Source organism: Phyllobates terribilis, unplaced genomic scaffold (assembly GCF_046119375.1).
Source record: "Phyllobates terribilis strain yellow unplaced genomic scaffold, ASM4611937v1 Scaffold_3__8_contigs__length_932513732, whole genome shotgun sequence".
NCBI classification, from domain to species: Eukaryota; Metazoa; Chordata; class Amphibia; order Anura; family Dendrobatidae; genus Phyllobates; species Phyllobates terribilis.
The window spans coordinates 120,789,028-120,861,116 of record NW_027362763.1 but is presented as its reverse complement, the minus strand read 5'-3'; the positions used below and the strand labels follow the sequence as shown (position 1 = coordinate 120,861,116).

Here is a 72,089-nt window from a genome sequence, read left to right as displayed (position 1 = left end):
AAATTATTTTTTTACATAAAAACCTGAGGATACAATTCCTTTAATGTATCATAGTGATAACCTAAGTAGCTTCTATGGGCAGTGGTGTGACCCTGTTGAGGGAAAAAAGGGACGGGTCTCCCGAGGCCTAATGAATAGACACGACTGATGAGATGACTCTTCAAAGTCACAACTATAACTAATATGCCCTCTGTTGTACTCCTCCAAGAAATTTATGAATAAGTTGACAACTGTCCAATCAGTGCCGTCAGCATTAGATTGTTTGATGCCTGTCTGATAAATGAATGGTAACACCCAGTTGTCAATTTTTCTTTTATACATTTCCAGGAGGAATAATAAAGGAACAATACAATGCAGAGTTCTAATGCAACAAACCTGTCATGAAAGCAGATTTTAACTGTTATTTTTTTTTATTGCTTTTTCTTAACATTTTCCTTTTTTAAATGTCAAGTGTATGAAATCATAAAGAATAGCGAAGATTAAGAAGATCAACTCTCGTCAATTAGCGAGACACGCTGCAGTTTGAGGCTGGGATTTTACAACTATTGTTTGCAGATCTTTCTTGTGAGTTATAACGATTTTTATAAAAAAAAAAAAAAAAAAAAAAAATATTTTGTAGTTCAAGTTCCCCAGCCCTGAGGCCTCGTACAACAAAACCTGTCCTAGATTACCTAACACTACTCCTGTGTTACAGATAGCAAGTAATGTGAGCCTGTATGGGCAGGGACAACACGGGCCTAACAACGTATGATCGTTTAAATTACATCGGAAAGTAAAAAATTAAAAAGACTTTTGGTTTATATCATAAATGCAAAGATCGTACCGTATTTTGCTTCTTCGAAGGCTGATGATTACGTGGGCCAACGATCAGAAATGAGCGTTCTTATGAAGGCCCGCATAAATATACATTAAACGGAAATGATCATCAGAAAATAACTTCTTGTTCAAATCAGGTTTTAGTGTTAATTGTATTTTTTACAAATTTTGGACAATTTTTTTTTTCATATCACAATCTAAAATTAGTAATCTTGCAATTTTCACACTGGCCACTAGTGCTTATGACGCGCCCCCTGGGACATATTCCTTTTTGAGGGGAATACCCGGCACCGGATCAGATGGGGGGGGGGGTTGTAGTCTCCGAGCGGCTGTGACCCGGTCCCGTGCCCAGGGCGTCAAGCTATGTGTTATGTGGCAGTCTTTACTGATGTTATTAAAGTTCGTTGTGTCGACTACGCCACCCGTTGTGATGCGGTCACTGTGGCCGCCGCTGCAGCAGGGTCCGCTGAGGCTGATGGTGGATGCGCAGCTTGGTGGGATAACCCCCAACGGGAGGGGTATAGCCTCAGAGGGGACAGGCGCAGAGGATGGGGGTTGTGGTGGTGCGGTGCAGCCGGTAATGATGACAGACTCGGGTTGTGCAGTTAAGGGTCTTTACTTACTGCAGATGTTCCTGGTCACTCTAGCTCCAAGTGACCTCCCGAGCCGTGCTGCGTCCACCAGGTCCTGGATCCGGTCAACCCCCAAACAAGTCCGGAGCGTGGCCCTGAGCTCTCCCTCTGTCCTTTCTTCAGCCGTCCCCACCAGTGATTCACCTAAGTCCAGCTCCCTCGGGCCTTCTGTTGGGCAACCTTTGGCCTAAGGTTCCCTGACCCTTCCTGTGGTGTGCCTTCAGGGTGAATGTAGTGGGTGACCGTGACAGACACTGCCCACGGTCTCCGGTCTCTGGCTGGGGAATGTCTTTGCCCCCACCAGCTTGGGTTCCGGTACCCTTCTGCTGACTCCTCACCCGGTGTTCTTATTTGGGTTCTTGGGTCCCTTCTTTGTCCCCCTCTGGGTCTTTCTGCACTCCACTCTCTCTCCAGGGCTGTTGTTTCTTTCTCTCCCTTGCTGCAGGCTTGTCCTCTGCATCTGACTTCCTCTCTGCGTCTGACCCTGATCTTTGATGGTGCCCACCTTATATACACCCTCTATGTGTGAGCTCAGGTGACCAGCACCCAATGAGCTCCTATCACTACCCAGACTGCTCCCCCTATCTGCCCCTACACTACATGGGATGTTCCTCCCCCCTCCCACTCCAGCCAGGAACAGGCTCGGTCGCACCTGCACATTTCTAAGTGGGAGTGCCGTCGGCCTGCTCCTCTGGAATGGGATGTATGTAGTGCATGCAGTCTATCTGAGCTCAGTTCCACACTCCTTCCTTACCCGGGAGTGGAATATCACACCTCTGGGTTGAGGTGCAATACCCCTGTAGCAGCCGAATCCTCAGGGTGCTACATTCCCCCCTGGTAAATCACAGCACGTCCTCGGGCTGCAAGACATAAAACACCAAAACATACAAATTTTTATAAACAGGTAAAACACATAAAACATATATATATAAAACTTTCTCGTCGTCTTTTTCTTTCTTCCTCCTCTGGTCACCGTGCAACTCGTGACCAGGTAAAGTGCGACAGTCTTTTGAAAAACAGTTTCTCATATAAAACCGGTAGGGGGCGCTTTAGGAAGCGCAACTATGTACAGGGAAATTTTGGCCGTTCTCAGTCCCCGGCCAGGTAAAGGGAAAGGGATGGCTGCTCACAGTCCTCAGCCTGGTATGGAAGGGGTCACACAGGTAAACAGTTCACTGGTCCCAACGGGGACTAAACTTTTAAAGCAGCCACGGTTACTTGGGTACCCCGACAGGTAACTATATACAGTCCTTTGTACTATTTCAGTCATAGTACCTTCTAACCTTGAACCCGTCCGGGTCTTCTGGCTCCTCCTCCCTACACCGCAACTCCTCCTCCGTCAGGCGGTGCACGTGGAGGGCATAAGGTCCCTTGGCACACTTGTGCCGGGTGAACGTTACCTCGTCACCGACGTAGAGGTCACGGCCTTTGTGACCCTCTGGCAGGTGGGACTCGACGTCCCGTCGAGTAACGAAGACGTCACCCATGGTGTTCCGGTCCCTTATGAAGCCCCACCCATGCTGCGCATTAAACTTTATTACCGTCCCGATGGTACGGGGACGATCTGCTGCACGGGGGTTCCTTCTGGTCCGACTCTTTTGCTCCGCGCTGCGGGTCTGGGCCCATTGCTCTCTGGCCCGCCTCTCCTCCCGCTCTCTCTTGAACTCTGCCAGCTGTTGACGGCAACACTCGGTACGCTCTGCTGCAGCTGCCCGAGTCTCTCCGGTGAACCCCATCAAATCTTCTCCCGTGGGGTCCCACACGAACTGGGCTTCCTCGAGTGGAGGCGAGACCCGAGTCACGGGCTTCGGAGCCGGGATTAGGGGCTCACACAAGGGCCCCAACTTCTTTTGTCGCTCCAGTTCCAAGAATTCTTTGGGCCAGATGAAAGGCCGCCCGTCCGGCCACGTTAGCTGGCTGAAGGGGTCCTCTCCCAGATATGGCACCCTTGGTGTTGCGGGTGCGGGCGCGATGGTGGGGGCACCCAGGTTGCCCAGGCCTTGCGGCCAGGCCGGGGGCATCTGGAAGGTAAATGGAACTGTTAGGACGGCGGCGCCCTGGGCTACCTGGCCTTGCGACCAGGCCGGAGGCTCCGCGGAGGTAGATGGCTCTGCTGGGGATGCGGCGCCCGGAAACGCTAGGCCCTGCGACCAGGCCGGAGGCTCCTCCTTCTTCGCCACGCTCCGGGTCACGACGCGTGACGTCACCGGGGTCGCGACGGCGGCTTCCGGTCGGGGCCTAGTCGGTGGCGGTGTCATGGCGGTCTCGGGTACGGCCGGGGGACCTTCGGGCTCTGCGACGGGGAGCTGGGGCAGGTAAGCGGTCTTCCGGTATGGGGTATAGGCGTCCCCCTTACCTGCTGCCATGCGTCTCGCTCCCTCTTCTGCGCCGTCTCCGGCCTTGGGTCCTCCCGCGTCATCCGCAGAGGCAGTCGATGTCTTCTTCCAAGGGAGCGGGCTCCGTGGACGGGTTCCAGCTTGCTGGGCCATCTCCCGGCCCCACTCCGCCAGGATCTCCCTCTGCACTCGGGCCATCCTTCCCGCGAGGCCCTCCAGGGCACTCCGCGCGCACTCCCGGTCTCGGGGAAGCTGCGCCAGGATCTCCGCTAAGCCTAGCGGGGTTGTTGACTCTAGCAGGCTCCTGACCATCGGGTCGGTGCTGCTCTGCTCGGCTTCCGGCAGGCTCCTGGCCAGCGGGCCGGTGCTGCTCTGCTCTCCTCTTTCTTCCTTTTGCAGGCTCCTGGCCAGCGGGCCGGTGCTGCACTGCTGCCGCTCCATTCCCGGGTCTACTCTTTCTCTCCTCGACTCCGGGTGCTCTCGCTCTAGACACCTTGCCTCCGGGTGCGCTCGTTCCAGACTGCTCCAAGCGACACCCATCTTTTCTCTTTTCTTTCGTCTCCTCCCACTTCGAGGGCGGTCCCGGGGCAACTCGGTGACTGTCAGCTCCAGGGGGAGTTCTTTCACGCTGACAGACACCTCCAGCATCACAGTCTCTGTTGGTGGGGGCGGTTTCCACTTTTGGCGCCATTTTCTGTCCTGGCCCACGATGGGAGGTGGCCTCTTGCCCTCCTTTGGCACGCCCATAATGGCGTCCGCTGCTCTTCCAAGGCGGGAAATCTGCGGTTTTGGCGGGAAGCGTCGCCCAGTGGCGGGAAACTCTGCAGATGGCGGGAACAAGCTGGAAATGGCGGACAATCGGCGGGAAACGACTGGTGATGGAGTCCGATGGCGTGGACCCTCCGGAACCGGCAGGAGTCTTCTTTCTGAGGTAAACTTGCACTTTTCTTCAGGCACGCAGTACCCGGGTGTTGCGGGCACGTAATCCTGCCGACTACGCCAAAGTTGACGCGCCCCCTGGGACATATTCCTTTTTGAGGGGAATACCCGGCACCGGATCAGATGGGGGGGGGGTTGTAGTCTCCGAGCGGCTGTGACCCGGTCCCGTGCCCAGGGCGTCAAGCTATGTGTTATGTGGCAGTCTTTACTGATGTTATTAAAGTTCGTTGTGTCGACTACGCCACCCGTTGTGATGCGGTCACTGTGGCCGCCGCTGCAGCAGGGTCCGCTGAGGCTGATGGTGGATGCGCAGCTTGGTGGGATAACCCCCAACGGGAGGGGTATAGCCTCAGAGGGGACAGGCGCAGAGGATGGGGGTTGTGGTGGTGCGGTGCAGCCGGTAATGATGACAGACTCGGGTTGTGCAGTTAAGGGTCTTTACTTACTGCAGATGTTCCTGGTCACTCTAGCTCCAAGTGACCTCCCGAGCCGTGCTGCGTCCACCAGGTCCTGGATCCGGTCAACCCCCAAACAAGTCCGGAGCGTGGCCCTGAGCTCTCCCTCTGTCCTTTCTTCAGCCGTCCCCACCAGTGATTCACCTAAGTCCAGCTCCCTCGGGCCTTCTGTTGGGCAACCTTTGGCCTAAGGTTCCCTGACCCTTCCTGTGGTGTGCCTTCAGGGTGAATGTAGTGGGTGACCGTGACAGACACTGCCCACGGTCTCCGGTCTCTGGCTGGGGAATGTCTTTGCCCCCACCAGCTTGGGTTCCGGTACCCTTCTGCTGACTCCTCACCCGGTGTTCTTATTTGGGTTCTTGGGTCCCTTCTTTGTCCCCCTCTGGGTCTTTCTGCACTCCACTCTCTCTCCAGGGCTGTTGTTTCTTTCTCTCCCTTGCTGCAGGCTTGTCCTCTGCATCTGACTTCCTCTCTGCGTCTGACCCTGATCTTTGATGGTGCCCACCTTATATACACCCTCTATGTGTGAGCTCAGGTGACCAGCACCCAATGAGCTCCTATCACTACCCAGACTGCTCCCCCTATCTGCCCCTACACTACATGGGATGTTCCTCCCCCCTCCCACTCCAGCCAGGAACAGGCTCGGTCGCACCTGCACATTTCTAAGTGGGAGTGCCGTCGGCCTGCTCCTCTGGAATGGGATGTATGTAGTGCATGCAGTCTATCTGAGCTCAGTTCCACACTCCTTCCTTACCCGGGAGTGGAATATCACACCTCTGGGTTGAGGTGCAATACCCCTGTAGCAGCCGAATCCTCAGGGTGCTACACTTACATGTGGATTTCATAAAATGGGTATAAAGCTCACTAGGTTGAGTGGATTCTCAAAGGCCAAGGTCCAGATGGGCACACGGGTCATGGATGTTTGTGCAGCAGGTAGTTGAAGCATGCGGATAACAGATAACAGGGGCCCTGGAAGACTGGGTACAGGTAGCAGAGGTCCTGGAAACCACAAGCGAACAGGAGATGTCCTGGAAGCCACAGGTGGACAAGTAGCAGAGGTCATAGAAGACCGGGAACAGGTAGCAGAGGTCATGGAAGACCGGGAACAGGTAGCAGAGGTCCTGGAAGACCGGGAACAGGTAGCAGAGGTCCCGGAAGACCGGGAACAGGTAGCAGAGGTCCCAGAAGACTGTGAACAGGTAGCAGGGGTCCTAGAAGCTGCAGGTGAACAGGAGACATCCTTGAAGTCACAGGCAGACATGTAGCAGAGGTCCTGGAAGACCACAAACAGGTAGTAGAGGTCCTTGTAGACAGGGAATAGGTAGAAGAGGTTCTGGAAGACCGGGAACAGGTACCAGGTCCTGGAAGACTCTAAACAAGTGGCAATGGTCCTGGAAGACCCGAAACAGGTAACGGACAGAACTTCAGAGAAACTAGAAACACCAATACTAACACACAGAGGTGTGTCCTGGTAGGCCTTATATAGGCCCAGGCAGATAATTACATGGGATCACGCCGGGCCATCTGCAAAGCACGACATGGAGCACAACAAAGTTCAGCTGACCAGGTTGAGAAAAGCAAAGCCTGGATTCAGGACAGATGCTTAACAATGGGGCTTTACATGTGAATTTCCTTAAATAATTTCCTGTTGTTTCAGGAAATCCATATGTACATTATTATTATTTATAGCACCATTAATTCTATGGTGCTTTACATGTGAAAAGGGATATACATAGTGTGACGCCTCATTCTCGGAAGAGCCCCTTTTTGAGTTTACCCTGGGTGATGGGGGACTCGGTGTCGGGTCCTGTGGTGAAGAGATGGGATGTAGCCGTGGCCGGGACCCGACCTGTGCTCAGGGCCGTCACATGAAAAGGAAGATGTTGTGGGCTCGTCCGGGTTGAGTGGCTTATTTTAACGACTACGCCACCTGTGGTGCCTGGTGAAGGGTCAACAGCACCGCTGCAGTCCGCCGAGGCCTGGTGTCATGGCGGCCTAAGTTCTCACTGCTCCCCACAGGCGGAGCAAGGCCTCAGGGCAGAGGGACAGGATAGATAAGAGGTAGTAGTAGAGGGAGATGGGCGCTGCATCCCGCGGTGTGGCGCAGAATAAACAATCCGGAGGTCAAGGCTTTACTCACTCAGATGGCAAAGGAAGGCGACTCCCTGCTCCCCGCGGAGTCCTGCGTTCACCAGGGACGGCGGCCCGACTACCTCCGAGTAAGTCCAGCATTCAGTCGAGACCTTACAGCAGAGTGTTCCTGAACTACAGACCAATTCCTTCCTGTCCGTGTGTGGGCAAATAGGCCGGGTCTCCCTCTGAACTCCTCTCAGAACAAGGGCATGGGTGGCGGCTCCGCTCCGTCCGATACCCGGTGGGATCCTCTGGGCCTAACCGGGCTTTCCCGTCCAGGACGTAGAGTAGAAAGGTCGGGTGTCGGGGGCCGGTACCCCTCTTGCAGCCGGAGTCCCTCTGAATATATCAGGTTGGCGAGGACAGGTGGCGTACACCGCTCCGTCTGCATCCTGCCTGGGATCCATTTGCTACGGAGCCACACTCTAGAGCTCCCAGGCCTTCTTGCTCATGGTCCTCGACCGGGCTGAGATAGTCCTTATCTCCCGCCTGCCCATCATCCCAAGGCCTAGGGACTTGGGCCGTGTCTCCATCCCCTGCAGGCCCACACAGGATCCACTTTCAGGGTAGGAAATCACGTTCTGACACCAGTCAGGGTACAGCCATAGTACAGCCGAGTACTGTCAGGCATCAGTCAAGAACAGTCAGAGCACCCGAAGAGCCAAGATGGCCTTACATTAAATATTAGATTTGAAGCGTAACTAACTTGTTAGTCCTCCACCCTCACCCACTAACTGGTTCCTACCACTTTGTGTTCCCCAGTCTCCCTGTAACCAGGGGAGCAGCACCTAGTGCTTACTAGCTCCCTCTGGTGGAGAAGTGTGGTGTTGGATGCAAGAGGTTGGGTCACGACTATCACACTGGCCTTACCTCAGAGGAGGAACACCACACTCCATTAAAGAAGTGCAGCATCCCTGTGGCGGTCGAACCCTCAGGGGCGCCACACATAGCAAACAAAAAGTACAATAATTTGAACAAAAACGAGTCACCAACTGGTACAAGAGTAGAGAGGATCCTGCCCGTGAGGGCTCACAATCTACAGGGGATGGGAGAGGATACAGTAGGTGATGGTACAGCTGGTTGTGCAGCAGTATGGTGGAGTGATAGTTACTGCAGTTTGTACGCTTGTCGGAAGAGGTGGGTCTTCATGTTCTTTTTGAAGTTTTCCACAGTAGGCGAGAGTCTGATGTGTTGGGGTAGAGAGTTCCAGAGTAGGGGGGATGCACGATGGAAATCTTGTATGCGATTGTGTGAAGAGGAGATAAGAGGAGAATAGAGAAGGAAATCTTGTGAGGTTCGGAGTTTGCGTGCAGGTAAGTACCGGGAGACTAGGTCACAGATTCATGGAGAAGACATGTGGTGGATGGCTTGGTATGCCAAGGTTAGGGTCTTGAACTTGAGTCTCTGGGCAATGGGGAGCAAGTGAAGGGATTGACAGGAGGGAGAGGCTGGGAAATAGCGGGGGGACCGGTGGATTAGTCGGGGAGCAGAGTTTAAGATAGATTGGAGGGGTGCGAGAGTGTTAGAGGAGAGGCCACAGAGCAGGAGGTTGCAGTAGTTGAGGCAGGAGATGATGAGGGCGTGCACTAGTGTTTTTGCAGATTCGTGATGGAGAAATGTGCGGATCCGGGAAATATTGGAGTTGGAGTCGGCAGGAAGTGGAAAGGGCTTGGATATGAGGTTTGAAGGAAAGATCAGAGTCAAGGATTACCCCAAGGCAGTGAGCTTACGGGACCGAGGAGAGTGGACAGCCATTGACTTTGATAGATAGGACAGATGGGGGGGGCTGAGTGAAATGGTGGAAAGATGATAAATTCAGTTTTATCCATATTAAGTTTTAGAAATCTAGCTGAGAAGAAAGATGAAATAGCAGACAGACATTGTGGGATTCTGGTTAGTAAGGAGGTGATAACTGGTCCATAGAGGTAGATCTGTGTGTTATCAGCATAGAGGTGATACTGAAAACTGTGAGACTATGAGCTGTCTGAGGCTGAAGGTGTAGATGGAGAAGAACAGGGGTCCTAGAACTGAGCCTTGGAGGACACCGACAGATAGGGGGAGAGATGAGGAGGTGGTGTGTGAGTGGGAGACAAGTCTGTGATGCCAAGGGATGAGAGAGTCTGTAGTAAGAGTGAATGGTCCACTATGTCAAAGGCAGATGACAGGTCCAGGAGGACAGATTAGTGTCGCTTGGATTTGGCAGTTAGTAGGTCATTGGTGACTTTAGTCAGGGCAGTTTCAGTGGAATGGTGTGGTCGCAAGCCAGATTGTAAGAGGTCAAAGGGGGAGCAGGAGGAGAGGTGGGAGGACAGTTCAAGATGGACGTGTTGTTCCAGTAGTTTTGAGGCATAGGGGAGAAGTGATATGGGGCAATAGCGAGACAGAGAGGATGGGTCAAGGGAGGACTTTTTGAGGATGGGTGTGATCGAGGCATGTTTGAAGTATGAGGGGAAGACACCAGTTGTTAGTGACAGGTTGAAGAGGTAGGTTAGGGTTGGGATGAAGACTGCGGTAAGGTTTAGGATGAGGTGGGACGGGATTGGGTCAAATTCATAGGAGGTGAGATATAACTTGGAGAGTGAAGAGGAAAGTTGATCTTCCGTGATGGCGGAGAAGCTGGTTTTGGAGGAGGAGAGTTGAGTAGTTATGAGAAGGGGCTGTTGGGACTTATGTCAAAAGCTTTGCCTTATGTTGTCAATTTTCTGCTTGAAAAATGAGGCAAAGTCTTCAGCTAAGATGAGTGGAGAGGGAGTGGGAGCTGGGGGATGGAGGAGAGAATTGAAAATACTGAATAGCTGTTTAGGGTTGTGAGACAGGGATGATACCAGGGATGAGAAGTAGGTTTGTTTTGCTGCAGTGAGTGTGGATTTGAAAGTAGTGAGGGACTGTTTGAATGCAAATGAAGTGCTCGTTGGAGTGGGACTTTTTCCATTTCCATTCAGCAACCCTGGAAGCCCGTCTCAGGTCTTTAGTCAGGCTGGTGTGCCAGGTTTGCCTGTTGATTGTGCGAGCTTTGGTATGTGTGAGGGGGGCGACCGATTCAAGAGCTGCAGCAGTTGTGGTGTTATATAAAGCGGCAGCAGCATCTGAATCGTGTAAGGAATTTATGACTGTAAGAGGGAGAAAGAATTCAGAGAGTGAGCGTAGGTCAAGGTGTTTGAGATTTCTGCGAGGGGGTGCAAGTTTCTGGATGGGGGGTTGTGGACCTGGAGAGGAGAGGGGAGAGAATGTGAGTAAGTTGTGGTCAGGGAGGGGTTGGATAGGGAAGAGAGGCAGGTGAAGGTGAGGTCCAGTGTGGGGCCATCTTTGTGAGTGGGCGTGGAAGACCATTGAGCAAGGCTGAAGGAGGAAGTGAGAGATAGAAGCTTAGAGACAGATGAGTGGGAAGTGTCAATGGGGATGTTGAAGTCACCTATGATGATAGTGGGGATGTCAGCAGAAAGGAAGTGAAGTAGGTAGGTGGTGAAGTGGTCTAAGAAGTTGGTGGCTGGCCTTGGGGGGCGGTAAATAACAGCCAGTTGGAGGTTGGAGGGGGAGTAGATGAGCACACAGTGCTCCTCAAAAGAGGGGAGGGTAACGGAGGGTGGAAGTGGAATATGTGAGAAAGAGCAGTTATCTGACAGGAGAAAACCAACTCCTCCGCTATGCTTGCCGTTCTGGCGGGGGATGTGGGAAAGGTGGAATCCACCATACGAAAGTGCAGCTAGAGAGGCTGTGTCAGTGGGGGTGAGCCAGGTTTCGGTGATGGCGAGGAAGGAAAGCTTGTTAGCAATGAAAAGATCATGGATGTAGGAAAGTTTGTTGCAGATGGAGAGAGCGTTCCATAGAGCTCCTGTTAGTGGGACTGGGGAAGCGGGGGCTGGGCGATTGGGTATAAGGTTAGAAAGGTTGCGGAAATGTGTGATAGATCTAGGATGAGAGGTAGATGTGACTGTGGGGATGTGGTGGGGGGGCCGAGATTTGGAGAGATCGCTGGTGATGAGGAGGAGCAGGGAAAGTGTTAGTAGAAGGGAGCAGGAGAGAGCATGAGAAGGCTGTCAGTGTTTGGAGACAAAGGATTGTATGTTGTGGGACAGTTCTGAGGAGGAGGTGAGGTGGATTGGGAGGATGGAGGGAGAGATGACCACTTCCTTACTAGGTGTAGGGATTAGTGGGGTTAGCTGAAAGTGAAGGACTATAGAGGAGAAAGTGAAAACAAACAGAAAAATAGTTTTCTGTGACTAAGTATCCAGTTACTTTCAGTTCCCTTCTGGTTCAATTCTGGTATAATTCATAGCTGTATACTTCTATGTTACACTTGTATGGTACACTGGCAGACTGACATTAGCCACAACAATCCGACCCAGACCCAAGTCACTTTAATTCATCTCAAGCCGGACTTCCATAAGGGTCAATAATTTTACTCAGGGCATTCCTCCACTGTGAACTTGCCCACTGGACATCATCATTGAGCGTTCCGTAACTGCCCGTAATCTCACATTGCATCTCCTTCTCTTTCAGCAGGATAATGCTGCAGCAGTTTTGAGCTCGCCTCTTAGCCTCTATTTAGGTAAAGTGTGCGGCAGATCACAGCCAACCAAACTACCACAAGGTGCCACAGTAGCGCCCTATGTCACAATGATGCCCATTAGAGCAATCCGTCTGAGTTGTCAGTCATCCATCCATAGGTAGCACTTCCACGTCACTACTTTGGTCCCAGCTACACAAGTGAATGTGTCCATACGAATATATGCAGACACCGATGTACTGTATAACATTGGCTGCAAATCATACGGTCTTTACAACCCGTCCCATAATGACTCAAACACTAGATAGACGTCAACTGGTTGCGGGTTATAAATAATGATTTACTAAGAGAGAGAATTATACGGCAGTAATAAGTCTTAAATGACTTTGACCAGAGAACTGACCACTCCCCTTACCTCAATAAACCCTCATAGGCAAGGTGGACTGAATATTTGGGCAGTGCCTAATGGGCCATAATCCTCAAGACATATCTTTTGTAGTTGGGTATAAAATTTCCACCCCATTGTTGATTCCCATCATGTAGATGTGTAGATATCAAGCATTTCAAGATTGCGGGAGGAATGTGTTTACGGGTCAGGTCTTTTTTGCCCCCCAAGCTACCATCAGTTTTATTCAGCCAAAGAGGCGACGACCATGAGCACAGGATATGTTATCACAAGCCTTGAGGCGGAGGTCCATGTGTAGTGGAAGCAGTCGGCTAAGCAAGCAAAATTGCTCCCATCTGTGTAAATGAGGCTCTGATGGTTTTGTCTGCGGTTTACTATGGTACCTCTGCAATGAATTCATACTTTTAGTAGATAGAAAAAAAAAATTTGTGCATGGCCAGAAGAAAGGGCACAATGGCGAAATGTCCTGGAGGCTCCACTGCCTCTGGATTTTGCATTCCTTCATCGCATGTACTGACTACAAATCTTATCTGCAAGACTTTAAAGATTTGAGAATCTAATTATGGGAGCAATATATACCCAACGATATAGTAAAAGCAAAATCTATGACAATTTTACTCCTATATACAGTCATGTCCAAAAGTTTTGAGAATGACACCAAAATGATATTTTCACATGATCTGCTGGCCTCTGGTTTTTATTAGTGTCTGTCTGATGTTTATATCACATACAGAAATATAATTGCAATCATATTATGAGTACCAATAGGTTATATTGACAGTTAGAATGAGTTAATGCAGCAAGTCAATATTTGCAGTGTTGCCCCTTCTTCTTCAAGACCTCTGTAATTCTCCCTGGCATGCTCTCAATCAACTTTTGGACCAAATCCTGACTGATAGCAGTCCATTCTTGCATAATCAATGCTTGCATTTTGCCAGAATTTGTTGGTTTTTTTGTTTGTCCACCCGTCTCTTGATGATTGACCACAAGTTCTCAATGGGATTAAGATCTGGGGAGTTTCCAGGCCATGGACCCAAAATCTCTATGTTTTGTTCCATGAGCCATTTTGTTATCACCTTTGCTTTATAGCAAGGTGCTCCATCATGCTGGAAAAGGCATTTTTGGGCGCCAAACTGCTCTTGGACGGTTGGGAGAAGTTGCTCTTGGAGGACACTCTGGTACCATTCTTTATTCATGGCTGTTTTTAGGCAAGACTGTGAGTGAGCCGATTCCCTTGGCTGAGAATCAACCCCACACATGAATGGTTTCAGGATGCTTTATAGTTGGCATGAGACAAGACTGGTGGTAGCGCTCACCTCTTCTTCTCCGAATAAGCTGTTTTCCAGATGTCCCAAACAATCGAAAAGGGGATTCATCAGAGAAAATGACTTTGCCCCAGTCCTCAGCAGTCCACTCCCTGTACCTTTTGCAGAATATCAGTCGGACCCTGATGTTTTTTCAGGAGAGAAGTAGCTTCTTTGCTGCCCTCCTTGAAACCAGCCCTTGCTCAAAGAGTCTCCGCCTCACAGTGCGTGCAGAAGCACTCACACCAGCCTGCTGCCATTCCTGAGCAAGCTCGGCACTGCTGGTAGTCCGATCCCGCAGCTGAAACAGTTTTAAGATACGGTCCTGGCGCTTGCTGGTCTTTCTTGGGCGCCCTGGAGCCTTTTTGACAACAATGGAAGCTCTCTCCTTGAAGTTCTTGATGATGCAATAGACTGTTGACTGAGGTGCAATCTTTGTAGCTGCGATACTCTTCCCTGTTAGGCCATTTTTGTGCAGTGCAATGATGGCTGCACGTGTTTCTTTAGAGATAACCATGGTTAACTGAAGAGAAACAATGATAGCAAGAACCAGCCTCCTTTTAAAGTGTCCAGTGATGTCATTCTTACTTAATCATGACTGATTGATCGCCAGCCCTGTCCTCATCAACACCCACACCTGTGTTAATGGATCAATCACTAAAACGATGTTAGCTGCTCCTTTTAAGGCAGGACTGCAATGATGTTGAAATGTGTTTTGGGGGTTAAAGTTCATTTTCTGGGCAAATATTGACTTTGCAAGTACAGTAATTGCTGTTAAGCTGATCACTCTTTGACATTCAGGAGTATATGCAAATTGCCATTACAAAAAATGAAGCAGTAAACTTTGGAAAAATTACTATTTGTCTCATTCTCAATTCTTTTGGCCATGACTGTACAGTTTCTTTGTCTTAAAGGATATGGACGCCTCTGGGGATATGTAGTTTGTAATCCCAAATTCACACTTCAAAACAAATCACATAACCTTGTAGGAGATGGGGCAACAGTAAAAACATTTCTTTTCATTTTTTAAATCTGTTCCCCTGTTGCCCCTAAAAAACGTATTATAATATGCAAATGAGGGCACCCAGTGCTCCCTTGGCGTGGCTAAATGCCTTGGTAAACAGTTCTATCCACTTGTTCAGATTACAATCATTACTTTTATGTTGATTGATAGTTGTCGGAGGATAAACCTCCATTGTGTGATCATTGTCCTTGTGCAGGAGAGAGCACACAAATCACTCTCTCCTCACTTCTGACATTGCTCATCTCCTCTGCTATAATTTCAGTGCAGGAGAGAGCACACAAATCACTCTCTCTTCGCTTCTGACATTGCTCCTCTCCTCTGTTATCACTTAAGTACAGGAGAAAGTACAAAAAGCACTCTCTCCTCACTTCTGAAATTTCTCCTTTCCTCTGCTATGATTTTGGTGCAGGAGAGAGAACACAAATCTTGTTTTCCTCATTTCTGACTTTGCTCATCTCCGCTACTATAATTTCAGTGCAGGAGAGAGCACACAAATCACTCTCTCCTCACTTCTGACAGTGCTCATCTCCTCTGCTATCACTTCAGAGCAGGAGAAATCACACAAATCACTCTCTCCTCGCTTCTGACATTGCTCATCTCCTCTGCTATCATTTCAGTGCAGGACAGAGCACACAAATCACTCTCACCTCACTTCTGCCAATGCTTCTCTGCTATCATTTCAGTGCAGGAGAGAGCACACAAATCACTCTCTCCTTGCTTATGACATTGCTCATCTCCTCTGCTATCAATTCAGTGCCAGATAGAGTACACAAATCACTATCTCCTTGCTTCTGACATTTCTCCTCTGCTATCATTTCAGTGCAGGAGAGCGCACACAAATCACTCTCTCCTCGCTGATGACATCACTCAGGTATAGCAATCTTGAGAGTGATTTGAGTGCTGTCTCCTGCACTGAAGTGATAGCATAACAGACAAGCAATGTCAGAAGCGAGGAGAGAGTGAAATGCCATCTTGCTTTTGCACAAGGAAAGTATACAGATAACAGAGGTTTAAGACAATGTCAGAGCTTCCATTCCACATAAAAGAAGTTACAGTAATCTAAATAAGTGGGTGGAACGGTGCACCGAGGCACTGACTGCTCACTTTTGCATATTACAAAAAAGTTGTTTTTGGAAGTAGTTGATAAACAGATGTAAAAATGAAAAGAGCGATTTTTATTGTTGCTCTGTCTCCTATAAATCTATGTGGTTAGCTTGAAGTGTAAATTTGGAGTGATAGACTCCCTTTAGTATTTTGCATGTATTTTTTGGCTAAAAATTATTTGTTCAAAATTTTTCACTTTTTGACTTTTATAGCCTTTAGGTTGCATCTATTGCTGTCTGCAGAATGTGTTACGTAAGAATCCTTCAGCGAGTTCATCCTGACAGATGTCGCATCTACTTTGTATGTCTTGTGAGCTACTCTCAGCTGATTTATGTTCACATGAAAGTTCGGCTTTCCTTGGATCTGGTTTACGGGCATAAATCAGGTGAGAGGAGCTCAGTGAAAGACAGATAAGTGAGTTACAACCCCACCACCCGTCAGAATAAACTCACTTATAGATCCTTAGTTAAAGAAGTTGTCCAGTACTTTATATTACCCCCCCCCCCCAATGTATCCCCCCCGGGGCCCCTAAGGATTTTTGTAATTAGCTTACATTGCAGATAATGCCTGCGAGCGGAGCCATCGGTGGCCGCTCACAGGCATCACGTGACCCCGCTCTGACGTCACAACAAGTGAGGTGCGACTCAGCGCTGGGGTCCCCGCGGTGGCTGCTGGGTTATGGGCGGGGTTACCCCCCGCGTTACACCCAGCGTCCTCAGCGTGCTTTCCTAATGAATGTGGAGAGGCAGAGCGCACGGTGGATGCTGGGTGTGACGCGGGGGGTAACCTCGCCCACAGCCTGGCATCCACCGTGGAACGCAGAAGACAAAGACCCCCGGCTGCTGCCAGCACTTGTCGTGACGTCAACAGCTGTCAGAGTCGGCTGCAGCCGGGGGTCACGTGATGCCTGTGAGTGGCCAGAGATAGCGCCGCTCACAGGCAGTATCTGCAACGTAAGCTAATTACAAAAATCCTTAGGGGCCCTGGGGGGGGGATACATTAGGGGGCAATATAAAGTACTGGACAACCCCTTTAATCTCATTCTGAAACCAACAATGTGCAGAGAAATAAAGAGCATTAAAATGGCAAACAGTGAAAAATTTTTCATGAAACCCAATTGCAAAAATAAATTTTTAGACCTGAATACATTAAAGTAAAAAAAAAAGTCCCCAAAGATATCCATATTCTTTATTGCATTTGTTGTTTTGAGAATTTTTAGGAAGAGTTGGGGTTAAGGTTATGTAATATGCAAAAGTCCAGACGTTGCTCTTTATGGAGTCGCTCTGACTTTAGCCTCTTCATTCTAATCAGTGAACATCCTGGGAGAGGGGCTATAGACCCAACAATGATCTCAACTCTGTCAATGGGCATTTCTGGAAAACCCCTTTAAAGGTAAAGTTTTGTATGACCCCTGTTGTCAGCCACAGTGCGGTACTGTTACTTCTGCATCGTATGGCAGCTTTTACCATATAGTATTCAACAATTTTCATTATGCCATATTTCCTCCATGCAATATTTTGACTCATCTTCACATGCTCAGCCTTCCTAACTAGCATTAATTAAAGGGGTCGCCCAGTTTAGAAAAGAAACATATTTATATACCCTATTATTTAATTCTTAGTTAAAGGGGTTGTCCTTAAAATAGGTCATCAAAATCAGATTGGTGGATTTCCAGAACAGCCTGCTGTTTAGTAATGGTTACAATAAACTGCAGCTCAGCTTCTATTCATTTCAAGGGGAGCTGAGCTGCAGTACCCAGGAGTGGTTGCTACACGGTGAATGGAGCCGAGCTGCAGTACCCAGGAGTGACCACAACACAGTGAATGGAGCTGTGCTGCAGTATCCAGGAGTGGCCACTACACAGTAAATGGAGCCATTCTGCAGTACCCAGGAGTGACCACAACACAGTGAACAGAGCAGTGCTACAATACCCAGGAGTAACTGCTGCGAGGTGAATGGAGCTGAGCTGCAGTACCCAGGATTAGCCCATACACAGTGAATAAAGCTGTGCTGCAGAACCCAGGAGTGACCACTACACCGTGAACGGAGCTGTTCAGCAGTAGCCAGGAGTGGCCACTACACAGTGAACGGAGCTGTTCAGCAGTACCCAGGAGTGGCCACTACACAGTGAACGAAGCTGTGTTGCAGTACCCAGGAGTGACCACTACACAGTGAATGGAACTATGCTGCAGTACCTAGGAGTGACCACTACACAGTGAATGGCGCTGTGCTGCTCCAGCTCCACTCACTGCTTATATCTGGCCGCTGCGGAGCTGTTATCAGCTGATCGATAGAGGTACTAGTTGTTGGATCCCTACTGATCTGATATATGACCTATATATAACGATATCGGTGAGCTTGCCTGTCAGTCTAATTTGTGTGGCGATTTGACCTCCCAACTCTTCCCCGGCAGACGATTGTTGGGGGAGATACGGTAAGTATCCACCATGTCCGGTTTCGGGCTGCTGATCTTTTTTTTCTTGGTGAGATAAGAAGCCACCAGAGATGTCTGGCAGTGACTCTCTCATAGAGATTGAGCGATTGCCCCTTTGCATTGGAGAGTCAGGGGGAGATAGTAGCTGGGTGGATGATGGTTTGGCCGATGAGTATCTACTGTAAGGGGCCCCTAAGTTATGATAAGCCCAGAGGATCATACAAAGCAGCTACAAAGGCGACAATGGCTCTGTAGGACCTGCCCTGTCCCGCATTTGATTTTTAATGAGTAGGGTGTAATGCTTTATTTGACCTGTGGTGGTGCTACACAAAAATTAAATGACCAAAGCAGATAACCCCTTTAAGAAAGTTTTCTTTGAAAGCAGTGCAGCCTGGGAGCAGGTTTGGTCTGCGCAGTTTATTTGCACAGCTGTGGTTAATGTATGACTAATGGCATTGTTAAATCATTACTGTACGAGCCCTCAGCCGCTTCTTACAGGAGCCCGGTGCAGGATAACCGAAGGTAACCCAGTGTTTGTTGGGCACGTTTCTATGGAAGTTTCAGAAAAGTTTGTTGAGCCAAAACAGGACAGCAATATTCCTTTATGAAGATTATCGACCATATAACGCCACCCAACAGGACAAGGTCTCATTTACGGCACGGTCTCACCCGAGGCAGACGGCAGCCGGGCAGAATAAAGGGGAACAAAAGTCTTGGCACCGACTTCAAATATAACAACTTTATAGCAGATAAGGACAGAAACCAGCAGATAATTGAGAAATATGACCGAGGGCTGAAACTCAGCTTATCGCACCGCCACAGCTGCGGGAGGACATTATAACCGTTCCTATCGGCACACTAAGCAAATCATTACTTCTGAGATTCCTGTAATTCAGCATCTGATTATCCAGAAAGACGGATTTGTTTTCAGTACAGAACTACTTGATAATTATGGATTTAACAAGATCCAAGCAAACAGGAAATTTCGAATTGTTGCAATTCTACGAGTAATGGCGCATCACAAAATGAAAGAAAAAAGGTGAACGTTTCCGCATAGGTCATTTTTGGGGGACAGACCCTCACCGATCAGTAACTAATCACCTATCCTGTGGATAAGGAACAACTTGTTTTCACTGGAGAACTCCTTTTAAAATAATACATCAAATTCACACAGGATAAGCAAAATAAAGAAACAAAAAAGTTCCCTATAAAGCAAAATAAGAAATTATTTTTATTAAATTAATTGTAAATGTATTTATTTAGTAAAAAATGGAATTAATTTAATAATTACATTTCTGCTATAATATTTAAATTAATTGAAAATGTATCTTTTATTTAATTTAAAAACATACATTTTATTTTTTATTTTTTCTATTTTATTGTCAATTTAATTCATTTAAAAAATAAATTTATTCTATTTAATATAAAATGTATTTTATTTAAATTAAAAAAATAACTTTATTTTAATTTTAAATGTATTTAATTTAAAAATTACAATTTTAATTTTTTTTTTTTTAATTTAATTAAAAAAAAACTACCTTTATTTTCATTTAAAATGTATTCCTTCAATTTAAAAATTAAATTTTTTATTTTAACTTAAAATATTTAATTTAAAAATGCCATTGATTTTGTTAATCTGATTATTTTATTTAACATTTATTTTAATTTATGTAATTCAAAAATTACATTGTTTTTATTAATTATTTAAACGTAAAATGTATTTAATTTAAAAATTAAATTTATTATATTTTATTTAAAATGTATTTATTACATTTTAAAATTACATTTTAGTATTTTTTTAGTTGTATATTATTATTTTATCTTTAGAACAGCTGGGTGCAAAAAGTGATCTTCAGGTGCCTGGTTAATCTAAGGAGCAGCGGGTGACGCCACCATAGATGCAGGATCAGGCCCTGAGGGTAAATAGACATAGGTGAATGGGTCATAAATGGATCTGAGGGCCAGCCAGGCTCATTGACCTTCCGGTCTGTTCTGTGGAAGAAATAAACAATTGTTCTTATCTACAGATGAAAAGTGTCCTGCAGCCTGGGAACATAAAATATATCACCCAGGATGAGCCATCAGCGGAGCCACTTTTACATAGCCTCTTTATCTACTCGGAGGAAGAACTATGCTCAAATTACAAAAAAATCCAAAATTTAAATGTTTCGGGGTTTTTTTCGATCCAAAAGACCTATTCTCATTCATAGCCTCAAAATGCGTCAGCTGCGTCCTGTGATCTTATGGATCTTGAATAAATGTTCTTACTGGGAGAAAGTGACCAACATCTTATAGGACACCTGAAAGTCAGAATCTAAGATTGTGTATAGAGGATGGTTAATACCTCATTAGGGAAGGGGGTTACAAAAAAATAACATTAAATATGTGAATGATTAATGTTCCCCCCATTAGTGAAGAACCAAATACTCAGGTCCTGGCCGAAGTATCTGCTCCGTCCTATTCACACCAGAGGTGTCAGTTACTGCATTTATGGGCCTTAGTGTTCTTGCCGATCATGGGGGTCCTAATTGTCAGACTATCACTTATCCAACTTTGATGACACATGTGATAATGTGAACAGCCCTTTAGAGAGACCATGTATATATCAATGTAGGTATACACCAAGAAGGAACAGTCATGGAACGATGGACATCGCAGGACGGATAGACAGGTTACTGACCTGCAAATGATTCAAAAAATGGAAATAAAATTTTCAAAACATCTCAATTTATTCAGTCTGGAATATGAATGCCACATGCAGAAATCCCCACACTTACAGCCTTGGCTGCCATCACTGAGGTTATTAATGGTTGTCTGAGGAATATTCTGTGGCGAAGAATGCACTTGGGCAAATCATCAAGATCCGCTGCTGGCAGCTTCTTTGCAATTGCCACTAATGACATCCCAGATGTGCTTGATGAGAGACAAGTCTGGAGACGCTGCAGGCCATGGTAGCATGTTTAGGCCACACAGGCTGCTCACAGTAACATGTGACCTGTTATGTTGAAAAATGGATTCTAGGACACCTTGGGGAAATGGTCGTATCACTGGTTCTACTGTATAACCAAATCAATATAATCACACACAGCTCTGCAGTGAGATCAGACTGTCAGTCATTACATTTCTCACACTGGTAACGCTCCTTTCACTTAAAATAAGTACTGGGGGCAGATTTTCGGGGAGATCTATGTCCGGCCTATAGATCTTAACAGCTCATTTACATATTAGGAAAATCATGGATTTCTCTGGAAGCAGATCACAGATTTCAAAGTATCGTTTTATTCAGCTTCCTATGATCTACATGCCCATATAGACTGCTTATGAGGGATGATCCAACTGACAGATTCCCTTTAAGACCCTGGCTAAGAGTGTCAACATGGTCATCAGCAAATAAAATAATCAGACAGCTGTAAGCCTGTATACAGCTAGATGTATGTAGAAAGGACGCTTATTAACTGCTGATCACATGCTGCGGGTACACCAGGGCCGGCTCCAGGTTTTCTGGGCCCCGGGCGAAAGAGTCCCAGTGGCCCCTTTATCACATACCACAGAGAAATTTATTATAATATATATATATATATATATTATATAGTACAATGCAAAGATTTCACTTCTTACATTACATGAGCGATATCTATTGTAAATTCCACAATAGCTCAGAAAACGGTGAATCCTCGCAGCGCCCAGTGCAGACCGGACAGTATAGTCCTCCATACAGTATAATGGCCCCACATAGGCCTCCATAGAGAAAATAACAGGCCCCACATAGGCCTCCATAGAGAAAATAACGGGCCCCACATAGGCCTCCATAGAGAAAATAACGGGCCCCACATAGGCCTCCATAGAGAAAATAACGGGCCCCACATAGGCCTCCATAGAGAAAATAACGGGCCCCACATAGGCCTCCATAGAGAAAATAACGGGCCCCACATAATGCTCCGTACAGAATAATGGGCCCATACATTGCTCCATACAGAATAATGGGCCTCATAATTCTCCAAACATTAAAAAAAAAAAAAAAAAAAAAATCAAAACACTCACCTCTCCTCGTTCCTCGTTGGCTGCAGTTCTGGACTCCTCAATGTCACCGTCTTCCGGATCTCAGCACTGTGACGCTTAGAGCAGAGGACGCGCTGTAGTGATGTCATAGCATCCTCTGCCCTGAGACGTCAGTGTCCGAAGATGCCGGAGCTGTGGAGGAACAGGGAGAGGTACGCATTGCAAGTTCCGGGGCCCTTTTGCAGGCACTGGCAAAGAGCTCCCCCCGACTCATAGGCCCAATAGCGTGTCTGGGTCCCTGACAGCGAGTGGGCCCCCCTGCTTGCTCAGGGCTATGGTACTTGCCCAGGTGCTGATGCCAGCCCTGGGTTACACATTGCCCAAAAGTCATGGAAAGTGGCAGTGAAGTTGGAAGTAAAAAAAAAAACCAAAAACCTCACACTAACAGGTCATCCCTTTCTGGCTTAATAGTTTTGTATGTTGTCACTCCTGGGAGGAGAACTGGTGCTCACCTATGGTGGGTTATCTATGGAGTCTTTTTTCAAAGCAAAAAAGATTATGCAAATTAGCTCTCCAAAAGGAAGGAAAACATTGTAGATTAGTCATGTGCTTGTTTTTAAATACCCTTTGGATTGACAAACAAAATATCTCCCTAGAGATAGTGATATTGCTCCACCGCTCCTCCCCCTACAGTGCTTCAGGAGTGACACAATGGGGCATAGTCATCAATTCCCTTACACAGGGCAGACTTTGATACGGTCTAGTCTAAGTGCTTCATGCTGTTTGATAAATCCATTTACAACCCCAATTCCCAAAACGTTGTGACACTAAGATGTAAAGGAAAAAAGAATGGAAGGATTTGGAAATTTCTTCACAACAGAACATACAACTTAGATCAGAAGTTGAACGTTGGAAACTTTTTCATTTAATTTGAGAAAATTAACTAAATGTAGAAATTGATGATAGAAACATATCTCAGAAAAGTTGTGCCGAGCCGTATCTACCATTGTGCCGAGCCATATCTACCATTGTGCATCATCTCCTCTGGAGTTTGAGGAGAGGAACGTTGTCCCATTCTTGTTGGATGTCGGATTCTCGCTGCTCAACAGTCCAGGGTTCTTGCCAGATTTTTCGTTCCATAAAGGCCCAAATGTTTTCTATTGGTGAAAAGGTCTGGATTGCAGGTGGCCGGTTCATCACCCAAACTCAGAAGCCATGTTGTTGTGATTAACGCATTATGTGGTTTAGCTGAAATAGACGTTATCTCTATGAAGAATATGTTATTCTAAAATCTCTATATAATGCTCAGTATTGATAGCACCTTCAAGATGTGTGAGCAACCCCTGCCATAAGCACGAACATGACTCCATCATCGATGCAGGAACTGTGCGTCGATAAGCTGGATGGTCCCTCTCCTCGATAACCAGCTGGATGGTCACCCTCCTCCCGAGTCAGCAAGACAAGGCATTCATGGTTTACATTAAAAAAAAAATTCACATTTTAATTCATCTGATCACAGAACAAATTTTCCATTTTGCCACAGTCCATTTTAAATGAACTTTGGCCCAGGGGAGATGGCAATATTTCTGGATTGTGTCGCTATATGGCTTCATTGAGTGATTGCATTTGTGGATTGCAGGGCGACTGACCATCTTTGCTTCAGAGAGACTCTCTAATACGCTCTTTTTATACGCTGTCCTATGACTTGGACATTTTTCCACTTAATTTGAAAATCAAACTTCTGATCTGTGTTCTGCTGTACATAAAATATGGCGAGGAGATTTCAAAATCATTGTAGTTGTCGTTACATTTTACACCACTTCATTAAAAAAAATTTGGGGTAGTAATAAGACTTTCTAATCCACATTTCTACAATTACTTTGTACTAGTAATGTGCGCCACACTTGCACGTTAAACTACGTCCCCTAGTCCACAAAAGTACAAAAAAAAAAAAAAAAAAAAGTCAACGCACGCATGATCAATATGGTGCAAGTCATGAAACGCAGATTGTTTGTTTTGTTTTGTGCACATTACTCCAGTTTGATAAATATACCCCTATAGGTTTCCAAGCCTGCGTCGCTTTATCTCTGCCTTTAAGGCACTTTTCTTAAGTAGGAGCTTTCAGCACCACGGTCTGAAATGGATCAGCAAAAAGGTACTTTTAGATTCGGACCCGGAGAGATCAATGATCGCCAACAGTTACATGCGAATAGATCGGCGGTTGTTTAATAGCCTATTTAGACAGACTGCTTACACTCATGCGTACAGAATGATTAATACGATCGTTCTGTGTACATACCACTGCCATTGTTCTCCGCAGCACATACAGACACAGGACGATGTGGTGCAGAGAACAATTACATTTAACCAAAATCATTTCAGTATATTGCTCGCTCGCCATGTGATTGGGCGCGTGTGTACACTGCACGAGCAGAAAACGAGCGTTCCTTGGAACACTTGTTCCGATCAGCCGACGTTAATGCACCCTGAGAGTGTCCTCTTCAGGAACATAGCTGGGGGTTCAGCACCTGCTCATTAAACACAGGTAACAATTTAACATCTATGGAGGCACTTCCTAATCTTAGTGGGCATCTCAGCAGTCAGTCAACCATGCTGTTACTGAATATAAAACCCTATGAAAAGATCATTACCACCATAAGTGACCATATAGTGGTATATACCAAAGCAGATTATGCCTCATAGGCAACATAATTTCTTATGGGAGTCGTTTACTTTTTAAGTCTTTTCCTTTGGGCTCAGACCGCTACGACAACCACTTTGGGCCCAGACTCATTTGCAGTTTGAAAACACAGACATTTGAGGTCTCACATGTCAAGCCCCCACCACATTTTTTCCTAATTACCAATCCTGCACCCATCTAGAAATTGGAGCCTGTTGCTGCTCAGTTTGTCACAATTAATGCACTTTCATTTTGGCACAGTGCCCTCAAATACTGTACTGTAGAACCAATAACCTAATTACCCCTGAAAAAGTTTTACAGAGGCAGTGCCACTAAAAACAATACTAGGTACAGTGTTCCCAAAAGAATATTCCCAAACTGAGCCCCAGTCGATAGAAAGTAATAATGACCCCTTTGAAGGATAAAATTTCACTAGTGCACCCTTATAAAATTATATTCCCCTACACAGTATTAATGCTTCCTGGGACCCTTTAAACCAGTCATGTGAAAAAAAGCGCTATTAACCTGCAGATATGCGGCCGCCCCACTGAAAACCCGGCTACAGAGAAGAAATTAACTTTATCCCTCCGGTCAGCCTTCGGCTTTCAGTCAGAAGCACGGCTTCAGTCACCGGCAGATGTGACACGTCCCAGCACGGATTGACAGCCGGCTCAGCAGTGCATCAGTAGAGTTCCCTTTAAAATGCCAACTTGAGAATTAAAGAGGCCCCAAAAAGTAATTCCTCTTCCCCATAATGATCATTAACAAACACAACTGCACCAAGATTAAACATCAATATTCCAATGTAAGAGACAAATCCCGCCAGACCGTTCTCTCAGATTACCAGCTTGTATGGAGGTTTGAGTTTTAGTCCTCAGATCATACCCACCCATGGCAGCTTGCTGGTGGAACCTCTCGCTGATATTCTAAAATTAAGGGAAAGTAAATCTGCAAATCTTTTACAATAATGAAGAAATGGATGGTTCACTCAGCTAAATTTCTACGAGGCTGTATAGAGCCAAAATATGGCAACCACAGAAATCAATAAGGGTCAATTTTTTTTGTTTGATTTAATAAATTCTGCCATTAATATCAGCACAAAAAATGTGAGCCTAGAGGGTTTCTGCGGCCGAGCAGGTGCATCACCAAGCCCTAGGCTACTTGAGGACTTCCTTGCATGCAACTTACTGTCCACTGTCTAAAGTATGATCAGTCTTTGAGGAGGTGGTAAGGGGTTACTGGCGTAACTAAAGAACAGCGAGACATACATGAACACAGATTGGCTGAAAAGTATGGGATAGGAAAATCCAGCACCTATAGTGCTGGCAGAATGCTGATGAAGAGGAACTTTTTACTGCAAATTGCAGAACATGAGATTCAGGACAGTTCATGGATCTATTATGACTGATCTGAGCATCAAAAGCATGTTGGGTTTCTAGGAGATGAGGGTGGCAAGACTGCTTTTATTTAGACTTTAAATGTACAAGGTGAATATGAAACAAGAAATGCAAGGCATTAAGTTGTGGAAAAAGGAAATACAGTGACTTGTGAAAGATAAAAAAAAAAGTCAAGGGGGAGTGGGGCTGAATACTATTTTGATACATTACAACCTGTGTTTAAACATTTGTGTAATTCAGTGTGTGTGATGCATCAGCACTAAATAGTTAAGCTGGTGAAGTGAGAAAATATAGGCATAAATTAAAATTTATGGGATCAAATAACTAAAAATTGGCATGTGCATATGTATTCACCCCTTTTGCTATGAAGACCCTAAAAATTTCTGGTGCAAGCAATTAACTTCATAAGTCCCATGCTTAGTGACAGGACGTCCACCTGTGTGCAATCTAAGTGTCCCATGTCTGTCAGTATATACTCTTTACCTTTACTGAAAGGCCACAGAGGCTGCAACACCATTAAGCAAGAGGCACCACTAACCAAACACCACCATGAAGACCAAGGAGATCTCCAAACAAGTCAGGGACAAAGTTGTTGAGAAGTACAAGTCAGGGTTGGGTTATAAAAAAATATCCCAATCTCTGATGATACCCCGGAGCACCATCAAATCCATTATCATCAAATGGAAAGAACATGGTACCACAACAACCCTGTCCAGAGAGGGCAGACCACAAAAACTCTCAGCCCGGGCAAGGAGGGTATTAATCAGAGAGGCAGCGCAGAGACCAAAAGGTAACCCTGAAGGAGCTACAGAGTTCCCAAGCAGAGACAGGAGAATCTGTCCCTACAACCGCAATAAGCCGTACACTCCATAGAGATGGCCTTTATGGAAGAGTGGGCAGAAAAAAGCCTTTACTTACACACAAATTGTAAGGATCGTTTTGAGTTTGCCAAAAGACATGCAAGAGACTCCCCAAATGTATGGAGGAAGGTGCTGTGACCAGATGAGACCAAAAGTTATCTTGGTCCCAAACCAGTACAGCTCATCACCAAGAACACCATCCCCACAGTGAAACATGGTGGTGGCAGCATCATGCTGTCCAGATGTTTTTCGGCAGCAGGGACTGGGAAAATGGTCCGAGTCGAGGGGAAGATGGTGCAAAATACAGAAATATTCTTGAGCACAACCTGTTTCAGTCTGTCAGTGATTTGAGACTGGGACGGAAGTTCACCTTCCAACAAGACAATGACCCAAAGCATACTGCTAAAGCAACACTCAAGTGGTTTAAGGGGAAAGTGTAAATGTTTTCGCGTGGCCCAGTCAAAGCCCAGACCTCAATCCAATTGAGAATCTGTGGTCAGACTTGGAAATTCCTCTGGCAAAAGTAGCAGCAGCAGCAAGAGTAGTAGCAGCAGCAAGAGTAGTAGCAGCAGCAAGAGTAGTAGCAGCAGCAAGAGTAGTAGCAGCAGCAAGAGTAGTAGCAGCAGCAAGAGTAGTAGCAGCAGCAAGAGTAGTAGCAGCAGCAAGAGTAGTAGCAGCAAGAGTAGTAGCAGCAGCAGCTGCTTCAAAGTTATGGATATCAATGATTAACACCAAATTCAAACAAACAATCTGTGAGATATTCTTGAAATTACCTTTTGTTGTTAAGAAACATCCAGTGTGTCCAGAAAAGGTTTTTCAAAGTAAAATTTTATTGCATTTTACCCTTATATGTTACAGAAAACTGTTTAAAAGAGAGACATTGGTACAAAGTTTTAGGTTCCTTAAAACATTGCTATGGTATATGAGTGCAGCAGCGTCCAACCAGGAACTGGACAGTACGGAAATAGGAACCGGTGGTTTGTGACAGTCGTAAAGGCACGGTCTACGTCAGGCAGGTTGTCAGATACAACTTTGCTCATTTGTCGTGCATTTATCCCTGAGTTGTGAGCCCTTGTTACTGCTTTATTTTATTTAAATTGTTTATGGCAAAAAAACGCCATATTTCCAAACAGTTACAATTGTACAGATGGCCATACACATTAGACAAAGGTCAGCTGAACCCTGTAGAAATGACCAATGAGCTTTGAGTGCATTTATATTTAGCCTCCTTACCACCCACTGATGGCAAGTGACAGAATTAGGAGGATCGGGCATGTTGGACTTAAACATGCCCAATTTTTTTTTTGTTTCTTCTTTCTTGCTGAAATGCTCATCTGACAAATCTCTAATGTGCACGGCCAACTTGTGATAATTGTATTTTGCCACCTAATCTTACATGGGGTGCGAAGAGACGCAGGTTGGGTGGTACAAGTTGGGGAAGGCGACAAACAGTCTCGTTCCTATTCTTACTAACTGGATCTGTGCATATGAACAGGACTTGTCAGGAACTGAACCGCTACCCTAATCTCGTCACGCCCGATGGAAGAGTGGACTGTGATAGCGACTGGTGGAGTCCAACAACCATTATAGATGCAGAGTTTGCCCAAAATGGGTATTTAACTACCGATTGGGGCCAGGGAAGGATGCACATAAATCACAACAATTAGAAAAATACTAGGAATTTTTTTTTTTTTTTAAACCTATTTACACATATAAACATTAAAATTGTTGCATGCATTTCCGCCTTAAAAAAAATAAAAAATAAACCATTAATTATAAGTTCTTCTGTCTCTGGTTCGCAGCAATAAATTTAGCTATTCCTTACTTCTGGGTCATCTGGATAAAATCCAGTAGGACAATCTAGACTTTTCTAGAAAATTTAAATGGAAAAATGTATCCAGGTGTGCATTCATTAGGGTGCAGGTGACGTTTGCCATTCAGGCCTCCAGTAAAACTGAGTGTCATTTTTAAGCGGTGTTCACACACAGTGGTCATGCTGCGGCTTTTAACCACAGTGGCCCTGTGCCGTTGTGATCTTTCTACAGTTTCCCTGCACAATCATCTAATTTTGCAAGGAACCCGCAAGAACACTGCTACGGTGGTTAAAAGCCGCAGCATGACCACTGTGTATGAACAACGCCTTAACGAGGCCTGTAGAGATGGCCACCCACATTTCCAGAGCTAGCAATCTGGGAGAAGAGGATTTCTCAGACTTATAAATAGTTTTTTTTTTTTTTTTCGGGGGCAAAAATGCTTTTTAACTGAAGCTGTAAAAAATATATTGCATCAATAGACAACTTTATATTGCATGTTATATTACAGTATTAGTGTATCATAAAACCAAACGAAGAAGAAGGTGGTCCGGGGAGAGAACAGATATATGCACAGCACAACCTTGAGACATTGGGAGATTGGGCTCATTTTCTCATTATATAAAATTCAGGATTAAGGCCACGTGTGAATAAGGTTAGTGAAGTTTTACTTTTTACAAAAATCTGATTAATAGGGTAGTAGACGTTTCTTACTGATGGTGACCTTTGTGACAGTTAGGACTTCACCGGACTCATTTGAAACATACTGGTTGCTAAGAAACGCCAGTAACAATTGTATCCATAGCAACCAGGCTGTCAGCCAGTTTTAGTAATCAGATTTTACAAAAATCAGTGTAGATGGAAAAAAAGAAAAAAATCTCTTGAAAACATAACAGAGCTAGTCTCATTTCACCGAAAATCAGTCAATAAGCGACAAACATTTTATCCAGGTCATATTTTAGCAAAAAACAAAACAATGTAGAGTGTATTTGTAGTAGTGTTTAAAACTAAATTAAACAAATTAAAGTACCCTAGAAGCAGCGTTGCATTAGTCGTACAAAACAGAAATGCCATGGAGGGGGAAAAGGGGCCGTTTGACGCCTCCATTGTAACAGTTCTGCAAGATATAGGGCGTCTGAAATGTAAAAAAAAAAAATCTGCATAAACATTAACATTGGCACTGCATACTCCGAAGGGAGAAGAACATAACAAAAAACACTGAATATAACAAACACGCAACAGCAAACAGCTCAATAAAGCTAAAAAGGACCGGTTGACAGGCTAGTGCAAGAAGAAAATATGGATGGTGGAAGGTGCACGTTCGACCACTGATATTCCTCTGATTATCGACAGGACAGACCAGTGAATAAATAGTTGTGGCAGTATAAAGCTTAAAAAAAGAAAAAGAAAAGCCTCTGGGATGGATCAGATGCACATTTTTGGAGAACCAACCTCAATTATTTCGTGAGGAGAATGTAAAGAATCGGGAATGTAACACTTGGATTTTAAGTGTAATGGATTTTTAGGTACCTTGTTATGATTTGGGGTCCAAAAAAAAAAAAAAATTATAAAAGGAATATTTTTATCTATGTACAATTGAAGGAAGACATAGGAGAAAAGTCAGCAGGGGAAGGTGTGGAACGATTTGCGCTGAAGGTACTCGAGATGTGCCGAAAGTAGTCTAACTCAAGTGCGGACAACATAAAGCCCTCCTCAATAAAAAAAGAAGGCATGGTGCTGTGGAAAGGCACGTTTAAGGCTTTCTCCATAAATAACGTCCAGTAGTCGTCCTTTGAAACGAACAAAAAAAAAAAAAAGCCACAGAGCAAAAGCTGTGGCTGGAGAGAGAGGAAGTAGAGGCAGATCTCACGAGTGGAAAAGACGAACTGCAGGACTACGCGTAGAACTCCCTCTGTTCCCTTGGCTTCTGATATCCCCCATTGGACTGTTTTGGTTCCTCTAGAGAGTAGCTGCCTTCGTCTTTCTTTTTCATCCTGTACAGTACAAACACAACCAGGGCGGCTGCGAACACCAAACCGGCCACTCCACCTGCGATGATTCCTAAAAGGCAAAAAAGGTTGGAGAGGATTAAGTAAGAGGTCAAGGAAGACATCAAAAAGGCCTCAAGAACCATGAAAATATCAGCTCAAGCATGGAGAACACACACAGCTACTTGACGCATTACTTCCTACAAAATAATTGTATTTGCAAGACAACATATATAGGTCGTGGAGACTTTTTAGGCAGGAAGGCTAATGTCCACATAGAAAGGCTCTCAGGACGATGCCGCCAAGATCATCATTGTGATACTTTACTAATGTAGAATAAGCGGGACCAAGTTTTACCTGCAAGAAGTTCCTTCCTTTCCATGATCCCATGTGAGGCATCAGAACTTCCTTCGTCAGATTTTCCTTCTTCAGAAGATGGGTTCATTCTGCCTTCTTTCACGACTGAATTCGTAGATTCAAAAAATATATCCTAAAGAGACACGAAAATAAAAAATCAAATGATGAATAATCTGTGGCTGGGAAATTTCTGACATTTCCAGAAGACCAACAAAGTACACCTTGGTGGAATCAGAAAGACCCCCCTACCCCGGTCATTAGGGTCTGGTGCAATAAATCTGGCACTGTCAGCTCGTCTACTTAAAATGGAAGACACAACACAGATGTGCCATATACAACCCCCAATAAAAGTACAACAACCCAAGAATCCAGACCAAGGGTGAGCAATAAATTACATGGATAGTCCTTCATCTGACAGCAGACTATGGCCAGACGTTGCTGCACTGATAGCAGGTGATCACTGGAGGTCTGAAAAACCGAACCCATGATCAGTTGGTCAAAAAAAACAACTCAGGTGATGTGTAGCCGAATAAAAATTGCCCTGGATGCTTTCTAAACTATATTAATTCTATTTAAATAACAATCCACTGAAGTCCCATTCGCAGTCCCGGGTCTTATCACTTCCAACTGAAGTTTGGCTTGGACACAGTTTTCCATGTGCTATCAGATGTGCTTGCAGAGGTCGGCCGCAAGGCTCATTTCCATAGCCAATCCAGCCCCTTATTATGTGTCTGCTTCAGGCGTGATGAGTAAGGGTGCTGGCTTACCTATGAAAATAAGTCAGACCTCCAGCCCCCTGCAAGCACATCATCGACAAGGATAGCGGGAGGACAAGTGAAAAAGAGTGCGGGGCTGGGACATTAAAAGCCCTTTCTTAGTAAGTTGTATTAATATATTTTTAGACGTAACTAGGGCAATTTTTATTCAGCTGGACAACCTCTTTTTTTCCCTAATCACCCATTAAGTTCAGATAAAGTGTCTGAATGTCAGCCTGCCTCCACTTGTAAGAATGGTACATCAGAAAGACTTGCCTCATCTGCTACCCCGGATGGTCCTTCTTCCTTAGAGTCAGAAATCTCATCGTTTTCATCGAAAGGACTCCTGGAGACGTTATACTGGGCTGTGGTGCTGGTGAAGTCGTCGTTTTCTGTGTCCTCGGGGATGTGTTCATCTTCGCTTATTACTGGGACAGCCGTTGTGCTTCCACCATCGGGAACATGGATTCTCCGGCCCTTTGGATTTGCTGTGTGGACTTCATGAGGCATTTCAGGTTCAGCAGACATGGTGGTAGTTACGTGGTGATAATCATCATGAGGGTTTTCCTCCTCCGCAACAGTAGTTGCCTTTTCTCCTTCTTCGGCATTACTTTCAGGTTCAACCGGGACGGCCGGCTTTGTAGTCGCTTCTTCCTCAACATCTATCTCAACAAATGGAGTTGTTGTAGTATGATGATGAGGATGATGGTGGTGGTGGTGATGAGGAGGATGATGATGATGATCTGTGTGTGTGTGAGACTCTTCAGCCACAGTTGTTGTAATCAAGGCTGGTAGATTACCTAACGGATCCACGGCAGCTTCTTCATTATCAACATAGGTACTGGTAGCCCCGGAGGTGGTTTCTTCATGGAGAACACCATGCCTTGCCAAATCTCCAATGGGAGTCGTCAGCTCCTGGGGAACATGATGTAACCCAGGCTCTGTAGTATCAGGTGTGTGTGTTGTAGCTTGTTCAGGCAGATCAACTGCAGGAGGAATATCTGTTGTGTCATCATCTCCGCCTGACTCCGAAGGAAGAGTTGTACTAGACGTGGTTGTGTGATGGTGATGATGATGGTGGTGGTGGTGGTGTTTCTTAGTGTCAGTTTCTTCCTGCTGGAATGGAGATGTTGTGGCTTCTTTCGTGGTTGCTTCTGCATCTCCTGTATCTACAGCAATTGAACCTTTAATGTCGTCATTGGGGGACTTCATTGTTTCTGCAGACTTTGTGGTGTCTTCAGTTTCGTTTTCTTCCTTAGCCACAATCTCCGGCTCCTGAGCTGCCGTAGACCCTTCCACGGTGGGCACCAAAGTCGAGACAGACGTGGTAAAGACAGTTACATCGTTAGACTCCGCATCCACAAAGAGGCCTATAAAACAGAAGTAAACCATGCGGATAAAGTTTTACTCTTATCAGAAGAGTGAAGAAAAGAAGAATTTTAGTCTAGTAGGGTGAAACACCAACGTACAACCGCTGTATCACGTTCAGGATTGAACTTTAATGGCGGCTGTGCCAGTCTGGTACTGACATGCCTACCTGACAGAGGCAAAGATTACTCATTCAGCATCTATCAAGTATCAAAATAATTATGGATATGTTCTGCTTGTGAACACAGCCCAATATGGGGTTCAAGAAGCAGATCTATGATGAGATGCTAGAGGTAGTCCTCACGCTGGACAGAAACTTTAGTCCCCGCCACTTGCAAGTCACTGGCTAGTCCATAGTGACTGTCTTATAGGCAACCTGGCAGCATGTTTTTGCTATGTCATCTGAGAGCAGCATGATGTAGGGACTGAGCCGGATTCCAATGAGGTGTCACTTACTGGGCTGCGTTTTGTGGTTTCAATAAAAAAATTCAGTGTTTTATCAGCAGGAGATTATCACTACAGGACTAGATGTCTAGTGCCTCCTGGTCCAACCACGCCCCCAGCACTGATTGTACTCAGAAATCTACCAATCAGTGGTGTGGGCGGGGTTATACAGGGCTCAGCATTCTGAGCTGTGCTAAATCTGCAGCAGAGAAAACCGATTCCATCACAACTGCTGCACGCAGTAAACTAAGTAATACAACACTGGAATCAGAGTATTTGTCTATATCATTCTGCTACCGGATTACATATACAAACCTGCTGACAGATTCCCTTTGACTATATAAATACAAGCTGTCAAATTAAAATGCTAAATTTTCACCCTTTCAAGGCTTTTTTTCAATAGGAGTAGAGTAAAAGCAAAAGACACAAAGTAACTCTGTTCTCACCATCAGATCCTGATCCAGAGAAATCCTCATCATCCCCAGAACCGTCAAGGTCTTCAGGAAGAGGAACAGTTTCATCAACCTAAGGAAAAAAATAGCAAAAGAATGGGAATGAAGTTTTATCCAACAGTCGAATAATATCCAGTACAGCCATAGTTTTCTAATCCAAGAGGCCAACATTAACCACCGAATATCCGCTAACCGAGTGAGAACATTAAAATCCTAATTAATAATTGTGTAGGTCGCACTTGTGCCAAAACAGCGCTAACCGATCGGATCGAGGCATTGACTCCAGAAGACAGCCAGATACCGCAGGACACCTGTAGGATATTGGCAGCAGATCCTTTAAAAGGTCTGTAAACCGAGGTGCAGCCTCCAAGAATTGGAATGGTCTCCAAAATTCCCCATCTAACTGATTTATGGGATGTGCTAGAAGTCAGAAGAAGCCTCGTCATGTTCCTCTATGCTTTTTTGCCACCACATCATGGTCTACAACAGACACAGATGCCACCACTGGCTTCTATTGCTCAAGTAAACCATCACCCTCGTAAGGAATCCAAAAGATTCAAGGTAGGACCAGAATTAAAGGCAAGAATCAGACTCAACCGTTTTAAGAGACATTTTTACTAAAACATTAGAAGGTCAATATATGACCCCAAGGATTATAGGAGCCCGAGCAGATCAGCTCCGTACACGGGAGTCACATTAACAACATAAAGTATTCCATTCCAGTCAAACAGAAATGTCAAAACAGACGAGTAACAGAGCGATTGCCCTACAGGACCTTAACAAATATTCGCTTGCCCAGGGCCGCTGTTCCCCTCACCTCTGACCCCCGTCCATCACTCCGGGGCTATCAGGATAAAGAGCAGAAGGGTCGGCAGATAAACGAGGACATGTAGGCCTCGGACAGATGACTCCTGAGGTAGGAGTCATCTGTCCGAAGCTTCTTTTATCTACACATACTGTATCTAACCCGTCACCTTAAAAAGAAAAACACAACCCTGAAACAAGAAACCATTCTTGGGCAACACTGAAAAAAAAGTCAAGGAGTGTACACGTGGACGTTGGCTTTATCTGCGAGCCAGAAAATACTATGTGTTGCCAACATTACAGTATAACCCAATGGGGCCGTCAACAATTACTTTCTCACCGTCACACATAAGAGGTCGGGAAATGTGTCGCTGTCAAAAGTCGATCGCGATTTGTTCAGAGTTTTTCGAAAGAACCACAGCAGTAATTTTCCGCAGATTGCCACACAACTTCTTCCAGAAAACAAGTGTGGCCTCCTCTCCAGTCCTGGCAGTAGGGACCAGGCGCTGTTCTTCATGGAGTTAGAGATTTTTTTTTGGATTGGGGTGGGGTGGGGTGAGGGAATAGTATGTTCTAACTTTGGAGAGATGCCCACAAGGTGTGATTTTGTATCAGTGCCGGACATGACCAGTGTTTGTTTTTGTAACCCGAGGCACAGCCATAGAATAAGAAGTACCGACAGCCATGTCGTATCATGAGCAACAGGAATAAACTCCTTTTGTTGATATTAATCTATGTCAAAACCACAAAATAAAATAAAAAATTAGTGAAATGTGGTCAAGAATAAGTTCACACTGTCAGATTATGGGGCAACCCCTTTACGTACAGCGCTAATTTTGCAAAACTGAAATTACAATGAAAGGATCTGATTAAATTAGTGGGGGGAAAAAAAAAAAAAAAAGCCAAAAAACAGGGTAATCCAGGGCTTAATCCAAGTTTTATAAGTGGCTTTTTAAGAGATTAGTGAATTAGGATAATACAGATCTTCTGTGTAGGGATGGGATCACGACGACGCTGAGGACAACGTTAATCAGATCTCCGAGCTTTGGGAAAATGGAAAAGAAGTAGAACGTCTACGATGGTCAGACGGCCCCGCACCAGGCTGGACACAATCCAGATTCACACGGAGCAGTTTTGAAGCATTTTTTCCCTAGCGGTGGTGCTGGAGAGCACCTGTGGATCAGGCCCTTTTTAAAACTAACAACAACGAGAGGTGCGCGACACGGAGTACATGGTGTCCCGTGATCAGTTCGCATAGTGCACACGTTCCGGCAGGTTGGTATAAGCCCTGCGTAACTGGAGAAGCTCGCCTCTGTATAACAAGCGCAGCAGAACCCTCTTAGTGCCCATTAGTTTGCCCCATAACCTTTACTATTGCCAGTCATTGCCTCTTTTTAGGCCATGTTCCTACCAAACATTGATTCAGTGTTTTTCCACTGCGTGTTTTGGGAAAAAATAAAACTTATTTTATCTATCATTTCCTTCCAGGAGCCGCCGGCTTTCAGTCAAAGGATAGGTGCAGGGAGCGATTACAGAAAACGCTCACAGCACCGCTCAGCACAGATGAGAAGAGTCTGCTGACAAAGTGCCAGGGAGCGCTTACAGTCACCGCTCGCTGAGCAGTGCCGCGAGTTGTGAGTGAGGTCTAATCTCTCCCTGCACCGCCCCTTTGACTGAAAGTCGGCAGCTCCCGGGGAAGAAAATAAGTTAGTTTTCTACTGCAAAAATTCTGCAAGGCAGTCGAGCAGCATTGTAACACCATTTACCTGTGGATTAACCCTATATCTTCAGGTGAATAAGGGTTTCCAGTCACCTTGGTGAAAATGCTAAAGTGCATAATTGCAAGAAAGAAAACAAACAAAACAAAACCCAAAACATTTATACACTTTGTTGCAACACGCACAACAGCAGATCACTATTGGGAGCATTTTGGGGTGGACAACTGCAGAATAAACACCACAGCTTTTTACGCAGTCTTTGGTGAACTTGTGACTGACAGGAGCAAACGGGGCAATGAATGGAAAATGAGCACTGAACTGAGGCACGCTGTGGTGTCAAACAATGGAAAATGGGATTAGAGTGGCACTGCCTTCTGTGCCCATTTGCCTTCTGTTAAGCCCAAATGCCATGCACTACCTCTGTAACAGATGGGTGTAAAAGAGTAGTGAGTAGTTGAAATGCTCCAAGAGGGAACTAACCAGGAAAGTATCAGACTTTGATGCTAAGTAATTCTTAGTCACTTTTCTGGATGGGAAAAAAAAAAAAAAAAAATTGTGGAAAGTTTTTTTTTTTTCCCCCCATTTTCAAATTCATTGCAAAAGATTTCCATGTAAAAACAAACTAAAAAAAAAACAAAAAAAACACAACACGGCTATGTCATACAGAGTCCATAAATGCACAGCCGCGTCGAGAAGAGGGTGACAATTAATCCTTATGACCCCGTTTGGTCAACACGACAGTGCCAGACTTCCGCTACATACCCTGTAACGTGAGCTCTTATAGGAACAATAAGGGCTTTTCAAACAAAACATGAACCTGGTTTTTCCAAACTTACACTCCTTGGAGGACAAGTGTCTGCCTGCGCCGCCGATCTGCCAGAAGGTCATACAATTCAACACGTTGTTGGCTGCTCCATCAGACACGTCTGCCAAAAAAGTGCGACACTCGACGGTCTAAGAACAGTGCTTCTTCCAAATCTTCATTCACCGCTGTTGCAAAACCACAACTCTCAGCATGAACTGATGGCCGCAGGCATAAAGGAGGAAGGGGAGGGAAAAAAGAGTGAAGGCTCCGTCTGCTGTACTCTTCCACGCACAATGTCACCAAGGACATGTAGGAGGACGCGGAGGCCATTAATGGCCATTAATCATCACCGTCATAATAAGAAGCCACGGGTAAAAAGTCAAGGTTAAAACAACCTTTCTATGAGCTCCATGAGACTGTAGGTATCGGGCTTCAGTAGCATTAACGACCTCCGTGTTCTCGCTGCAGGACATTAGGCACATGGAAAAAAAATTACCCCTTTAGCCCTTAAATGGTGCAGAACAAAACAAGTAAAATGAATAATTCTGCATTCAACTGACTCACAGTACGTTACTCAGCTGCATAAAGATCTGCAGAGATGAGAGGGGACCTCTTTTGGAGCCATCTTTGGTTGGGTTCCCACAGAGCTTTGGACCCAAGAAACTCCCAGCGTCCACGCTACACATGGTCATTAGGTCTCTGACTGTTGAAGCCGAAACACTTGCCTTCTGGCCACAGTCTTGCCGGTATACCTCAGTATACCACGTGTGTGGGTGTTTCACCACTGAGAGCCCCATGAATTGAGAATGGCGACCCATGTAAGTGGAGCAGTAGGGCGCACGCTGCTCCATTCACGGTCTATGGGGGAGGTGGTCACACATGGACTCTACTACTTCAATAGCTGAGAAAGGACCTATCCCCGCGGTCAGACTCTCTCCCAATTACAGAGCCTGTGTTGGTTTCAGCCATATTAAAATGTCCTTTAAACAGAAGACAAAAAAAAAAAAAGCCACCATGGTAAGAGTCATGTATGCAAGTAGTCAGCAGGTATGATCAACTAAATTAGGGTGGTTTCTCTGGCCAATATCTACTAACGAAAAGGGAAAGTTAAAACTATTTTGGCAGTATAATTTTAATTACAGTGATTAATCACAACCTGTTATTACCATTGACGACAACTCGAAATGCTGGCTTTAGCGTCGTGCCGATTTGCGCAGGCTCCTGACCGAGCGGCAGCTTCCGCTTTCCCATAAGTGGGAGGGTGGACCATAAACTTCTCTGACGAGAATCTAAATACATAGGACACGTCCACCAAAATGGTTAATGAGCTCTTAAGGTTTGGGCTGCGGGGCAGAATGTAATGAACAGAACTTAAATCGTGAAACATTTACTAGATTTTCAGGCATGTGGTTACATGGATTAATGCTTCACCCCGTGCTAATGATGAATGGGAGGGAAAGCCAGATGACTGCACAGCCGGCTGTGCGCTACTGTACAGTCATAGAGTGAAACCTTGGCACTGACTCATTCTACATTTTTTTTCTCCTATACGCTCACAAAGCAGTTTTACGGAATTTGTACAAGATGCCAGAGGGCAACCATGCCCCAGGATAAATAGCCTTACTGGGAGGAACTCAATACTGTGGTGGCTTGTAAAAAAAAGTTATGTTCAGATTATTTATTCCCCCCCCCCCCCCCTTCAGGTGGGCAAAAAGGGAAAGTTTTTCCCTGTTTTTCCCCCCTGAAGCAGTTAAGTTTTATGGATTTTTTGGGGACAATTTAGGCCTCATTCAGACAGCCATCATCTCTTGTACAAGCGCTAACTGTTTTTCACAGAAAGGATTTGATAGTCTTATGTGGCTGTTCATATGCATGATTCTCCCCCCCAGACTGTGGTCCTTGCAAAATTTTGGAGACATGTTCAATTCTGATCTAAGTGTTGGAATCAAAATCGGCAATAAAAGTCTATTGGTTCATGAAGGAAAAATAAAAAAATAAAAAAAAGTTTTTCGGGACATCACTCCGATGCGATCAGAGTGTGGTCCAATTTTCACAGACTTAGCAGAAAGTGGTTAATCCTCTTGATATGCCATGGTAGAGATCCAAGAGTCAACCTCAGATTTTTGCGGCCGAAAAATACACAGATTTTAATCCGACGCGCGAACATGGTCTTTGTGATCACAGATACAAGAAAACCCACAGATATCACCATGTTCAAGGTGGTTCCTGTCATGAAGTCATAAGAATCTGGAGTCTCCAGAGCAGTTCTCTGGCATTGTCTGCGGAGGCCAGAACCACCCACGCCAATCACAAAATTCACTATGACAGAATCCGTTCTCTCCAAGGCGTCGGAGGGAGAAAGAGCACATTGTAGGATAAATACTATAATTATTTCATGTATTTTATACAGCTTAATATAAAACCTTTAATAGAATATAATGTAGATTACGCCTAGGCACACACATCATAGCGGTAAAACTGTGGATTTACTTGTCCCGGGTATGCCCCGTAAGCATTTTGTAGGTTGACTGGGAGAGAAGAGAGTGCCAACAGATGACCCAGCTATGACAGTATAGGCTTGTTACAGGATGGAGTCTAGGGAGTGTTCAGAAGGCCTGGAGTCAGTGTCTGATGGCTCAAGGAAGACTTGCGATGAATAAGTGCAGCACAAGAGAAGCCCTGCAGGCAGAATTGAGCAAATGAAAGTTCTGTAGAAATATAAGATACGTCAGTAATCACAAGATGAATCATTTTATATGAAGAACCTTAAAAACAGAAGAAAATAATTTGTACACCTGGGTGGGCAAAAAAAACAGGTGGTCCTCAACGCCTAGCAGTGACTACATGAGAGAACATCTATACGTCATGGGTTAACAACTCCCATTTTAGTAACATCTCAAAGTATTAAGAGTTAGTCTGGCAATATACAAGATAGATAGGGATATTCTCTATTTGGAAGAGAGGAGAAAGCCACTGCCAGACTCCTCCGGAGATGGCTCATCTCTCCTGAAGACAAAAGGGATCAGGCAGCTCGAATTGCAACACCCGATCCGATCCCCAGATACACATCAAGTGCTCGGCTGGTATGGACGACTTCTCTAGCAAGAATTGGGGCCTTTAAAATAAAAAAAGTTCAAGGTGCTTTGACTCCCGAATCCTTAGATTTGTCCAGCATGGAGACAAGACCTAAGGGGCATGCATGGCTTGTCTACATCAGGGTCAACGCAAAGTGCAGAATTATCAGGTCCCACAGCAGCACAAGGGGCACAAGTTAATTGACACTGGGACATATTTAAGCATATTGGTTAGAGCACAGATATTGCAGACTATCACATCGGTCAGTTGGAGTCATTACCACCCATCTTGGAGACTACACCCAAGAGGCAATGGGCCTTAGTCTGACCAAGCATTCAAGTATTTTCAGGGAGAAGGCTGCTGCCCAATGCCGTCTCTAGGAGCAGCTCACGTCCAGTTGGATCAAAAAGGATCGGGAGTTGTAATTCCCAACTCTGACATAATTGTCCTCAATGACCTCTACAAAGTAAGACTCCAAACTACCCAGAAAGTCAAGAAACTAAAAAGCATATTTAAAAAAAAAAAAAAAAGGAAGAAGGGGGGGAATTTAATGTTTATAAGGTAGGTATAGTAATCGCTCCAAGGTCCCCCTTTATGCAGATACAGGCAGTCTGCTCACTAGCTCTGCATGGCTGGTGACTACGAGCGTGCCTGCGCCTTTAAATGGTTCTATTACCCTTAGTCTCCCGAGCCATCAGTCACAAGACCAGACTGTGACCACAATCACATGTCCTTATTTACCACAATCTGACTAAATCATTCGGGCTACATCTAGAGTCACTGCAGCAGACAGGATTCGTCATGCATTTTCAGAATTTATGAACGCTGCCCTCCGATAAAGCAGCTCTGCACTACCAAAACAATGGGGCGCTTCAAGTATACTACAGAAGGCGGCTTCCTAAAAGCCAGAAGGGGTTATTTTGAGACCTAGTCTGTGAATGCTGCAGTATCCAGATCCATCACTACGTTCCCCAGTGAACCCACAGCCATCACCTATTTATGTATCGGAGCATGAAGAGCTCTAACCCCTAGCCGGCATCAGGGTAGTAGTCAATGGGGGGGATGAATATTACAAAGAGGGTGCAAGTGGTACCGGGCCAAGCTTCTTCCTATAAAAAAAAAAAAAAAATCCCCACTGTAACCAGTTCCACCATCGGTGGAAAGTCATCGAAACCAGCAAATTACTTCCATCACTCCATGTATTGGGATAACAAATCTATAAGTCATCCATTACATCAGCAAGGTGGAAACAGAGGAGGGAGTACAGAGTATGGATCCCAGGTATAACTCCAGATTAGGAGTGATCCGGGGGAAAAAAAAAAAAAAAAAATAATTGGTGAGGGTCCGTCTGCTGGAACCTGCACAGATCTCCAGAACAGTGCATCCTTAGGATGGAGCACGACTGACCACCACTCTTATCCATTCATTCCCCATGCTCTGCTTTTTACAGCAACCCTATGAATGGAGCAGTCCCTGTTGAGATGGGTTATAAAATTGTCAGTGGACAACCCCTTTAAATGCTGCATTCAAACAAGGTAAAACCACAAAGTAAATAACGTAGGGTACTTAGTGAATGTTATTGGATCAGAACTAACGCCTAACCAGGCCCCTGCCATTCCCTCTAGCAGTCCACCCGATCAGACGAGCTTTGCCTAAGCAGATTTTTATGATTATATAAAAAAAAAAAAAAAAAAAAAAAAAAAAAAACCCGGACATGAATAGGAAATTAATTCCCATAAAAGAATGGAGGAAATAAAAGTCTCCACCTCTATTTGCATGCAGCAATCTCACAATGGCTTTTGCATCCAGATCAGTTTTCATCACGGCTATTACCTGAATCAGGCGACACAGAATGGTCCCGTCCCCCCCCCTTGAAAGAAAACTGAACAAGAAAATTCTGCCTACTTTTCCAGAAATGTGAGCAAGAGATACACAGATACAAATAAAAAAAAGTTGCTGCTGGCAGACACAGAAGTGAGCGACCAGCCGGTCACCCAGTCTGCTTTATATGTTGCTAATGATTTGATTGAGCCACCACATCAGCAAAGTCTGGAGTGAGCTAGGACTTAAAGGCAGGGATCCGAGGTGAAGGTGGAGGGAGCGCTATGTTCCAGTACCTGTAGTACTGGCAAAAAGCAGATTGTGAGAAACTGTCCATTGAAAAAGTGTGAATGGCAAACTACAGACCATGAGAATCAAGACAGTCCCAGGACATATTACACCAGTAGGTCATCCAAAAGAGGTTTTAACTTAACTTGTTACTGCTTTTAAATAGCTTGTGTGAATAGATGGGTACACTAGAAGTGTGCACCTGGTTTGCATTAATTCTGTAAGTATGGACTGATCTTAAGCACTTCCAAAGAAGTCACATTTTCTTTGGGGATTCTAGATGGAGGACTGGAAGCTGGCAATGTCCTAAAGTCCAGAACAAGAGGAGACATGATGCAAGTGCAACCAAATCCTCAATGACATCAATATGGATAACAAAGTACAGTATCATTACTGCCACCCATTCATCATGGACACTGATCTAAGCTTCTGGTTCTTCAGTGACAGGTCCCTTCTGACATGCATTAAAAGAAGCAGTCTGATCATTTAACTTCAAGGGGTAGAGAAACACCCCATAAGAACAGTGCCACCCAGTGGACACATTATCAAGAAAAAAAAATTAGACCTGTCCATGATATAAAAAAAAAAAAAAAAAAAAATCAGTCCTAGCAAAAACTTGTGTCTTCTGGTTGTACTTCAATATATAACAATATACATTGTGGAAAAGCTGGACTATATGTGTCACTGTTTTACTGCAGGGATTATCCCCCACCCCAATCCATTTTAAAATAAAAAAGGAAATAGTTTAGATAATCCCGATGGGATATCAATGTACCCTCGGTGGCATCGTCACCTCCACTGCCAGATCACATCACTAAGAAGCAAAGACATGAATACATCCCATTTTCCCAAGACGTTTGTGCTCTCGAAGGCAGTGGGGTCCAGGCTGACGGATTACATTTACGTAGTCTGACTTGTAGGATGGAGTCCCCCCCTTTAAGCAGGGGCCCCACACTATTCTGCATACCGATGTGAAACGTCTGCTACTATATACACATAATTGAGATGAAGTCCAGCTGCCAACAAGAAAATAAAACTTTCATAGACTTCTATAAAGGGGTAAAAGCAAAGAAGAATCCCTCAACTAAATGGGCAACTACGCCAAATTTGTAGACTCATCTACTACCCGTGGGATGAGTCTAGCCCTGACTATGACGCATACATTTGGGAGTAAGCTAGAGAACCAATATCAGACTTTCCTCTACACCACGTCGCTCCAGACAATAACCTGCAGATCTACTTCCGGGCACAGACCAGTTACTACGTCCAGAGCTCTTCGTCAGAAATGGCTTACTTATTAATCCAGCTTTATACAAAAAATAAAAATGGCGTAGTTATCTTAGTTATCTCCGTGGACCCTGTGCTCAGCACTTATAAAAATTAGCTAAAGTCCATTTCCGGACACATGAAGTACACTAATGTTCTGTAGATTTCACTTCATTAAGGATGAACACAACCAGCCATATTTTCTCTGGAGACGATTAATGGATCATCCGGAATTAAAGGGACTTTCCATTAGTCAGCGTGCGGTCACATTTTCTAGCACCAACTAGGTACTCATGAAAATCAGATAACGCCCTCTTACCTGTCCTTATAGCCAAATGTTGGGTCCACACCAAAAAGCCAAGTGTCTAGGCAACCATGTTGACACGTCAAAGACGAGGCCAACCATCTAAAAATCTGCAGCCATTTTCCTAGATTATTCCAGTGAGGAACACAAGGCAAAAGGGAGACTTACAAGACCAGTGCTGATATGAGAAGAGATGGCAATCTTCGTAAAGGACTTGCCAAAGATTCCTAAGCGATTAGTGCTCACACCGATAAGCTAGGCTTAGGGGGGAACGACACTTTTTGGGATGAGCTACAAAATATCTTAGCGACAAGAACCTCCCCAAGAGGAGCATTCGACAAAGCAAAACTACTAGGAAGAAAGGGAAAAAGCAGTATCCATGGACGCGTTACTTTAGAAAGAACTTTCCAGCACAATTCCAGAGAAGGTTATTTACTAGGAGGGTAAATCTTTCCATAAATGGACGACTCTAGAACCAGATGTTTTTTGCGAAGAGCATTTGGCTGTAAAGTCTTAAGCTTGTTCCTTTGCTGCATGAAGAAACTAAAAAAAAAAAAAAGTTAGATGACATTAGTCACATTTCCCCTGACATTGATTGAGCAGAGGACAACCACGCAGAAGTGGAGGTGGTGTACAAGGTCACTGGATCCAATGTACTTCATCTGGACTAATCCTGTGGTGACTCAATTGTGAATAGTACACAAGGGAGAGCCAAATCACAAGTCAAAACACAGGTCTACAAAGGTTAGGAAGACAATAAAAGGGATAGGGATATCACCAGGAGCGTCAGGTTCAGCCATCTTCATTACGAATTAACAAGCAACCCATTTTCATATTCACAGGCAACACAACATGGGAAGAGCAGAGATTTTTGTAGGTGCCACAAGGATACCAAGGGGGTCAAGTAGAGTCATCAGTGTGGACCAGGCCAGAACCCTCCATGCCACTCTCACTGTACAGAGTTTGCACACAGATGAACATTGCCCAAAGATTATGGATGGACAATACATCGCCACGATAGGTCCTACAGTATGCACAACCAATCCACCAACTATACAGTTAGCGTATTAGGGAGTTCATTTATGGCACAATGTGCAAAAAAAAAAAAAGTTTTTCTGGTTTGAAATGTTTGCTCAGGTTTCTCAAAGCTGATGATATACCTGCAAAAGGTGGCTCCCAGCAATGCCAGATCTTCCCTATAGAAGATTTTGTATGAGCAAAATGGCTTTTCCCTGTCCTGATGGAATCTGACCCATCTGATTGCCTCAGACTACACAGAACTAAAATTACAAGGCCATAAAGCCTGGTAACACTCACAGCATCGTCCAGACTGGACTTGTAGTTGACGGAAGAAATTGTGATCACGTGGTGGGCAGCAGACCCTATGCAGAGGCTGCCGGAACAGACATCTTCACCAATAAGTTCTGATTGGAATCAAAAGGACAGGACATTGTATGGCGGGAAGAACGGCCCTCTTTGCAGAGTTGGTCTAGTGGGTTAGGAGAAATACAGGGGGGGGGGGATCCATACTTTCTCCTTCTAGACATCGCATAGATCCCCTAAAAAAAAAAAAACAATGTTGGTCCATACTGTCTCTAACTACAGCAGGAGTGGTTACGGTGAAGCTTTTCCTGGAAACCCGTTTGTCAGTAAACATGTAATTTGAGTCATTGTAAGCCTTGTCCACCTGTGATTTTACTTCTGCCATTTTCTGCATTGTTTTACCAGGTTATATTACAACAAAGCCCAGTGATGGCTCCTTGCAGGTATGAAACAGTCGGCATATTCTGCTCGTATTCAGCCTGCTCGTATCAGGGGAGCTCAGGGAGGTCAGAAACCTCCCGTGGAGCAGAAGGGCTCGTATCCAGCCTGTGGATAAAAGCTAAAGTCACATACTTATGAGACCAGATTAATGGTTCCTGAATAGCTTTTTGGGACAGAGCTGAAGAGCAATTATCCCCTAGTAATCTCAGACCCATAGGTACTCGTTGCAAAATTACTGCAGAAATTCTGCATGGAAACCAAGAGTTTTGGTGCAGATTTTGCCTGTAAAAAACAGATATACCGTATAAAAACGCCAACAACTGTTATTTTTCAAAACCCATTTTTTTTTTAAGTTTCCCCACTGATGGAGCGGTGTGAGCTTTTGTTTTTTTGCATTGCGAGCTGACTTATTGATACGACATTTTTTAATGCTATTCGTATAGTTTGTTATGTTTTTTTTTTTTTATTATGCAACTGATTTTTTTTTACCATTTAAGAGGCGGGGAAAAAAAAAATAAAAATAAAAAACCACCCAATGGTACAGGTCAATACATGCAAAAGGATAATTTGGTTACAACTGGAGTAAGTGAAAGCGCCGTTTCCCCCACCCCTTGCAGAAGACAAGCTCTTCAGACAAATGACTTGACATGGGTTCAGGCACACACCCAGGTTAATGTTATAACATGTCAGGTGTGAGGAGATGGTGCTGGGCAGGATGCTGGGCTTGGCAGCACTTGAGAAGGAAATAAAAAAAATAATACCACAGATGACTAAGTGAAAAATGAAAGCCGACTCTAGATAAGCCGGCGCAGCGCCGGGATTGCGTCACACCAGGAACATGTCAGGCTCCACTTTTACTTTCTTGTTCCAGGTATTGCAACCATAAAGACAAAAGGGAGTCTAACATCTACCCCAGTTATTCCAAGTGCTTGAAAAGTTATAGATAAGTGCCCAAATAAGAGCGGATATCCAGTGATTAAATCACCGTCTGCAAAAGGTCGTTTGGATGACCTGCACAATTTTTCTTGACTACTCCGAGGAGGTCCTGATCCCATTTCTAGCAAAAATCACTGGATACACCTCAAAAGCAACACTTGTACCCATGCACCGAGACATCCCCCCTTCTTATAGATCCCGCATGCCTAATAAAAGAGCTGCTGGCATACCTCATCAGATGATCGGAAATCCGAAATCGGACATGTCGGATAATTAACTCCTGGCAATCAATTGTTCGGGGCCCCTATACATATTAGAATGTTGGCCAAACCCGATAAGACTCCCGTTTACCAAACCTGCCCCAAAACGCCTATAGGGGGCTTAACAGTGGCCATACTCATTAGATAAGGTTAGTTTGATATAGGAACGGCTGACCATCAAATTTGTATAGGAGTGGAATAGGGAGAATAACCCTGGACGATGTTGGGTCTATTTTCACAATTGATTGTCACTCATGAGTGACAAGCGGCCTTTTGCACAGTAGGATCACGTCGGTGCACCAATGTTGATGGATTAAAGAGTGCAGCACTATGGTCACCGCATGGCAAAGACTAAAGAGGACAGTTTCCAGGACAGAATCACTTTGAAGAGCCAAGACCTGGCCTTGGGCAATAGTTGAGTGACTATGGATCTGTTGCCTGCTTGGCAAGATGTCATATACCACGTGGTGACATATAGACTTCATATAACTGGAGTGGCCCAGAAAATGTGTTTGGTATTCGGGGGGCTGAAGACTGCTGGACGGTGGAGTGTCGAAGAAGGACTACACAAACCATGAAATGAGAACTGAACCTGACCTCTACAGAAAACCTGTAACTGTAAACAGCTGTCGAACGCGGCTACAAACTATTCTCACAGTTTCCCCGCACACTCTTTAATAAGGTGTCATACGTTTTGAGCAATTTTACAGCATTAATATATATAAAAAAAAAAAAAAAAAAAAAAAAAAAAAAAAAGAGGACACCGTAAAATCAACGGCACAGAAGTACGAGCCGGTCAGACACCTTTCTGGGCAAAAGTTACATCCATAAAAAAAATAAATAATATTATTATTATTAATAATATAAGTAAAATTCAGTCGGGGGGGGGGGGGGGGGGGAAATAAAACCACCAGAAGTCTATAGGTTAAGAGTAGGAAAGTGGTTACCGGAGGTTTATTTGTAATGCAGACCACAAGAGCGGTTTTAAGGCTGCAGCCACAGCTCATTAGGAAAATTCCACTATATTTCATATTTTTTTACGACTTTGTATTAAAAAAAAAAAAAAAAAGGGAAAAATTCAAAACTGTTTAATATATTACATCCATTTCCGTGCCAGGAGGTAGGGTCCATATTGGCAGAACTGGGGTCCAGTGATCCCAGTTTGCCAACTCAATGCTGCCATGTTCACCATAGCCGTTGATAAAGTGGGCCACCCTGGTGCACAGCGATCAGGAGCCTTTGGCACATCTGCAGGGTTACGCAACAAATGCTTAGAAGAATATTCCTAGCCGATGCAGAGATAGCAGTCACACCCAGGCTCTGGAGCCTTGGAGGAACCAAAAGGCCTCTTTGGCCCATATGAAGAGACAAATATTATTAGAGAGCTGTGATCGTCGAGGGCCCATGTTGCATTGCCACGAACTTCAAGTCACACCATGGGGTATACCCACAGCATCTACAAGAAAGAACTTTTTCAGAACTCCCAAAGAAAAAGAAGTCAGAGCAGAGATGGTGGATTCCCGTGTTCAAGATATTTGGGGGCCCACATCAGATGCTGTCCAAGATAAGAATGAAGTCAATTACTATTCCTACTGCACTGGGTCAGTATACGTTCATACAATTTAAGATCCAGCCATACTTGGTCTTAGGAAGAGGCTTATCGCTCCTCTTTCAAATGGGCAATGTTCACACTGTGCACTCTGTTTTTTCAGCATCAATTTTGTCTCTTTATGCATGTACATAAAAGTTCAGTGAAAATAAATAAAATAATTCTGGTTTTGGCATCACTGGCATCAGCCCATCACCAGGCTTTTGTGTTTCTGCAAAAAAACATGCAAAGCACAAAATACTGATGAGACAAAATCCAAGGTGTGTGCATGAGATTTCTGGAATCCCAAAGACTTTGCTGGTACGGCAAAATGCAGATTTTTTTTTTCTTAATGCAAAAAAGCAATGTGTGAACATAGCCTTAGAAACACGTGGCCATGGTCCCACAACCATCATTGCTCGGATTTTACCCAATTTCTGGCAAACATTTTTTTTTTGCATAGATTACCAGAATTCACAGTATTGCCAAAAGGTTAGAAGAAAAAATAAATCAAAACACAAAGGACTAATATTTTGGGAAGACCTTTGGTATTAGGCCAGTCAAGAAGTTGTAAAAACTGGGAACAGTCGGGTTCATTTTCCCTTCAGCCCTGATCAGTCTCTGCTCTTATGGAGAAACGTGGCTGGATAAAAATTCCTGCTCCCGTACGTAATGCAGTCTAAACTGTAAATGATTAGCGCACATCGGCTAAACCCAAATTCCTGGCATATATTACAACATATAAAATACACAGAAGCCCCTGCTGTTACTACCCAGATGAGCTTAAGAGAAGTCACAAGTTTTGGTGCTGCAAAAATATCCTTGGAAATGATAGGAAGGTAGTACTGGCTCCAGTATGATAAAACGCAGACGTATATGCACCACCCCATACACTTACTTGCATATTAAGAGAGCTTTTTTATTTTTTTTTTTTTTATTTTTTTTTTTTTAGCTAGACAAAAATGTAAGAAGTTGCCACTTTGGGTTTTAACAAAACTTTCCTGACCTACGACAGCGATTATCCTCATCAGTCACTTCCTTGGATGACGTGTTGTCTACATGTCGGTGCTCGTCAGCGTAATTAGTTCAAGTGACTAGATAAATCCAAGAAAAAAAGTGCTGAACTTGTGGGAATTCCTTCACAGAACCATTAATCAAAGTGTGGAAGTAAATCAATGTCGTATTAAGAGACAAATTGGTTAGAAAACTTTCCGCCTTTGCGTTTACTTAAATATTTCAGGTTTTGGGAAACTCAAAATTGTGTTTGTAGACCAGGAGTGGACAAAAATATCATCCCTAAACCACCAGCTGTGTGTTAGAGGACGGTCACAGCAGAAAGATGTTAACTTGTCGAAATGAGGCTTGGAGTTTTGGCCATCGGGCTCCTGGAATTTGCCCAGCCAAGGTCTCTAGCCTTCAGTTCCCAGGTGACTATGATCAAAAAATTCAATAAACTGAGGCCAGTGTTACTTCCAGGATTATTTGGGCACATTACTGAGCTGTGCCGATGCCTATGGTTTGTGGGTCAATACATCTGTAGGCTTCTGATCAGACCTGGACTTTGTTGACTATCTAAAGTGATTTTAACCTTAGGTAGATAACCAGAACAACATTATGTCAGTGTTGCAATGCAGAGCAGATTACCTCCTGGAGATCCCCCAGACAGCAGCTCCTCAAACACTGCGCCCTTTGTAGTAATTACTCTGAACATGTTAACTCTAAAAGGAGGAGAGGAGGGGCACCGAATACAAACAAGAGGTGCTAAAAGCACAGTAAATACAGCAAACCTTGTTCTGGAGGCACCTGAGTAATTGTGAGTGCAAGAATCTGAATGGAGTCGGTGGGCTTTATTTTCGCACCGTCTATAGGTTTGTGCACTAAGCAAACTGGAAAAATGGAAACCTCAGCAGAGCAGAAAAGCAGAGACGACAGACATATCCGCATGAGCCAACACCATGCATCCCATAACAATCAAGTGGGGGCTCTTCCACTTGGAAGACAAGAAATTAAAAACAGTGAAATACTTCGCAAAAAATAAAAATTCCTGAGCTCCCCTGATTCTGCTGCTGTTTTACCCTTAGTCACATTTGTTTCTTCTGGAGGTATGAGAAGATCTAGATAATCGAAATAAAACAGGATAAATCAAATGCAGGAAAGGTGGCATCTACCAGTCTAGTGATCTTGATAACCGTGTAGAACACATAATAGGCTTCATAAAGGGAACACTTAAACAACAGAATATAACTCCAAGTAAATCAAACTTCTGTGAAATCAAACTGGCCACTTAGGAAGCAACACTGATTGACAATCAATTTGACACACTGCTGTGCAAATGGAATAGACAATAGATGGAAATTATTGGCACTTATCAAGACACCCTCAATAAAGGAGTGGTTCTGCAGGTGGGGACCACAGACCACATCTCGGTACCAATGCTTTCTGGCTGATGTTTTGGTCACTTTTGTATGTTGGTTGTGCTGTCACACTCGTGGTAGCATGAGACAGACTCTACAACCCACAGAAGTTGCTCAGGTAGTGCAGCTCATCCAGGATGGCACATCAATGCGAGCTGTGGCAAGAAGGTTTGCTGTGTCTGTCAGCGTAGTGTCTAGAGGCGCTACCAGGAGACAGGCCAGTACACCAGGAGACGTGGAGGGGGCTGTAGGAGGGCAACAACCCAGCAGTAGGACCGCTACCTCCGCCTTTGTGCAAAGAGGAACAGGAGGAGCACTGCCAGAGCCCTGCAAAAATGACCTCCAGCAGGCCACAAATGTGCATGTGTCTGCACCAACGGTTAGAAACCGACTCCATGAGGGTGGTATGAGGGCCTGACGTCCACAGATGGGGGTTGTGCTCACAGCACTCATTTGCCACAGAACACCAAGATTGGCAAAGTCGCCACTGGCGCCCTGTGCTCTTCACAGATGAAAGCAGGTTCACACTGAGCACATGTGACAGACGTGACAAAGTCTGGAGACACCGTGGAGAGCGATCTGCTGCCTGCAACATCTTTCAGCATGACTGGTTTGGCAGTGGGTCAGTAATGGTGTGGGGGTGGCATTTCTTTGGAGGGCCGCAAAGCCCTCCATGTGCTCGCCAGAGGTAGCCTTACTGCCATTAGGTACCGAGATGAGATCCTCAGACCCCTTGTGAGACCATAAGCTGGTGTGGTTGGCCCTGGGTTCCTCCTAATGCAGGACAATGCCAGACCTCATGTGGCTGGAGTGTGTCAGCAGTTCCTGCAAGATGAAGGCATTGAAGCTATGGACTGGCCCGCCGTTCCCCAGACCTGAATCCGATTGAGCACATCTGGGACATCATGTCTCGCTCCATCCACCAACGTCACCTTGGACCACAGACTGTCCAGGAGTTGGCGGATGCTCTAGTCCAGGTCTGGGAGGAGATCCCACAGGAGACCATCCACAACCTCATCAGGAGCATGCCCAGGCGTTGTAGGGAGGTCATACAGGCACGTGGAGGCCACACACAATACTGAGCTTCATTTTGACTTGTTTTAAGGACATTACATCAAAGTTGGATCAGCCTGTAGTGTGTTTTTCCACTTTAATTTTGGGGGTGACTCCAAATCCAGGCCTCCATTGGTTAATAAATTTGATTTCCTTTGATGATTTTGTTGTCAGCACATTCAATTTTACACAGAACAAACTTTTCAATGAGAATATTTCATTCAGATCTAGGATGCGATATATATATACACATACACAGTACAGACCAAAAGTTTGGATACACCTTCTCGTGTAAAGATTTTTCTGTATTTTCCTGACTATGAAAATTGTACATTCACACTGAAGGCATCAAAACTATGAATTAACACATGTGGAATTATATACTTAACAAAAAAGTGTGAAACAACTGAAAATATGTCTTATATTCTTGGTTCTTCAAAGTAGCCACCTTTTGCTTTGATGACTGCTTTGCACACTCTTGGCATTCTCTTGATGAGCTTCAAGAGGTAGTCACCGGAAATGGTTTTCACTTCACAGGTGTGCCCTGTCAGGTTTAATAAGTGGGATTTCTTGCCTTATAAATGGGGTTGGGACCATCAGTTGTGTTGTGCAGAAGTCTGGTGGATACACAGCTGATAGTCCTACTGAATAGACTGTTAGAATTTGTATTATGGCAAGAAAAAAGCAGCTAAGTAAAGAAAAATGAGTGGCCATCATTACTGTAAAAAATGAAGGTCAGTCAGTATGAAAAATTGGGAGAACTTTGAAAGTGTCTCCAAGTGCAGTTGCAAAAACCATCAAGCGCTACAAAGAAACTGGCTCACATGAGGACCACCCCAGGAAAGGAAGACGAAGAGTCACCTCTGCTTCTGAGGATAAGTTTATCCGAGTCACCAGCCTCAGAAATCGCAGGTTAACAGCAGCTCAGATTAGAGACCAGGTCAATGCCACACAGAGTTCTAGCAGCAGACACATCTCTACAACAACTGTTAAGAGGAGACTTTGTGCAGCAGGCCTTCATGGTAAAATAGCTGCTAGGAAACCACTGCTAAGGACAGGCAACAAGCAGAAGAGACTTGTTTAGGCTAAAGAACACAAGGAATGGACATTAGACCAGTGGAAATCTGTGCTTTGGTCTGATGAGTCCAAATTTGAGATCTTTGCTTCCAACCACCGTGTCTTTGTGCGACGCAGAAAAGGTGAACTGATGGACTCTACATGCCTGGTTCCCACCGTGAAGCATGGAGGAGGAGGTGTGATGGTGTAGTGGTGCTTTGCTGGTGACACTGTTGGGGATTTATTCAAAATTGAAGGCATACTGAACCAGCATGGCTACAACAGCATCTTGCAGCGGCATGCTATTCCATCCGGTTTGCATTTAGTTGGACCATCATTTATTTTTCAACAGGACAATGACCCCAAACACACCTCCAGGCTGTGTAAGGGCTATTTGACCAAGAAGGAGAGTGATGGGGTGCTACACCAGATGACCTGGACTTCACAGTCACCAGACCTGAACCCAATCGAGATGGTTTTGGGTGAGCTGGACCGCAGAGTGAAGGCAAAAGGGCCAACAAGCGCTAAGCATCTCTGGGAACTCCTTCAAGATTGTTGGAAGACCATTTCCGGTGACTACTTATTGAAGTTCATTAAGAGAATGGCAAGAGTGTGCAAAGCAGTTATCAAAGCAAAAGGTGGCTACTTTGAAGAACCTAGAATATAAGACATATTTTCAGTTGCTTCACACTTTTTTGTTAAGTATATAATTCCACATGTGGTAATTCATAGTCTTGATGCCTTCAGTGTGAATGTACAATTTTCATAGTCATGAAAATACAGAAAAATCTTTAAATGAGAAGGTGTGTCCAAACTTTTGGTCTGTAAATATATATCTATATATATATAATCTCTGTATATTTGCAGAAATATGCTTCTCTTTCTCCAATTATGAGACACTTTCCCCCCTGAACAAAACATTCACTCAACGAACTGTTAAATCCATCTCTACCTAAAACACATAAAAGGGGAAGGAAGACAGATGGATTCAGCTGCTGCTACTCTAAGTGGTCTACCTCATCCCAGACCTGGATGCACAGCTACACTTCTCAGTAGTGCCATATAATGTCACTGTCCTACATGCTACTGCTTCTGAACATGCGCTACATAGATATTCAGGGTTCCTGCTCTAGTCTAGTGTGCAGTGCATTAAACATTGCAGCCAGTTACTGTCATTAGATCAAAAACAACTAAAAATGAGAGAGGCTGCAGAGTACTGGTCAATGCAAGATACAAGACCTAGAATGGCTAGAAATACCGGCATAATTAAAGGGGCTGTCAGTCGAGCAAGTGTACCGCATAGAAATTCCCCATTCTGCCAATCCATGCAAGACTCAGCAGTCTGACCCCCCCCCCCCCGATCAACAAGTTATCAGCTATCCTGCAGATTTGTTACTGAACAACCCCCTTATCGTACCCATACGTCTATTCTGAGAAGTCACCGAAAACAGATATGATTTAAAATGGATGTAGTCACACCGATCACCCCTACAGGTGCTGTCTTCTTCAATGCCAGAGGCCCGAATACAAGTCATGGTAGAAACCTTATCCCCTCGGCAGACAATGCTGTAAGTGATCCGACCCTGGGACGTGTTTACACAGAGCATCAGGTGAGGACAATGAATAGGAGAGAGATCAGTCCTATCCAAGGGGATCATTTTTTCCAAACAATCTATAGCACAACCAGAACTGGGTGCAGCAGCTGCATAGGGACGACGCTGTGACGGAAACACCTCTGTGAGAAGTTACATCTGTGACCCAAGAACAAATTAAATGTAAATTAGGAAATTGGGGTGCAGCAAACGGGAATAGATTATTCACAGAATTCCTACAAAAACTATGAAGATTGATTAAAAGCGGGTAGACTCCAAAATTTAAAGCTTTTTTGATTGATGTGTATCTAGTCAATGGAGGACTCCATATCACCAGGCTGGTGTATCATCTATTACAATGCATAGGAAAGAGAAACAGCGAGGATTTAACGCTCACAATTCAATGTATTCATGCTGAACTTCCTCCCATTAGGAGTGTGCAAAAAAACTGAATATTTGATAATCCACCACCTAGCAGGAGCCTCTGACAATGAAATGAATGGTGCCATTGATTAACCTCAGCGAGTAGTGCGGTAAGGAGGGTACACCCCACCCGGGAAACGGTTTTGGTGACTCACCAGCGACCTCACCAGCGATGTCGCTGTGTGTGACACTTTGCAACGATCAGGCCCCTGCTGTGAGGTCGCTGATCGTTGCAAAGTGTCCTGGACCATTTTTTGGTCGTTGGCCTCCCGCTGGCCAGCACACATCGCTGTGTGTGACCAGCGGGAGCAGCGATCAGGCTGGTAACTATGGTAAACATCGGGTTACTAGGGGCACGCGCGCACTTAGTAACCCGCTGTTTACCATGGATACCACTCTGCTACGGTGCACGGAGGCTCCCGCGCACCGTAGCAGAGTGGTATCCATGGTAAACAGCGGGTTACTAGGGGCACACGCGCACTTAGTAACCCGATGTTTACCATAGTTACCAGCCTGCTCCTGCTTGCAGCAGGCTGGTAACGGGAGCAGGACATCGTGGAACGATTCTTTCCACGATATCGCTGCTCCCCTGATCGCTGGTGAGCCTGCCTGTTTGACAGCTCACCAGCGATGTATTAGCGATGCAGCAACGATCCCTGACAGGTCGTATCGTTGTAGGGATCGCTGCTGCATCGCTTAGTGTGACGGGGGCTTTAGGCTTTGTGCCGTCAGGAGGTGGTCACTGGCTTCATTCATGGAAGGACAAACTCTAGAAGTCATTAATATTCAGAGAGACTCTGTACACGTCCATTACGTCTGCCGCTGAACAAAAGTGAGAAGGTCATTTAGAGAATGAGAAGAAATCCCAGTTCACTGCCAACTGGGAAACCAAAGACGCCCCTTAACTCGGGATGACATGATGATGCCCATCTGAATGGTGCCCCCCTCATGTCTCTCCCTTGTGGCACATCTTACACAGTGTTGTGACTTACATACAATTCTGCTCAACAGTTCAATGCCCATACGTTGAAGGGCTTATCCAGCGCCTGAAGTGGCACCTATCGGCCTCTTCTGTCTCATATACGGTCAGGTAGTATAGGGCTCATGCCCGCTAAGTGGTTCACAGACGCCAAGTCAGAAGTTCAAACTATAACCCAACATGTTGATCCAGAAGAAGGCAAAAACCCCACGGGTGAGATACAAACAGATCCATATTAGAGGGAAAAAAAAAAAAAAAACCCTCCCTCTCGACTCCACATTCGTCAATCACTAGTTCCCTGGATCAACGTCCCATCACAGAACCCATCCTAATTTATGGGCATTGTGAAATGCAGCCAGTCACAATAACACCCATAGTCTGCACTGGAGTTACAGGGTCTCCTCTCTGGAGTACTGATTGGGGGGGTGCTCTCTTCCCTCCCCCATTTTCCAGAAATACAACAAACCTGGTAGTGAAATCAGCGTCTCCGACATTTATAATATACTTTTGCTCTGCTATAAACACCTTAAAGGGTTATACCCCTTTAACCTTTACTGCAGCCCTCAGACCAGAAAGGGTTATGCATACCTGGTATAGCTACAATATGCAATGGCAGACAACGATGTCTCAGTTATCACATGTCCTTATCCACCCGTCTTGATAGTTTTATGGCTTGGATTTCTACTAAATCTTCATTGATCAATTCATTTTCAGGAATTTAGGCGTTTAGACTGAACAAGTCAGCACATTTTATACACGGAGGCCGTGGTAGTATGGCTGCATTGCTGCTTGTCACAGAGAAGGGAAAAAAAAACAAAAACAAACACACGCCACACCACGTTACTTTTTTTGAGATTAGATATGCCGGTCATAAGAAATCAGTGTAGACAAGTGCAGTGACACGCCCCCAGTGCACTTCCACACTGATTTACATATCTTCAGTCGTCACTACTCACCTAACTAAAATCTTCAACCTCTCCCTCTCTTCTGGTGTCTTCCCCTCATCCTTCAAACACTCCATCATTACTCCATTATTAAAAAAGCCCTCTCTTGACCCTTCCTGCACAAACAACTACAGACCAGTCTCCAATCTTCCCTTCATGTCTAAACTCTTGGAGCGCCTGGTCCACTCCCACCTTACCAGTTACCTCTCCACTCACTCTCTTCTAGACCCATCACAGTCCAGCTTCCACCCCCTACATTCCACAGAAACTGCACTCAACGTAACCAACGACCTTCTGACAGCAAAACATAATGGCAATCACTCTCTGCTCATTCTTCTTGACTCTCTGCAGCCTTCGACACCGTTGACCACCACCTCCTACTCTCTATGCTCCACTCAATCGGCATACAAGACACTGCTCTCTCCTGGTTCTCCTCCTACCTATCTGACCGCTCTTTCAGTGTATCATTCGCTGGCTCCACTTCTTCCCCTCACTATTGGGGTTCCTCAGGGTTCAGTCCTTGGCCCTCTTCTCTTCTCTCTCTACACAGCCCCAATTGGACAGACCATCAGCAAATTTGGCTTTCAGTACCATCTTTATGCTGATGACACAACTATACACCTCATCCCCTGACCTTACCCCCGCTGTACTACAGAACACCAGTGACTGTCTGGCCGCAGTTTCTAACATCATGTCCGCTCTCTACCTGAAACACAACCTTTCCAAAACTGAACTTCTTCTACTCACCTCTCTAAATCTGACATCTCCCTCTCCATGTGTGGCACCACAATAATGCCGAGCCAGCAGGAGCGTTGTCTGGGCGTTGTGTTTGACACCAATCTCTCCTTCACCTTCCACATACAATCTCTTGCCCGCTCTTGTCGCTTGCACCTGAAGAACATCTCTAGAATCTGCCCCTTTCTCACCTTGGAAACAACAAAAACCCTGACTGTCGCCCTGATCCACTCCCGCCTTGACTACTGTAACTCTATTAATTGGCCTCCCCGTCACTCGACTTTCCCCCCTCCAGTCCATCCTTAATGCTGCAGCCAGAGTCATCCATTTGGCTAACCGTTACTCAGACTCCTCCGCTCTGTGCCAGTCATTGCACTGGCTGCCCATGAATTATAGGATCCAATTTAAATAGCTTGTTCTCACCCACAAAGCCCTCCACAGTGTGGTACCCCCCTACATCTCTTCCCTCATTTCCGTTTATCGGCCTACCCGTTCTCTACGCTCCGCAAGCGACTTTCGACTAGCATCCGCACTAATCCGTACCTCCCACTCCCGGCTTCAAGACTTCTCCCGAGCTACACCTATTCTCTGGAATGCTCTACCCCAAGAAATTAGGATGAACCACAACTTACACAGTTTTAGGCGCTCCCTAAAAACACACCTGTTTAAAGCAGCCTATCACCTTCCCTAATCGAAGTCCTTTTATCTTCTTATAGCCCATCCCTTATTTCTCCAAACATAAAAGTCTCCACCGAACCCAAAAGCACTACAAATACTGGCTGGTGATGAGCTCATGCAGCCTTTATCTATCCCTCATCACCTCAAGATGCCTGGACCATCCTTGTAAATAAGCCCCTATACTTTGTGTCACCTCCACCTCATTGTAGATTGTAAGCTCTTACGAGCAGGGTCGTCATTTTTGCTGTAATTATTGTATTATCTTTAGCTATGTTACTTATGACTGTTGTATATGAACCTGTGAATTGTTAAGCGCTGCGGAATATGTTGGCGCTATATAAATAAAGACTATTATAATTATTATTATGCTTCCTTCTGTAGTAAATTTCTCATTACAGGCGCATCAAATCTCTACAAAAAATAATAAAAAAAAAACCTACGTTTTTCTCTCTCTCATGCACACACAAAGCTTGCGGTACTCACCACGTATCAAGGCAAACTTGAGTTTCAGTGTACGTGCTGGAGTTATTTGGATGGTGCCCTTAAGTTTATACACTTGTTCTTGCCATCCACTCATTTTAAGAGGGGGGTTACTCAGAGTTCTGCCAGCACTCTAGGTGCTGGAACTTCTTCGCCCTTACTTCCAATCAAGCGCAGAGCAAAATCAGAGTGGCATGCAACTCTGGCCAACATACATACAAAAGTAGTGCGTCTCCCTAGGCCATCTCATGGCTGGATTGATGACTAGATATAAATATAGCAGAAGACCTTCTCAAAACAAATATTGGAGCACAGATCCATCTTTTAAACATTTCCCAAAAATCGATACCTAGAACATCCTTATCCGATGAGGATCAAAACTCTAATGTCCTCACACAAACATTTGTACGGCAGGCAACTCCAGCCAAAAGTCAAGCAGAGCCTCACAGCAGCACAGAGCATTTCCTAAACAGTAGTCTCGATATTCACCCTCTCTAAAGAGCGCACACGAATAAATGAGACACTGCCGACCCAGTCAGGCACCGTCTTTAAACAACCAGGTGACGTCCCTAGCATCAGAGTATCAGCTGGTGTAAGATAAGCGGCGCTGCACCACTTATCCCCAAGGTCAGTTGGGACAACAGTGATAAAGTGATGTTATATCGCCCATGTTTTAATACACACAAAAAAGAAATTAAACATTAGCAAAAACATTAGAGGGTCAGAGAACACATCCTTCTTCCATCCAATCAGTCCCATTCAGGTTTTTTCAAAGCAAGAAGTAAAATGGTTTGAAGTCAAATCACAATTGTTGGAAAGTGAAAAGCAACTTTGCAAAATGTGTCACTTTTTGTCACCCGTGATTGTCACATTAGAAAGCAATTTGTGGGATTTTTACAAGCAGATATTTAGCCCCTCCAGAGATACTAATAGTAATAGGTGGGGGGAGAGGGTGGCAGAAAAATCAAAGTTAAATGAGAAGGAGTGGCAGACCCCCCAACAAGATTCAATGGTGGGATAAACACAAGAATTACAATAAAGGTGTCACTTTACAGAGGGGCAAGTGCATAGGACACACAGGGTGCAGATCTCTACATGGTTGTGGTACAGCAGTATTACAACCCACACACAGCACAGACACCACATTGCAATGGTTAGTGTAAAGGTGCATAGTCTTCCAAAATGACTGGATTTGTAAAAAGAAACTCACATCACTGGCATATGACACCATTCACCTAGTGAGGGTATACGCCAGGCTCAGCGCTGAACACTAAGGCAGATCGTGCTGCCCTATAGAGCAAGTACACACACACCGTACTGCGATACTGGGCACCACAAAACATTCACGGCTATAGTGCAATAATAAACTGCAGTACAAGCTCCGATATACTACACCAGTGTTCCCAAACTCCAGTACTCACAGCCCCCCACACGTCATGTTTTCAGGATTTCCTTAGTATTGCCCAGGTGAAGGGTTTGGGAAACACTGTACTACACAATCACCTATGGAGGAAGCGAGAAGATCTGCACCGATAGTGTGCTCACCTATAGTGCAGAATTATACTGAAATGAAGGGCAAGAAAATGTACACAAGACACAAAGTCCTGGCCACATAGTGCAGATATAACCACGGTGCTCACCCCTTATGGCACATACATAACGGCGCTCACCACCACAGCAAGTACATAACAGCGTTCATCCCCACAGCAAGTACATGTATACTGAATGTGTAAGTACAGACATATCGGGGGGTAGCCGTCCCTCCTATAGAGGGAGTACAGGTATATTGGGGGTAGCAGTCCCTCCTGCAGTGGGAGTACAGGTATATTGGGGGGGTAGCAGTCCCTCCTATAGAGGGAGTACAGGTATATTGGGAGGGTAGCAGTCCCTCCTATAGAGGGAGTACAGGTATATTGGGGGGGTAGCAGTCCCTCCTATAGAGGGAGTACAGGTATATTGGGGGGGTAGCAGTCCCTCCTATAGAGGGAGTACAGGTATATTGGGGGGGTAGCAGTCCCTCCTATAGAGGGAGTACAGGTATATTGGGGGGGGTAGCAGTCCCTCCTATAGAGGGAGTACAGGTATATTGGGGGGGGTAGCAGTCCCTCCTATAGAGGGAGTACAGGTATATTGGGGGGGGTAGCAGTCCCTCCTATAGAGGGAGTACAGGTATATTGGGGGGGGGGTAGCAGTCCCTCCTATAGAGGGAGTACAGGTATATTGGGGGGGGGTAGCAGTCCCTCCTATAGAGGGAGTATATTGGGGGGGTAGCAGCCCCTCCTATAGTGGGAGTACAGCTATATTGGGGGTAGCAGCCCCTCCTGTAGTGGGAGTACAGCTATATTGGGGGTAGCAGCCCCTCCTGTAGTGGGAGTACAGCTATATTGGGGGTAGCAGCCCCTCCTGTAGTGGGAGTACAGCTATATTGGGGGTAGCAGCCCCTCCTGGAGTGGGAGTACAGCTATATTGGGGGTAGCAGCCCCTCCTGGAGTGGGAGTACAGCTATATTGGGGGTAGCAGCCCCTCCTGGAGTGGGAGTACAGCTATATTGGGGGTAGCAGCCCCTCCTGGAGTGGGAGTACAGCTATATTGGGGGTAGCAGCCCCTCCTGGAGTGGGAGTACAGCTATATTGGGGGTAGCAGCCCCTCCTGGAGTGGGAGTACAGCTATATTGGGGGTAGCAGCCCCTCCTGGAGCGGGAGTACAGCTATATTGGGGGTAGCAGCCCCTCCTGTAGCGGGAGTACAGCTATATTGGGGGTAGCAGCCCCTCCTGTAGCGGGAGTACAGCTATATTGGGGGTAGCAGCCCCTCCTGTAGCGGGAGTACAGCTATATTGGGGGTAGCAGCCCCTCCTGTAGCGGGAGTACAGCTATATTGGGGGTGGCAGTCCCACCTGTAGCGGGAGTACAGGTATATTGGGGGTGGCAGTCCCACCTGTAGCGGGAGTACAGGTATATTGGGGGTGGCAGTCCCACCTGTAGCGGGAGTACAGGTATATTGGGGGTAGCAGTCCCACCTGTAGCGGGAGTACAGGTATATTGGGGGTAGCAGTCCCACCTGTAGCGGGAGTACAGGTATATTGGGGGTAGCAGTCCCTCCTGTAGCGGGAGTACAGGTATATTGGGGGTAGCAGTCCCTCCTGTAGCGGGAGTACAGGTATATTGGGGGTAGCAGTCCCTCCTGTAGCGGGAGTACAGGTATATTGGGGGTAGCAGTCCCTCCTGTAGCGGGAGTACAGGTATATTGGGGGTAGCAGTCCCTCCTGTAGCGGGAGTACAGGTATATTGGGGGTAGCAGTCCCTCCTGTAGCGGGAGTACAGGTATATTGGGGGTAGCAGCCCCTCCTGTAGCGGGAGTACAGGTATATTGGGGGTAGCAGCCCCTCCTGTAGCGGGAGTACAGGTATATTGGGGGTAGCAGCCCCTCCTGTAGCGGGAGTACAGGTATATTGGGGGTAGCAGCCCCTCCTGTAGCGGGAGTACAGGTATATTGGGGGTAGCAGTCCCTCCTGTAGCGGGAGTACAGGTATATTGGGGGTAGCAGTCCCTCCTGTAGCGGGAGTACAGGTATATTGGGGGTAGCAGTCCCTCCTGTAGCGGGAGTACAGGTATATTGGGGGTAGCAGCCCCTCCTGTAGCGGGAGTACAGGTATATTGGGGGTAGCAGCCCCTCCTGTAGCGGGAGTACAGGTATATTGGGGGTAGCAGCCCCTCCTGTAGCGGGAGTACAGGTATATTGGGGGTAGCAGCCCCTCCTGTAGCGGGAGTACAGGTATATTGGGGGTAGCAGCCCCTCCTGTAGCGGGAGTACAGGTATATTGGGGGTAGCAGCCCCTCCTGTAGCAGGAGTACAGGTATATTGGGGGTAGCAGCCCCTCCTGTAGCGGGAGTACAGGTATATTGGGGGTAGCAGCCCCTCCTGTAGCGGGAGTACAGGTATATTGGGGGTAGCAGCCCCTCCTGTAGCGGGAGTACAGGTATATTGGGGGTAGCAGTCCCTCCTGTAGCGGGAGTACAGGTATATTGGGGGTAGCAGTCCCTCCTGTAGCAGGAGTACAGGTATATTGGGGGTAGCAGCCCCTCCTGTAGCGGGAGTACAGGTATATTGGGGGTAGCAGCCCCTCCTGTAGCAGGAGTACAGGTATATTGGGGGTAGCAGCCCCTCCTGTAGCGGGAGTACAGGTATATTGGGGGTAGCAGCCCCTCCTGTAGCGGGAGTACAGGTATATTGGGGGTAGCAGCCCCTCCTGTAGCGGGAGTACAGGTATATTGGGGGTAGCAGTCCCTCCTGTAGCGGGAGTACAGGTATATTGGGGGTAGCAGCCCCTCCTGTAGCGGGAGTACAGGTATATTGGGGGTAGCAGCCCCTCCTGTAGCGGGAGTACAGGTATATTGGGGGTAGCAGCCCCTCCTGTAGCGGGAGTACAGGTATATTGGGGGTAGCAGCCCCTCCTGTAGCGGGAGTACAGGTATATTGGGGGTAGCAGCCCCTCCTGTAGCGGGAGTACAGGTATATTGGGGGTAGCAGCCCCTCCTGTAGCGGGAGTACAGGTATATTGGGGGTAGCAGTCCCTCCTGTAGTGGGAGTACAGGTATATTGGGGGTAGCAGCCCCTCCTGTAGTGGGAGTACAGGTATATTGGGGGTAGCAGCCCCTCCTGTAGTGGGAATACAGGTACACAGGGGGTAGTAGTCCCTCCTGTAGTGTGAGCACAGGTATATTGGGGGTGGTAGTCCCTCCCATACACGCAGTCCCCCTGCAGGCGCCATTTCCCGCTCCCTCCGCTCCGGTGTCCGCCGTCCTTACCGCCAGTGTCAGTGAGCAGAGCCCCAGCAGCAGCAGGCAGAGCGCAGGTAACGCGTCCATCCTCAACCGTCCTCGGTCCGCACTGTTCTCCTCACAGCATTGGGATCAGCCTATACTGGCCGGGGGGGAGGAGCCGTCTGCAGGCCCCGCCCCCGCCACAGACTGTGTGGCCGCAGCGCCCCCTGCCGAGCGTTTATTATCTGCGCCACCCGTCAGTGCGATTTTTCGTTATTTCGTTGTTTTTTTGTTTCCTCTCCTTCTATCAAGAGCCATAACTTCTTTATTTTTTGCTCCGTTCATATTACTATAAATCATTTTATTATAATTATTTTGTTTTGTTTTTACTGTAAAAATGGCGGAGACCTCTGATTTTCGACATCAGTGCGATTGCTGCGATAGTGAACCTACATGTTTTATAAGTAAAAAAAAAAACCTATTCTGGTTTGTGTGGCTATTTTCCGAGCCTTTTCTTTCCGTTTATTGGGCGTTGAGCCGACATTTTTATTGTTATCGTCTTGGGGAGCATACGGTGTTTGGATCACTTTTTGGGGGAGAGGTGCAGCAAATAAAAAAAATATTTTTTTTGTGTGGTTTTTTTTTTCTTTCTGCTTTACGGCATTTAAGGCGTCAAATAATTGCACTTTTGCATTCTTTTACGTTACATAGCAAAAAATCAAGGGTCCTCTATGAAGCTCAGCCTGTGGGTCGGTTAACCCGGTTGTCATGGTAACCCATTGGTCATGGGGTGGCCCGTACTGCCACTGGAACAGAATCGAAGTCCTTGAATGCCTCAGGTTGACAGCAGCATTTAAGGGGTTAAACAGCAGCGATCGGATCGGTCGCTGCTGTTAGAGGCCGGTGCTGGCTGTGTAACGCAGCTCCTGGGATGGCGCCGTACGCCTGCACCCGCTCATTGATATATACATCATGAAAGGGGAAGTGATTGTTGTTTATGGCGACCAATCACAGCTCAGCTTTCATTTCTTAAACATCTCTGATGTTGTGTCACCATGGAGACATGACGTCTCTTATGCAAGTATGACGCTCCCCCTGAGCCGTGGGGTACTCGGTAGCCGGGCCGGTCGATGCTGGGGGATGTCACAGTGGCAGTGACCCGGTCCGTGACCCAGGGCGGTCAATTAAAGGGAAAGTAAAAGGGAATAAAGTTTTTATAGATAATGTTCGTGATGCCACCTGTGGTATGTGGCTATATGGAGCCGCCGCTGCGGAGCAGATGCACTGGAGCTGATGGTGACGCAGCAGAGTTGGTTCAGCTCTCCACAGGCAGAGCTTAGCTCCAGGGCAGGAAATAGGGGTTTTATGAGGTAGATGTTGCTGGTGCAGTGTAGTGCGGGGCTGGTGATGGTGCAGCAATAATTCTAGGACACAGTGGGGTGCAGTCTTCGGGTTTTTACTCACAGTTATTCAAGACTTCAGGTTACAGTTACCGGTGTGTAACCTCCCACGTCGTCCTGTGTCCTCCAGGGAAGGGGTTCAGCAGCTCTCAGGTATTTCAGGAGTACTTAAACGGGACCCCGTTCTGTGTTCCTTTCCCGGTCGTCTCACTGCGCTGGCTCTCACCCTCCTGCCCTGCGCCTCACAATCAGTGTCCCAAGCCGGTAGCCTCAGATCTTGTCGGGCGACGTGCAGTCCCCTGGACCCTGGCCACCTTTTCGGCGATGTAATTGTGGTGGTTGGCTGCAGCACCTTGAAAGTACAGCAGCCTCCGGTTGTCTAGCTGAGCCTGATTCTTCTCCACTAGTTTAGGGACCGGTCCCCTGTGCGGCCTGATCCCTCCACGTCCGTGTAGATTCGGGCGCACGGGTGGCTTCCTGCACTAACCGTGCCCCTGGAATCCCCTCTGTCTCCGGAGCCTTCCCTCTGCTCCCATCCTCTCTCACTCTCCTGGGCCTCTCTTACTAGGCCCGCCCTTCTCTCTCCTGAGGGGAGCTCCTTCTGAGCTCCCACTCCCCACTGTTTCTCCTCTGTACTGTCTCTCTCTTGAACCTTCCACCCTCTCTTTTATACTGCTTCCCTCTGTGCTCCACTGAGCTTCTTCCTCCACCCACACCCACTACATGGTTCCCCCTCTCTTGGTTCCTCCCCCTTCCAACCAGGGACAGGGCTCAGCAGTGAATAAGTGCATCTTGCCCCTCCTGCTGGTCTGGAGTGGTGTAGTGTTGGATGTGGGTGTGTGGGTCCCAGGTAGTACTCCCTCCTTACCTGAAAGTGGGGTACCACACCTCTGGGTGAGATGCTGTAACTCTGAACCCGCAGGGTCGCCACACAAGCACCTGTGCCAAAGCCACGATGTGTAGTACTGGAGGGTGATGCATCACCAAGGAGACACGACGCTTCCATCACATAGACACATGTGCGCACTGATTGGCCAGGGTAACGCGTAGCTCATCCTTCATGGTGACTTCCGACTCGGTGCCATCCATTTCACACTTACTCATGATGTGTTTTCTTTTGAGGGTTTCTTAGACAGACAGACGTGAGGAACTGCTATGGGGACGTGTTTCACCCCTAGCTTTGCCAATCTCTACATGGGTCTTTTTTGTAAATGAAAATATGTACAACAGTAACCGAGTTAAATCACCCTTTACAAAAGATCTATTGAGGATTTGATCTTCATTTGGGACAACTCTAGTGATAATCTTGAGTCTTTTGTCCAACATTTGAACAGTAATGACTAGGTCTTGCTTTCTCACATACCGTTTCGACGAGACAAATTGAAGACCTTCACCTAATTCTAATCGAAGAAGAAGGGGTACGCACGACCAAATATTTTTTTCAAAAAAGTGGATGACTACTAGAGAGAAGCATATAAATTTAAGTGGAATTAAATTCTTATCGAAATTTTCAAAAATCTGTATTGGCCAAAATGCGCATATTTTGTAATTTGCTTCCATGCAAATTCAGCAAAATGTAAAAAAAAAGCACTTATATTCACCTCTGCGACCCCTCTACGTCACCAGTCCAGTTCCCCTCAGTTGCACTGAAATCCATGGGCCTCTCAAGCTGGGCTGGTACTCCCGGCTTTCATGAGGACTGAAAGAGTTCTGCGCCTCCACCCAAAATGGCGTCATGATGTCATGGTGTGTACCATGACCATGGGCGCATATGCACAGAACCCTCTCGGGGAGATGTGAAAATGCGGCAAGGACCAAACAGGTGACAGTGGGAAGTTGAGCATAAGGCAATGGCCCCAGACCATAAATAAGGGACATTAAATTCGTGAAGAATAATGTCTCACTCGGATTTTACCATAAAATTCAATCCGCAGCAGACTTTTTCTCCAAGAATCTGGGGTCTACAGATCATATTAAACATAAGATGTAGAAAAAACAACAACTAATACTTCACCTCTCACCTCCACTGTTCACTGTCCCCCATATGGTCCTCGACACGTCTCCTTACTCCCACCTCACACTGAAATCTTGGGCATCTTCGCAACATGAGCCAAGACTGTAGTATGCGCACCCTAGACCGGGACATTCAGCCACGACTAGGTACATCTCAGACCTAGTCACAGCCGGAAGTCCCAGCCTAGCATGGAGACATCATGTCATTGGTAAGAAGAGGAGCCGACAATTGCACGAGGGAGAGCATGTAAAGCGTGGTGAGGTCAGCATTAGGTTTTTGTTAACATTTTACCGACCCTCAAACGTTCAGCAAAATGGCGGCTAGCTGAATGCACGTGGTGCGAATTACAAAAAATCCCCTTTGGGAGAATACTGATTTTTGTAAAATCCGAGTAGTCAATTCCACACCAATAAATACGCCCAACTCCAATTCTGTGTAAAAGATTCCTTCGCAAAGATTTATCCTAAATCACTAGTATGACGAGCAAAAATGAAAGCAAGTCAACTCACAAAAGGAAAGCTTGATTCCTAGTCTTAAAATAAGACACAAGTAGATGATTGTAATATGAATTTTATTAAAGCATTTACAGTAATGTTAGCCACAATAAAGTGAGGGACATGCTACTCAAGTATTGTTCTGTCCTTTGAAATCATCCCTTTTTAAAAGGAATCATCATCTCCAAAAAAAACCTCGGTTCACTTATCTTAGATGTAAAACAAATATCTTAAATGTCAAGACTATAGTCTCACCTTTTAGGCTATGTGCCCACGTTGCGGAAATGAAGCAGAAAATTTCTGCTTCATTTTCGCATGTCCTCTCCCGGAAAAACGCATGCGGAATTCCGCAAGCGTTTATCGTGCGTTTATCGCGCGTTTTCGACATGCGGAATTGCCTTGCGTTTTTTCATGCATTAAATAAGGCAATTCCGCTTGTGGAAACGCAAAATTAATGAACATGCTGCGGATTTTTGAACGCAGCATAAACGCTGCGGAAAAATCCGCAGCATGGGCATAGAACTTGCGGATTCTCATTGGGGACCATGGGGTGCGGCTTACCAAGCGTTTTACAAGCGTTTTCCGCTGCGGAAATTCCGCATCAAAAACGCTTGTAATCCGCAACGTGGGCACGCAGCCTTAGGTTTAGACCTTGGGAGCCACCCAACAAAAAAAATCCATCCTCCACACCATCAATAAAGGTTGCCACACACTTCAAAAACAAGATTGACCAAACACGGCAAGTCTTTACTGTCCGACCACCATAACCCCTTTGTTTCCCAGACCATTGCCCTTCCCCCATAACCTCCCTTTCCAACATCACGGAAGGAGACCTCACTCCTCTCCAAATAACACCTCACCACTTGTGCACTCGACCCCATCCCATCCCACCTCCTCCCCAACCTCACCCCCACACTCATCCCATCCCTAACCCATCTCTTCAACCTATCACTAACTTCTGGTACCTTCCCCACTGCCTTCAAACATGCCACAATCACGCCCATCTTCAAAAAGCCATCCTTCGACCCAACCGCCTTGCCCAGCTACCGCCCCATATCGCTGCTCCCATTTGCCTCCAAACTCCTTGAGCAACATGTTCATGCTGAACTTTCCTCTCACTTCTCATCTAACTCTCTCTTCGACAACCAGCAATCTGGCTTCTGCCCTCACCATTTCACTGAAACTGCCCTTACCAAAATTACTAATGACTTACTCCTTCTTCTTGACCTGTCCTCTGCCTTCGACACATCTGACCACCTACTACAGATCCTATCTTCCTTTGTCGTCAAAGACCTTGCCCTATCTTCGATTTCCTCATACCTTTCTAACCGCACGTTTAGCGACTCCCACTCCCACATTACCTTCTCATCCTGCCCCCTCTCTGTTGGAGTCCCTCAAGGCTCTGTCCTAGGACCCCTACTCTACTCCACCTATACCCTTGGCCTGGGACAGCTCATAAAATCCCATTATCTTCCAGTACCATCTGTACGCTGATGACTCATAGATCTACCTCTCTGGCCCAGATGTCACCTCTGTGCTGTCCAAAATCCCAGCATGTCTATAAACATATGCTCCTTCTTTTCCTCTCGCTTCTTCAAGCTCAATGTGGACAAAACTGAACTCATCATCTTTCCCCATCTCGCATATCTTCCCCACCTGATCTTTCTGTCACAATAAATGACACCATGATCACACTTTCCCCTGTAACGGCAATCCGATGCCTCAGAGTAACTCTTAACTCTGCCCTGTCCTTCAAACCACACATCCAAGCTCTCGCCACCTCCTGTCGCCTCCAGCTCAAAAATATTTCCAGAATCCGTCCTTTCCTCAACCGTCAATCTACTAAACTGCTTGTGCATGCCCTCATCATCTTCAGCCTCGACTACTGCAACACCCTCCTCTGTGGCCTAACTGCTAACACTCTCGCACCCCTCCAGTCCGTCCTCAACTCTGCTGCACGACTAGTTCATCTCTCACCTCGCTACTCCTCTGCTAATCCCCTTTGCATATTCCTTCACTGGCTCCCAATTGCCCAGCATATATAGTTCAAACTACTAACACTGACCTACAAAGCCATCCATAACCTCTCTCCTCCATACATCTGTGAACTAATCTCCCGATATATTCCCTCACGTAATCTTCGGTCCTCCCAAGACCTCCTTCTCTCCTCCACACTTAAGGTACCGTCACACTGAGCGACGCTACAACGATCCCGACAACGATGCGACCTGGTAGAGATCGTTGCTGCGTCGCTACGTACTCGCTGGTGAGATGTCAAACAGTCCGATCCCACCAACGACACTGCAACGACACAGCGACCTGTAAAACGATGTCGTTGGTCGTTGTGACCCTGTCACACATAGCAGCTGCTCTGACGATTCAGACCTCGATGAGGGACGTACTGTGTGACGTAGTCATAAAGGTGTGCATTTGCGTTACCTTTTCCGCGCCCATTCAGTTCCGATTGGTGGTCGCTACTGCGTTCTGATTGGATGGCGGCCTTGCATTATGAGGAGACATAGTAGCGCTTCCGTTCATTGTTCCTGACCGCGTGCTGATTTACAGATCGTAGTAGAGTTCTCCGGGCTGCGACTCTTCTTCGATTCTTCAACGGTTCTTGTGATCTATACTCTGTTCACGGTAAGTATCGTTTGGGGTCTCAAATGCGTTCCCGTTGCCTCCTTAATTTATAGGACACCTACTATTATTATCTGCTATTATTGCTTTGGAGGGAGGGAGGGCGAGCTTGGCTTCTATTTGGGTACATATGCTTTAGCATGGGCAGCCATTTTAGGTGGCCTCGTGTGCACACGGTAGTGTGGTTACAACGGTATTTTTTTCTTTTTTTCAAATGTTCCATGTATGCTCACTATATGCTATTTTTTATTTCAGATGTCTTACAATACTGAAGAATTCGTTCGAGAACTTATCGAGATGTATCGGTCCCTGCCTTGCCTTTGGCAGATTAAGTCTGCTGACTACAGCAACCGCAATAAAAAAAGGGAGGCATATGGGAAACGAATAGATCTCTTTAAGCACCATAATCCCAGCGAGAAGGTGGATGAGACAGTTGTTCGTAAAAAGATCCAGGGTCTTCGCACAGTGTATAAAAAAGAGTTGAACAAGGTCGAGAAGTCAATGAAGTCTGGTGCCTGGCACAGATCAAGTGTATGTGCCATCGTTATGGTACTATGAATTACTTGGTTTCACCCGTGACCAGGAGCTGCCACGCACAACAGTATCTTCCATGCGGCAGACCATGAATGAAGACCCTGTGATCCCGACTGACACCCCTTTTGGAGATGTAAGTGCCTTCTTTGCTTGCTTCCCTGTAAATAGCATTTAAACTTGGTATGCACATGCCATAGTTTAATAGAAAATATTAACTAAGGTTTTACCTGCTTAATTCTGCAGTTTACAAGTTATCCCTTCCTGTTCAGATAAGTACACTCCTTTACTATTTTCAACTCACTTAGTTCTCATACCGTTGAATGACATTTCATATCCTGTACTGCTATATGATATATCCAATGCCTACACATTTCTGTGGTGTGGTGCTGGATGTTGTAAAATAATTTTTGGGTTTAACTTTAACATTAATTTTCTGTTCCCGCAGCAACATCAGCAAGATATGTCAACCACAAGTGACGACATCCTGGGTGATGAACCTAGCCTGGCGGAGGCTACTGAGGGGTCGAGTCAAGACCCTGCACCCTCAACCCTCCACTCAGCTACTGCACCTCAGTGAGTAATCAACTCACGTAATAAGAGAAAGGCCGCCTTGTCACCATCGACAGAGCTACTCTCTTTGGCCAAGAAAATTTTAAGCCAGCAGACCGACTTGGGCATGGACAGCTTTGCCAACTTTGCCGCTGATCGACTTCACAAGCTGGATGGCACACAGAGGATCTATGCCGAAAGGGTAATTTTCGAAACTTTAAATAAAGCGGCAGCCGGTCAACTCAATGAAACATCAACAGTACATAGTAGGATTGACCGTGATCCTTGTGCAAGGCAGGCATGGGCACAAATGCCGGAACCACAGGTTTTGTACCGCAACAAAACCTGCCGCTTGCCCCCCCCCCCCCCCCCCATATCCCAGGTTTTCAAATTCGTTCCTTGAAGAACTCTTCTCTGCCCAGCCAAGGATTTTTAAATGTGGAAAACCTGTATCAAGAGCTTTAGTGATGTTTTCCTTGTAGGGTTTAAGTAAAATGTTTAAATTGTTAAGTTAT

General features: G+C 45.7%; 1 protein-coding gene across 1 annotated transcript; it reads right to left on the bottom strand.

Annotated features, from left to right (window-relative positions):
* Nucleotides 1-29,650: 29,650 nt before the first annotated feature.
* Nucleotides 29,651-64,108, bottom strand: SDC1 (syndecan 1). The gene is made up of 5 exons (XM_073674113.1): nt 63,992-64,108; nt 34,196-34,274; nt 32,214-33,307; nt 31,183-31,315; nt 29,651-30,898 (listed from the first exon to the last, which is right to left on the bottom strand). Exons 1-5 carry the CDS (start codon nt 64,049-64,051, stop codon nt 30,732-30,734), a joined length of 1,533 nt encoding a protein of 510 aa, XP_073530214.1. The 5' UTR covers nt 64,052-64,108; the 3' UTR covers nt 29,651-30,731.
* Between the last annotated feature and the right edge of the window lie 7,981 nt (nt 64,109-72,089).

What these genes read in the sequence shown, in the direction of transcription:
- SDC1 (XM_073674113.1), bottom strand. Translation starts at nt 64,051, where the DNA reads ATGGACGCGTTACCTGCGCTCTGCCTGCTGCTGCTGGGGCTCTGCTCA. An exon ending in CATCCGGGGTAGCAGATGAG is followed by an intron (nt 31,316 to 32,213) that starts GCAAGTCTTTCT and finishes GTGTCTCTTTAG; the next exon opens with GATATATTTTTTGAATCTAC. An exon ending in AAGGAAGGAACTTCTTGCAG is followed by an intron (nt 30,899 to 31,182) that starts GTAAAACTTGGT and finishes TTTGCCTTTTAG; the next exon opens with GAATCATCGCAGGTGGAGTG.